Genomic DNA, 72,089 nt, shown 5'->3' on the forward strand with positions numbered 1-72,089 from the left:
TGAATGTCAGGGACCCTCAGCTCCTAGTGATCGAAACTGCCATGTTGCCTTCTTGGGATCAGTAGCCAGCCTCTTCCATCAGTTCCCTGGAGATCATCTGACAACTGCACCTAGCAGTTCCTGCAGTTCTCCACTTATTTGATTTAAAAGGTGAACTCAGGCATGCACAGTGTCCTTCCAAGATACCCACAGTATTTCTGCTTAGGCATGGTTAGGGCACTCCACACTAAGGACCATTGAAGGGGGTCCCAAAGGGTTGAGTCCTGTTGAGCACTGCAAATTGGAGTCGTCTGGGGAGGACCTGCTATGGAAGCAAAACTCTCTGAGTGACTGTGAGGCATTTGTGGCAGCCATGGCCATCACAGACAGGGGCACAATTTTTTATCAATTTATTGAGAACATTGGGCCCTTCTGTCTCATTTAGATGGAGAGCTGCTTTTGAGCCTTCAAGCCCCTGTGCAATTAAGTAAATTCTAGAAATAACCCTGGAAACAATTTTTTCCTAGACAGCTTCTTTCTCCTCTCCTGAATGATGATGGACAATATTATTCAACTGATCCCCAGCATGGCTGTGGTCTCCCTGTGTAGGCTTCCTGTTGAGAAGACAAGGCCGACCTTTATACCTCTCCCCCCTACAGTTGCAGTTCTGACCGCAACTCACTGGGGACCCAGCAGGCTGCAAGTCCTGACTGCATCCCAAGACAGACCCACCCCCCACTCATGCAGTGCTCTGATCCTCCCATATGTAGTATTGGCCCCACCCCGACCCCAGCCTGACCAATACTGAGTGTGACTGGCCCAAATGTAATGTAATCAAGTTCTCCTACAAATCAATGAGGAAAAAAGAAGGCTGCATATCACATGGTTTGCCAATTAACAAAATGTGGAACTCTACCAAGGAGAATACTTAAATTGCAAGGAGGCCAAATTTTAGTGTCATTTGTGAGATAAAGAACTGGGGTGACTTCAGACATGCACAAAAGTGATTGGAAGTGAAGTTGTTTGTGGTCTGTCATGTGCAATCTAACTCCATGGTTCTCCATAGGACCCAGGTTCCATGCCTTCAGAATCAGGGTCACAAATTTTTATCAAGTACCTATTGACAACTTTGAGCCCTCCTGTCTCAGTTGGATAGAGACCTGCTTTTGAGCCTTCAGGCCCCTCTGACATTAATCAGGTTTCTAGAAGTAAGCCTGGAAATAGTGTTTCTGAAGACAGCTTCGTTCTCCTCTACTGAGTGATGCTGGACAGTGGGGATGGATGGAAAAGTGTGGCATGGAGAAAGGAGGCTGGGATGTAGGAAAACTAGAGGGAACATCCTGAGGGGGGAGGGATAAGCTGAGAGACCTATATTCCCAACCAAGTTCATCACACCAGGGGAGGAAATGGGCCTTATCTCAGGTGCCCATCACAATCCTGTGAGTGAAGCAATCTTGGTGCTCAATGAGCATCACCATCACTCAGGGGATATAAGGTCACAGGAGATTCCTGGAAGTAATGTGAGCCAGGATGGAGAGTTGGTTCTCTGACTCCACATGATTGTCCCTCACTTAGTATTTTCACCTTCTAGCATAGATCTGATTGTTCATGGCAGGCAACATCACAACTAGTGTTGGAGATGCGGGGGGGAGGCACCAGTATAGATCTCTCTGGACACCCAACCACATTTTTCCGAGGAATTCCTGCTTAGGATATTGAGGTGCTGCAGAATTCATGAGTGAGTACTCATTCCATTTGGATCCTCCGTGGAGATGTACATAATTGTCTCAGGCTTTAACCCTGCTCCCAGGGCACTCTGTACTCTGTCTCACTCAAATAAGGCTGCCATATGTACTGCTACAGAATGGGAAGCTGAAACCACAGGCATTCATCTCTCACAGTTCTGAATTTGGGAAACCCCAGAAAGATGGTGCGAGATTTAATGTCCAGTGAGGTTTTTCCCTCCAGGCTTGAGAAAATGGCTACCTTGCCTGTGACCTCCTATGGCTAAGAGAGCTTTAGCATCCCTTCCTTTTTCTACAAGGGCACTAGTACTATCATGGGAACTCTACCCTGATGACATCATTAAAATCTTAAGAGCCGCTGAAGCCACCATCTCATGGAGGTTAGGGCATTCACTCATGCATTCTGCAGGCCAAAGCATTCAGGTCACAATACACAAAAACATCAAGAACTCAAGAGAAATCAGATTCCAGTATAGTACTTGATGTTCTCTCTAGTATATAGAGCATGTCCTGGATGCAGGGAGCCCACATGGGGTGGTCAGAGTGATTGGACAGAAGAGGCAAAGGCAAGGCCTGTGTTGGGTCAGGTCAACTTGCAATGAAGTGTGGGTTGTGGATTGTGACTGATCCTGATGAACCCAGGCCAGTGCTTTGGCCCCTATCTGGACTGGAGCCTACCATGAATCTGGAGGAGGGATTGTGGAGGGGTCTTCAGGAATGGCAATGCATACCTTTGATCAGATGATCTATGAGATGGCAGAAAAGTGTGTCAGGTATCTGGGGCTAGGCCTAAGTGCTCGGGAACATGGGTTGAACAGCTGGCTCTGTTGGAGCTTGTCACCCAGCCAGGAAGGGCATCTGCTACCACAGAGAAAACCACTGAACACTTACATCTCCAAGCATTACTTCCCTCTACCTGGAATGCTGGACACTCTCTAATAGTCCCAGAAGCTCCGACCTCAACGTTCTTAGTTCCACCACTGCCTAGAGGTTCAGGGTTAGGGTGTAGGGCAGTAACCAGCCAAGCTCAGGGGGTGTCCACCATCAGTGAGGTCTGTTCACAGGGTACAAGTTTCACTACCTTGGGGTTGGCCAACCACCTGGAAAATAAACCATCTTCTAGCATATGGATCACCCCTGCTCATGAACAATGCCATAATAAACCCTGATGTTTCAGAAAGATTTAGAGTTCAAAAAACATGATCAGGGAACGCCAGTGTCTCAGATGCCCCAAGCACACACCTCTGGCCTCGTAATCCATGTAATTCTCGCCATTCAAACAAATGAAATACAGCCCTCTTTGGAAGGTGGGTTGGGGTGGGAACCCAGGTGTTCCACTACTTTCAGCACAGCTTGGACTTTCACATGACCTCTGCTGAGTCTTGTGTTCTTGGTATATAGTCCTAACCCCAACATTCCTAGAGAGAGAGTTGTCTTCCATAAATCATATCTTTGACCAGATGCTGAAGCTTGGCTTTTCTGTGTGGTTCAGGGCAGGGACATGAGAAGCCTGGAATAGGTGTGGGAGCATCGTAAAGGAATGTGCCTGGTTCACTAAGGACCACATGGTTCTCTTCAGGTGCTAAGTGATGTCAGGAGCACTCAGAATGGTTTCCGCATTGGGAAATAATCCCTCCTGGGACCAGCCCATCCCATGGTCTGAGCAGTACTCCCCATGCCTGCTACCAGATCCTCATTGCTATGAAGCTACAGCTTGAGTTTTCCAATAAGAAATTCTTTTCTTAAATAATTCTATGTCTTGCTTACCTGTCAGGTTTGTGGATTTTGAGGCTGAAGAGATAGAGGACTCAAAGCTTCAGTTGATGATAGATTCCAGTGTCAGACACATCCAATCCCATAGAGGCTCAATATTCCACATTCTCCAGTCTTTGAGACTGTGCAGCAAGAGAGAGCTAAACACATTCCCATAAAAATTGATGATTAAAAAACTGGTGATGATGGAGTGTGATAGCACACATGTGAACACTTTTTCAGAATAGGGCACTTCTCTTGCCAGTGGAACAGCCCCTGAGCATTTGGGATTCCAGATGCCCTTGGATTTGAAGTTTATAAAGCCTAGTCCAAGGTGCTACCTTCTCTCGCCCTGCCTATGTAAAGAGTCAACACACCATCTGCCTAGGACACGAGGCCATGTGGCCCAAGTATATCGAATACGGGTGTCTCAAAATGTCCTCCCACGTGACATACATTGTCCCACAGGTGCAGAGTCTTCACTAATGGTTCCTGATGTCAGAATGTGCAGGGCCATTCTGGACCAGAGTAGATCCCTTAAACATTTTCTTTCACTGAATGGCTGGAGCACAGCTAGAAAAACCATGTATGCATCACCCTCTTACCCTCTGTCCTAGTGTAAACCTCGAGAAAGACTGGCCCTGAGGCTCACCCACCAGAAGTTTAATAGTGCAGGTATCCAGAGACCAAAGTGCCTGACGAGATCACACTTGAAGTCATAACTGTATAGATGGACATCATGAACATCTGGTGGGGTTTCCCAACTTCAACATGTGGGTAGGCCCACATTTGGCCATAGCGAAGTCCATGGGAAACTTGGAAGAGAATGAAATGGAGTGACATCTAAAAGGGGACAACTTGTAACAAGATCTAAATTTCCTGCCCTAGACTGATGAGCTGTACTCCAAGAGGACTTTTTCACCAAGGTGGGCTGGGGTGGGAATCCAGCTGTGTACAAGACTTTGAGAATGTCAACCTAGACTCATGGAATTATCTTTTATTCTTTACATTCTCAGCACTGTTTGTCTGTTGGGTGGGGTAGCTCATGGTCTTGATTTAACAACTCCATGGTGTGAACCAGAAGACACCATCCATGCTTCCTACAAGTCCCAGAGGTGTCTTGGGCTTGGGGACACTTCCTACCAAGGCCACACACAATTTTTTTCTTCTCCTCCAGGTGCAGGCTCCATTTTCCACACCCCCATTTCTTGGAACTATTGCTTTTCATAGGACTACACATGGCTATCTTGACCCTAACCAAAGAGCTGGACCAGGAGGAAGGACTCACCCAGCAGAATGGCCATCAGAACTTCAGTCTGACACCAAGACAGGTGATACCTCCCATTCATTTTTACACATCCCCCAAGTCCCTCTGTCTACCCTCATACCCAATACAGACTGAGCATGGGCCATTTCTGTTCTGTAGCTGGTGAAAATGCAACTATTGCCCTCAAAGTAGAAATTATCAGTGGAGCTGCCCCAAAGTTTTGTTATACCCCGACTAAAGTGCTTCTAAATCAGCTGCCAGCCAAGGTATAGAGGGACATAGTGACAGCACTGGACATGAGTCCTATATGGAGATCTGGCCCACCAGGGGTCACCTCATAGAAAATTAAGAGATTCAGGGTCACATAACCCTAGGTCCTATAATGAAAGCTCACTGGTATCTTCCTGCACTGTTGCGAGTCTTCCTCAATGGTTCCCATCCAGGCCTCAACTCTTCCCTGGACCACAGAATCTCTTCTCTAAGCCTGGGCCACAGAAGGGCAGTGGGTCCCAGCAGGACTTCTCCTACCGGAGCCACATGAGAAAGCAGAGGTGTTTAGTGAGGACAACCATGACCCTCCATACCCCAGACATCCTCCTGGCTTCCCAGCACCTTCTGCTGTGCTGCAACTGTCCCAGACCCAGGACTTCACAAAGGCCCCTTCATCCCTGGAGGCTGAGCACTACAGGCTCCTCAGCCCCAAAGAAGAGTCCTCATCCCTATCCCTCTCCTGATGCCAATCTATGAAGTGAGCTATAGCTTGACACTCAATGCATGCAGGAAAGACACTCTACTCTGGGTCTCATCTCCAGGTCTCTGGAAAGAAACATCTGGCTCTGGGGATGATTCCTATTGCCCAGAATCTGAGAGGAAGTGTCAGTCATCAGACCCCAGAGGAAGAAGAAGAGACATTGAAGACAGTAGCATAGGTATCTGGTGAGCCAACCTCTCAGGCAGGGTCTTGGTGAGATCTCCCCTTCAGTACATCCTGCAACACAAGGGGCAAAGATCCTTGTCATTCAGAGCTGATCCTGCTAGTCCTCAGGAAAGGGAGGGCAAGGCCAGGGCACTGGGAATATAGGAGGAAGGCCAAAGGTGGGAACTGGCATGGGAGAAGGACAGAGGTGCATACCTGGGGCAAAGCTGTACATGGTGGGAGTTCACTGTCAAGAGTGAAGAAAAAGCACTTAGTAGAGAAATGTTCTCATGGCTGCTGCCTTCTGCTGTGGTGTCTGTGCTACTCTGTGGGGTGAGGACTGAAAGGAGGAGGTATCTGCAGATTCCATCCCTCAGGGTGCACAGATGCAGGGCCAAGCCCTTGCCTCCATATTTAGCCTGCACCTTCCACTGATGCTGGAAGAAAAAACAGACCAAAAGCTTAACAGAAACCCAGTCATTATGTTGTTTACATAGCCTCAGTTAATTTAAGGGGCCTTCTCTGTACATCCCTGCATGAACTCTGTCCCATAACCATCTCTGTTACCAACAGGCTGAGGGTTCAAACATCCATCTGGAGAGCAACCACAAATAGGAAAAGTGCACCTCCCTTAATATTATCAGTTCTGACATTCCAGGGACAACATATCTCAGATCTTAGCATTCACAGCCCTAAGAGTGAATGACAGTGACCCTCAGTGTCCAGTGGTAACAGCTCTGCAACTGTGTTCCTGACAGGAGGAGACAGTGGCTACTGAGAGTTCCCAGGAACTCTTTCAACAGCCAGACCTAGTAGCTCTTAGCAGCTCTCCATTGCTCTCTGTCATTCTCTTTCATAACTGCCCTCAGGGTGACCTTCCAGGTCTGCTTTCAGTGCCAGCAGCCTTTCCTGTAACCAGTTCTTAGTAAAATCAGCTCTACCTACTCTACTTGAGATAAAAGGCATGCATAGGTTGAATATAACCATGTACTTGAGGCCTCACTAGGAGTTATGCTGCACCACAAGGGTAAGTGATACAGGCACTTTTTGCATAAGGAGATTGGGAAGGAAGCTCATTTACTTAAAAAGAAATACAAAGGTGGGCTCAAGCACACACAGTATCCTTCCAGGAAACCATGGGACTTCCCTGAGGTTTGGGTAGGAAGAGGCTCCTCATACAGCAGAGGCAAAACAGCTAACGAGATTCCAAATGGTGGTATCATTGAAAGAGAATGAAGGATGGAGTCATCTCAAATATACTTTGACCAAATATAATTCTAGGTCACAGTGACATAATTAGGTCAGCCATGAATGTCAAAGACAGGGAAACCACTTTTTTCTTTCCTTTTTGTATTTTTGGCGGTGCAGGTTACTGAACTCTGGACCTCACACCAGCTAGGCAAGTATTTTATCACTGTGCCACAACCCAAGTCCCCAAAGATTTCTTTAAATGCCTCTGGGAAAGTGTTGGCCCTTTCTCTTCTGTCTCATGTAAGAGAGATGTTTGGAGCCTTCAGTCTTTTAAACCATCATAGAATTTTCTACAATTGGCAATGGGGATGGCATTTTACTTAGATACCTCTTTTCTGATCCTGTGGAAGAGGCTAGATATCCAGGCTGAACAAATATTCAGCATGACAAAGGGCTTCCTGCAATGGTGGACAAGGCTTCAATTTTAGACTTAAAAGTCTAAAATTTTAGACTTAAAAGATGCATTTTCCTGTATACCAGTACATGCATATCCTTAAAACCTGAGTGTTTTGAGGGTCCCTCTGATAAGTCCATCTAATTGACCTTGACTCTTCTACCCCTGCCTCAGGAAGACCTGAGCCTGGCAGGCCAAAACCAAAGTGAGCTGAGGCAAGCCGATCTGCTATCCTTCTGCAACAAATCCTGCCCACAGTGGGGATGCCCACTGCACAACTTTTCCAAACCCCAATTAGCATAAACTTAGACCAATAGTATTGGTTCTCCTTCCATTTAATAAAGACAATAAATAATATTTTTACTCAGGAAAAAAGTGAAGTTGAACCAATGGAATTCCCAAGTGCAAAACACTTTCTGACTAGCCACATGCACTTTTTAGAGTATTTATTTTTCAATTACACATGGACACAATGTCTTCATTTTATTTTCATGTGGTACTGAGGATCAAACCCAGTGCCTCATGCATGCTAGGTGAGTGCTATACACACCTCTGAGCTGAAACTTCAACTCACAACCCTGCATTTCCATGAATTCTAAAGAAAACGTGCAGTGTGGGGAAGGTTGTCTAGTGTTGCATTTCACATGGTGTAATACGGAAGTGGCACATTAAGATATCATAAAACAGTGCATAAATACTTTTCTCTCTTTACTGAATTCAAGAGGTTTAAAGATGTATGAAGTTTTGAAGCATTTTGGTGATGGCTTTCCATGATAGAGAGTTGCTGGCTCAGGGTGCCAGGGACATATGGGGAGTGCTGCTAATGCTACAATCTGAGAGCCCCTGGCACTCCAACCGCAGAACTGCTAATACTAAGGGAGCTAGTTGTACTCTGCCTGTTTGTGATTGCATCTAAATTAACCCAAAGAAGCCTAAGATGTTTGAGAACCTCTTCTCTCCTGATGCTAATTCTGAATTTCCTTCCTGCCCCATACATACCAGGATATGTAGGTTTTAATGCTTAGTGGGTGAGCAACATGCAGAAAGGGCACTAAGAGAGCAACTTCCTCTGTAAGCAGCCCAAACAAGTGTTCATGCAGGTTTACTCATCTGAGAGTTCTTCAGTTCTTCCAAATAATATCCCCTCTGCACATCACCACATGAGCCTACATCTACCTGGAGAAGGCCACATTTTCTTGCAGCAGTGCACTTTGTGCTTACTTCTGAATCTAGGCCTCAGGGCCCTCTTCTGTATATTGACAATTCTTCCTTATTTACTTTCCCTTGTTCCTTGAAACAAAGCTCTATTACATCTTGTGGTTTTCATTTACACTTTCAGTGTTATCTGTACTTCACATATGATACCACACATACATATATACATATGAATGTATAGATTCACATGTCTACTTATACACATATATGCGTTTTAATTCACATGACAAGGGTAAATATTGTTTACTGGCTATATCATGAATGGTATGCTCAATAGAATAGTTGCTTTCTTAGGTGGAATTTATTTCTGGTTACCATGGGCATGCCATGGAATCAGGGAGAGTAATTAAGGAATAACTGTAGGAATTAAGAAAACTGTTTCTGAGAACATATTTATCAAAATAGTGCCCAGTCTGGGTTCAAATATCTTTGAGACTTAAAACAACCCTTGTATTCCCAATTGTCTAGATGCAAGACTCTGGATGAGAAACCTAAAGATAAGGGCATATTGGTCAATGTCTAGTTAGGAAAAGACCAAGGGGCTGAGGTTGTAGCTCAGTGCCAGGGTGCTTATCTAGGATGTGTGAGGCCCTGGGTTTGAACCTTAAGAGTAAATCAAACAAACAAATAAATCATGTTCATCGGCATCCACAGAAAAGAAAAAAACTTAAAAAAAGAAAAATCCAAGATGACAACAGAAAGTTTTCTCAGAGAAAAGACCCAGGAGCTCTACAAAAAATTGAGTAAACAATAATGTGAAAGAACTCTTGTCAAATTGAGTAATAAACTCCAATCCATAAAGATAACATTAAATTATCTGCCCTGCAATATCTAAGAAGTGTTATAGAGCAGGCATTTTGACCTTTAATCTACCTCATTACATTATCATCTTTCTGTGGCTTTGAAAGCATATGTAAGGTAAACCAATTACAAGGAAGAAAATTTTATTTTGACTGAACATTTCAGAGATTTCTTTCTATGTATACTTTGTCAGCTTCATGGTTCTGGAGACTCCATGGAGGTAGAACATCATGGCAGAGATCACACATTGGAGTAATGCTGCTCACCTCATGGCAGCTGAAAAGTAGACAGCATGAGGCCAGGGTCCCAATATCCCCCTCAAGGGCATGTCCACAACCATGCAACCTCCTTCCAGTAGGACCCACCGCCTACTGTTTCATCACCTCTCAATATTGCCAGAGGCTGATGAGGAAATATTTATAGACCCTTCGTGGATATTTAAGATCCAAATCACAACACATACCTCATTCTATACTTCCTACAGCAGGCTGCATATGCCTAACACTGTATGCTGGTATTTGGAATTCACAGCTGTGACTTAAGCAAGGTCAAACTGGGTCTCACATGTGGACTGGTGAGAATCATACAGAGATATGGGATTCTGACTACATTCTGGCAGTGAATGAACACTTTGGTTGTTATCTCTTTGGGAGGGGAAAGCACATTTCATGAGAGGGTGGAAGAGGAGCCAACTGCAAGTGGTAGTAGTTCAGTTTATCAGTCGGTTCTCTGCTTCTCAGGCACATATCATAACTGTCTTTCCTGAACTTCTCTGAAAATTGTTTCAGCCAAACTTAATTTTCTGCTTGTCCACCCTGGGACATGCTGGATTCTACAAGGAAGATTATTCAATGTTACTGTAATAGTTAACTCCATGTACTGATTTGGCTAGGCACAAATACCCAGCAGTTTGGGCCAAACACCAGTTAAATGTTACTGTGAAAGTTTTTGTTTGGGGCGTGGGGTGGGACTTCGTATATCCAGTCAGCGGACTTTGATTAAAACTGACTACCTTCCACTGTCGGAGGGTCTCATCTACTTAATACATATATGGCCCCCGGAAGCAGACCTCAATTGCCATGTCCCTTAAATACATCTACTAAGGGACACCTAAATATTTTCCTCTTCACAACTATTGCTACTACCACAACACAAACACACACACACACACACACACACACACACACACACACCTGAGGTGGGGTAGTTAATACAAACTCAATACACAAGGAACTCTCCATAGGTATCTCATCTTCATATACAAGCTCACACACTCCCAAATATGAAGAAATAACTCCCTGTCTTCCAAAATGCAGAAGCCTGCCATCTTCACACCACACAATGAATATATCCATCCTACTGCTCCACGAAATTAGTAACCGACCAGCTTTCACACACTCAAGTACATGTGCATGAGAAATGAAAATAAAATTTATTCAAAATCCCTTGTACCAAAACATGATGTCCAGAATGTACAAATATCCCTCCTCCATTTCCCAACTATAACAATCACATTGAAAGTGCAGAGAACACTACCCAAATGCCTTCCTTAACATAGCCCATATGCAAACACATATATATCCAAACTCCCCAGGGTGTGTTCGTGGGAAAAAATATATATATATACAAGACCACCACAAGTAAAATATTACAAAAACCAGAGCTTAATTTCCCTTGATCTCCAATATCCACACAGAACAAGAAGATGACCATCACCACTTTGTCTGACCCACACTTCTGAACACATACCACATTCTTGTCAGGCAGTCGAGACAGAGCAAGATCCAAATTATGAATGCACATCAACACATTAGGGACCCCACCACCCCATCAAAGGAACAGCGAAAACAACCAGAGCCCTCTGAACTCCTACTAACCATCCAGGACCAGCGCAGCATCTCATTTTCTCACCCAAATATCCACCCCCGTGATCTCATGCCCATCAAAACGGAAGGAAAACTTCCTGGCACACAGAAATATCCACAGGGGCCCCCAACAGCCCACCAACGCATACGCGAGACCATATCATCAATTTCACTGCCGCAGTACACAAGCACCACAAATTAATAAGACAACATTACTCTCTTTATTGCACACGACTTGTGGTCACATGGTTCTCCCATCATCATTTAGGTGCTCTGTCCAGATGGGTCCACCAACAGCCCACCTACGATGGCCCGTCAATCACGGGGTGACCACAGCAGACTCAGCACACTTGGCTCAGTGTGTTCCCTTCTGCAAAGTTGCTAAGGACAGGGAAATGAGCGGCCTTCAGCTAACAACCCTGATGCCAGCTGACAGTGTCCCCAACATTCACAGGTTTCAGGCGGAACAAGAAGATGACAGTCACCACTCTGTCAGACACCTACAGGAGCCTTAGACCTGCTGACCAGGACCGCGCTTCTCAGGCACCAAACAGGTGCCCTGGAGCCGGGTTTCACACAGGCTGCAAGGGACATGGATGGAGGATGCGTCGACATGGGCGCCGCACTGGCCATCTCGCCCCTCACTGCCAGGCCTGCTGCGGGCCGCCTGCATCCCTGGGGAGGCAAGGCTGGGCCTGGGCTGTCTGGCGAGGCGCAGGGGCCAGAGGAACGGGCAGGGACACAGTGGGGACCGAAGAGGTTCGCGGGTCCAGTACCTAGAGGCTTATGGGACTGAGTCTGGACGCCGCCATGGGAGCCCAGCTGGCCGTTGGGAACCCGCTGTCTGTGCTCGCGCCCGTGCCGTTCCCTGCAGGAGCCCCCAATGGACGCTGGAGCCGTTGGATGGCAGCCTGTGAGCGCGCCCTTCCATCCAAGCATGTGCTCAGGCGCGAGGGATGCAGGAGGGACAGCGGTGACCCTGCAGGAGGAAGAAATGGGTCGGGAAGCTTGCAAGGTGTCTCCGGCAAGAAGGCTCCCCATAAAGAGCCTCTGGGCTGGTCCTTCTTTCAGTGGGAGCACCTGAAATGACAAAGTGATTTTCGCAGTTACAAACTGGTCATGCCTACAGTAGAGACCACCCTGCTGCAGTCCTTGGAAGCTAAGGAAGCTCTCTACCCTGTGCTCCTTCCCATGGCCAGTTTGCACAAATTGAATTTGACTAGTGTTATTATATGAGCACCTGTGGTCTAGCAGTTTGAAGCAGTGCAAACTGATTGCATGGGGTAAGGGCTGAAGCTCAGTGGCAAAGCACTGACCAAGAGTATACAAGGCCCTCAATTTGACCTTGGTTTAGCAAATAAAATTTGCTTTCAAAATCTGGTCTCCAGCATTCATTACAGTGTATGATTATTTTTTAAAAATTTTAAAAACCTGTGGAATGAGAACATAGTTTTTCTGCACTGCATATTTTATATCACTGCTTCAAAAGAAATGACAAGGGAAGAAAGAATGAAAGAAGCTTCTTTTTAGTGCCTGAATATCATGGTTTGCCCCCTCCTGCCATTTATTGAAAAGACTTATAGTAAGGTGTTAATATTTCATGAACACCAAACTGTGTGTTTTGCAAGCCAGGGATGGGATAAAAAAAAATCATCACCAACAAAAACAACCAGGAAAAAAACACTTTATACATAAAACACAATCCATACCCCACAGATTTTTAGAGTATTGACTGTTCATACCGGTGACTTTGTGGCTCACTGGTCCTGCCCATCATTGGAAGCAAAGACAATTTGGTTGTTGAAAGACAGGGCCACCTGTCACACCCCTCTCCTGTGGATTTTAGAAACTACTTCAAAATGTCCCAGAGGCACACACCACTTGTGTCACCCCTGAATTGCCTGAAGGGAACTCAAGGTTCTTCTATACCTATTAGAGCTCTTCATGGAATGTCTGCCCAGCCCCCCCTCCACCCAGGCCAGCTGTCCTTGGCCCCTCCCCCCCCTGCAGAATGTCTGGATCCAACATTCCACTGTGGTTTACATTTAAACTTTGGCCAGCTTGGCTCAGTTGGACCCTGAGCATCCGTTACAGACAGGTCACTCTCTGGGTCCTGTACTGACGTTTCCCACTGTGGAGACTGTGAGACACTGTGTCAGGTGTCCTGCCTGAACTTCAGAAGGAGGTGAGCCTGGACAGTCAGGGGTCTGTTATCTGAGGGCCAGTCACCCCCCAAACCCTTGGGAGTTAGGATGGAGCACTTACCCTGTGGTCAACTGATTGAATAGAAGGAAGGGAAGGAAAGAGCCTTAGACAGTACACTTGACATGGCCCAGGAAGCCCCGGGAAGACTGATACTGCTCATGGGGAGGAGGGCTCCTAAGACCCAGGTCCAAACTAATCCGGGGAAGTACACTGGGTCAGCAGAAAGGAGAGAGGCCACGGGATTGATTCCTTGTAGAATGGACCCAGGTCACTGCATGGTTTTTTAGGCAGTCACAGATGGTGTCACAGTGAGGGCTTCCTGGAGTCAAGATGCTGAGCCCTGTGTCCATTCTTCAGACACATGGAAGCTGCCTGGGATATCATTCTGAGGGGACTGACTGAGAGTCTCAGATCCTAAGTGGGCAGGGGTAAGAAGTGTTCTTAAGTAGAAAAGTGCCCAATGGGGATCTCAATGACCACAGATGCCGTGCGATATAGTCTCTGTGGGTGAGGCTGCAGGGCACTCCAACTGCCATAGCCCAGGGTCCCTCACAAACTTCCTGCCCAGGAAAACTTCTCCTTCCATTCAGACAGCAGGTGTCATTGATTCCAGAAGGGCAAGGAACCCAGGAAACCTTAGCCAACATAGATTTGGGCCTCTGGGGGATCTTCTGAATCGTTATCACTTTCACACTCTCTGTGTGTAGCCTCAGCTCATTGTTTTCAAGTCAACACAGAAGACTTTGGCTTACCTTCATGGTTTGGTTGGTACTCCATGATAAGGGAGCACATGTGGGGTGCTCTTCATTTTCCAGGATCAGGTTTGAAGATGACTGGGTTCTTTTGAAGATAGGAAGGAGTATAGCACACAGTTAGGAAGGGGCTCTACTCATATTGTCATTGGAACTTAGGCAGCTGTCCTGATTAATACATGCAAGTGTTGAAGTGTGGTACACCTCCCATTCTTTGACCTCACTCTGCATAATGTCCTGGTGAACAGGAATGTGCTCCCAACAACCTTGCTGCAGGTAGCAGCTGGTGCAGGCCTGAGTCTCTGTGACACTTCCCTTCCCATTATTAGGAGTGCAAAGGAAAAGGACATCAGAACGGCTCTAATTCCCAGGCCCAATAAAAAAATGACCAGTGTCTGTGAAAACCTCTGGAAAACCCCAATCCTCACCATCCCATCAACTTCATAAACCTCAGTAACCTTTGTTAGTCAGCCCAGGAGAGGATCTGTGGGACTCAGTGTCTATCACATAGACCTCTTCCCTGGGAAAGGAGCTCCCTGCATTATGGCAGGAACCAGTGAGCACTAGGATCACAGATGGCCAGGCTCTGTCCCCCATTAGTGTTTGGTGTGGGAAGTGCTGGGAGAAGCACCCACATGCTGGGCAGGATGTGCTCCTGGGTGAACTACACAATTCCTCAGCCTCTAGCTAGGCAGACATCTAAATCAGGTGTTTCTTGTTTGTGTGTGGATGCCTAGGAAAAAAGTGGAGGGGTATACAAGGAGTATTAGCAAAAGGAAGGCTGAGGAGGTGATGGGGGAATCATTTTTAGAATCTGTCACCTTCACAAGGGACCCTAAAGCCCCTGCATTTGCCCTGGAGAAGATCCCTTTCCTAGTGGTGAGAATGAGGAGGGGCATGGTGCCACTGAATAGGGTCAAATTGATCCATTTCTAGGGAGTCACCTAGGAGGCCAATGGAGTGTCTGCAAAGGATGCACAAGGGGCCTCTCAGAATCAGGGAAAGCTGAGGTGTCACAGTCAACTGGGAATCCTGGTGTAGTGAAAATGAGATTTCTCAGGGTAGAACTATGACTAAAGGAACACAGCATGAAATTCACTCAAAGGGACATTTGCAAACTGCACAATTTCCCTGCCCAAGGGCCCTGAGCTGGGAGCATTTGTTCTCAGATTTCCACTGAGTAAGAAACTGCTGTCATTTTCCCTCCTCCATTCTCCGCTTTGCTTTGCCTCCACAGCATCTGCATCACGGAGAGCAGGCATGAACTTCACTCCTGGTGCCCACGTGTCTGCGTTCAGGGGCCTACCCTTTCTTCCAGCTGCCCCTGTGCCAACACACCAGCCATTCTGGGAGCTGCCCCCGGCACCAAGGGTGACTGCGCCTATCTCTCAGGGTAACCCTCTGGTGCTGTCCACTTACCCTGGACAATCATATGTGCCAGGGCTGTCCACCTTTGGAAAACATGGGCCACAACTGAGGCCAGTGGGGCCTCCTCATATTCAGAACATTATCCACACTCAGGCACCCCTCAACTGGAGGGCCCCAGGGGCCTTCTGTGGGGGTGTGGAGCATCCTGCTCCATTCCTCACAGCACCTTCTGCCCCGAGGACCACTGTACCTGCCTCAGACAGTGGAGGGATTCAAAACTATGGGATCCACTGGCACCTGGGCCTTCGCCCTCCAGCACCACGACCATTTGCCCAGATGGCCCCCATCATGTTCCCAATGAATGCGCACCAATGGCCAGGTACAGTGTATGGGGAGGGCGCACTACCCACCTTCCCAGCTGCAGTGCCACCAGATGACACCAGCAGACCTCCCAGCGTGTATGAGAACTTCCGGCGCTGGCAGCGCTTCAAGACCCTGGTCCGCAGGCACCTTCCTCAGACTCCTGATGTGGAAGCACTTTCCTGCTTCCTCATGTGAGTGTTCTCCTCCGGCTCCCCCTTGAGCTCTGTCAGGAGGAAAAGCATGGGTTGGAAAGAGGAGGCTGGGATGTAGGGGAACTGCTCGAAAGGTCCTGAGGGTAAGGGGACCAGCTGAGACCCTTACATTCCCAGATGTATTCCCCTCACACCAGGGAATGAAACGTGCCTTATGTCAGGTGCCCATCACAGGCCTGTGAGTGCAGGCAATCTTTGTTTCCAATAATCATCAGCATCACATGGAGGACTCAAGGTCAGAGGAGGTTCCTGGGGGTAATGTGGGCCAGGAATCGAAGTTGGCTGTCTGACTCCATGCCTCCCCCAGTCATTTCACCTTCCACCATAGACCTGATTGTTCTCAGCACAAGGGACGTCCCAACCACAAGTGGGTTTAGTGGTGCTGGCCTCAACCCAGAAATCTATGGCTACCCATACACATTGTCATGAACTCCTGATCAGGACCCTCTGGTGATGTCACACTCGAGGGGAAGCTGTCTTTGGATACTGCATGGGAATGTTCAACTTTGCCCCAGTTTGTAACTGCTCCTAGGCCATTCTGTGCACCGTCTTCAGTCAGCCTGGGACACCATACATGATGCTATGGAAAATTTGTGAAAAAACAAAAAGGCATTCCTTTCTCACAGTTCTTTAGTCAGGATTCCCAGGTAAAGGGTAACTGACCTAAAATCCCATGATTGCTCTCTCCTCTCCTTGCTTGAAAAGACAGCTGGCTCACCTGTGTCCTCACAGTGTCTCCTCCTTCTCCCAGAAGAACACTAATGCCCTCATGAAGCGCCACCCTCAGGATCTCATCTAACCTTCTAAGCACTAAACGCAGTCTCCAGACACCATTCCATTGGGGGTTAGGGCTTCAACGGGTGAATGTTGGGGGATAAAAACATTCATCACATGGTACACCTCAATGATATTTGAGGAATCCAATCACAATCATGCTGGTCAATGTAGCCCTTGGTGTTAAAGTTGTGTATAAGTATCCTGGAGTCCCAATGTCAATACTTGGAGTTGAACATCATGGGGCAAATATAACAAAGGTAGGAAATTATGTTGTTGGTCTACTGATAAAGAAGGGTGACCTTGTGGACACTGATCCTGATGAATTCCAGCCCAGTGCTTCGGTCTCTGTCCCGACGAGAGCCCACCATGACCATGGAAGAGGGCCTGAGGAAGGGTTTGAAGGAATGGCAGCGCACCAGCAACTTTGATCGGATGGTCTTCTTTGAGACTGCAGAAAAGTGAGCCAGTTTTCAAGGCCCAGAGCCTACTGATGGGGGATCATGGTTTGCACAGCAAGGTCTGGTACAGCCTGTCACCTACCTATGTTTGGGCTCCGAGGCATCTAGCTCTCCAAATAGTGGCTCCTTCTAGCTTGAGGCCTGGGCATTCTCTCAGCAACAATCCCAGAAACTCCAGGCTCCATACTCTTGATTCCAACTCTGCCTTGAGGTTCAGGGTCAGGATGGGGAGGAGGTACCAGCCCAGCCAGAGGGTCTGCTGCTGCTTTGCTGGCTCTGCAGAGGGCAAAAGTTGCACTAGATTCACTCGGGCCACCTGCCTGGGAACTGGTACCTCTTTATAGAGTGAGGTCCATTATAACTCATCAAAGTGGCCACTACTTCAACCTGATGTTCCAGAAGAGGGTGGTGGTGGGAAGTGCATTGTCAGGGCCAGCCACCACCTCAGGTGCCCCCAGGACATGTCTCTGGTCCTTACTTCCTTTGCTCCATATAATCCCAGCCTTTCTAACAAGGGAAGGGAAGAACCCACCCTCATTGGAAGAAACCCAATGTTCTCAGCTTAGCTTTCACTTCCACATGACCCTGCCTGTAATTTGGTATCCCAGATGATCCTTTCAGGGCCCAAGGTCCCAGCCTCAGTACCCCTGAATTGGGTCAGGACCTCTGGTGTTCCCTGATATAAATCACATCCCTGACCATTTTCGACAACTAAACTGATCATGTGGTTCCTGGCAGAAACAGGAGAGAGCCAGAACAAGGATCAGCTAGGGGCCCTGCCTGGGTCCCTCAGATCTGATTCCCTTAAGGTGCTAGTTGATGTAGTGTTTCCCGAGAACTGTAGTTCTTCCTCTGTAGCAGCTCCCTCCTGTCACTGGCCGGACCTACTTCAGGAAGCAACTCCACATTCCTGCCACTAGCTCCTGAATGATAGCTTAGAATACTCCATAGCCTAGAATCCCACACCAGCACCTGCCTGGTATGGCTAACCTGATTCTCAGCTCAGCCTGTGCCTGCCTTACCCAAATCCCATCAAGGTTCATGGAGTTTGAGGCTGCAGAGGAGATGGAAGATCCAAGGATGCAGTTGTCAGGGGTCTTCCAGTGCCGACCTCCTCCTGCAACTCCGAGGCTGGAAATCCGAAGGCCTCCAGTCCCTGAGGCTGTCCAACAGCCAGGTAGGGTACCCACATTCACACAGTAGTCTATGATAGTGTCCAAACAGTGAAAAAGGCCAAGGCAAGTTGTTGTCCCAAATAAGAACTTTTCCTTCAGTATTGGAGATTCACTCTTACAAGAAAAAAAGCCCCTAACACCTGAGGTCCCTGCCACTCAGCTATGAACTGTGTATTGACTGGGCCAAGTACGGATCTCCTTTCTCTTTTTGTCTATCCAAAGAAACAACACGAGATCTGCCTGGGACTTGGGTCCTGGTAGGGTAGAGTGCATGCATTACCAGTCACTACAAATGTCCTCCCACTTGAATCTCCTAGATGTTGCATCTGGTGCACTATTATATCCCTCGGTTCCTGGGTCAGGTTGTCCTCATGCATGGCATACCAGGTTAAGTCCCCTGAACCCTGCCTACTACCAAGTATTTGGGATGAACATGGAATCCTCATTCACACACCACTCTGGTCCTCCCTGTCCTAGCGTGCACCTCCAGAAAGACCAACCCTAAGGTATGGTCCGCCCGCTCATTAGCAGCCAAACCCAAGGCACCAGAGACAAAGGTGCCTGAGACCAAAGCACGCAAGACCAAGGCACGCAAGAACAAGGTGGCCAAGACCAAAGGGCCAGAGAACAAGGCGCCCGAGGAGATCCCACCTGAAGCCATCCAAGAGTACATGGACATCATGGATGAGCTATTCGGGCCTACAAACTTTGCCACGTGGGAGCCCTCCTACTTGTCTACAGAAGAGCTTGGCGCAAACTTGGGAGAGGAAGGACTAGAGCAACAGCCAATACAGGATGATTTACACCCACATCCAAGTCTCCTGAGCTATGTTGATGAGAACTTTGTCAACAAGGTGAGCTGGGCCTACAATCTTGGTGTATAGAAAGTTTCGGCACTCATGGAATTCAGTTTCCTGGCTTAGAATCTCAGATTATTATTATTATTATTATGGTGTGTGTGTGTGTGTGTGTGTGTGTGTGTGTGTGTGTGTGTGAGTGAGAGAGAGAGAGAGAGAGAGAGAGAGAGAGAGAGAGAGAGAGAGAATGTGCATGCACACATGTGCACTCATACATGGGTGTAGCTGGTAGTTGGGATATAACAACCCCATGATGCAAATGAGCATGGGATTATTATTGCTTCCTCTTTCTCCTAGAAGTCCTCTTGACTTGGGGCCATTTCCTCCCAAGTTCACTCACACTCTCTTCCTTCTCATCCCAGGCAGAGAGTATAATTCATCCTCGCTTCCTGGAAGAAATACTTTCCAACAAGCCACATATAAATATCTTGGCTCTGACAAAAGAACTGGAGCAGCAGGAAAGACACACCACTGACCAGGTAGAAAGCAGAAGGAAGGTCTCCCAGTAGACCTGGGGTAGGTGGTACAGAAGAGAGGCAGGGACACCTGATAATAAAGTGCAGGGACGGCAGGAACAAGAGGGGTTGGGACGAAACAAAAGGTAGACAAGGAGAAAGGGGCACCAGGTAGAACAAAGGAGGTAGAGACACGAGGGTTTCCAGGGTTTCAGAACAGACACCAAGGCACAGAGCAATACCTGGCAGACTAGGAGACAAAGGGACACAAGTATACAGGAAAGGGAATTACCACAGGTGGAGAGGGGAGCAAGGGATAGCAGGTAGATGAAGAAGGCACAGGACCTTACTCATGTGGCCCAGAGGATGTTATCATTATCCTGTCTGTGATGGCTCCCTGAGTGAGTCTGTTCCAGGACACATGATGTAGGATGGAAAAAAAAAAAAGGAAGGAGACATGAGAGCCATGGAAGGGTTCAGGATATCAAGCAGAAAGGAAGCCCAGGGGAGTGTCCAGCAGACACTCAGTGTGTTTTTATGAGACCAAGATGAGTAACAGATCCACTTCCCACTGAAATATGATTGTCCTAATCCCTGTGGCCCATTTCATGCATGAAGAAGAGTTGGCCAGTGCCCATATCCTCCTTCATCTTGTGAAGAAGCACCTTTGCAGGTGCCTCAGGGTCATGATATGTCCCAACAGGACACAAGAGCTTCTGAGGCAGCTGCCAAACAAGGTGCAGAGAAGCGGAAACATCACACTGATCAAGGGGCCAGCACGGAGGACTGGTCCACAGAGGTGGCTTCCCAGGTCGTGAAGAGGAGCAGGACCGCCGAGCCAGAGTTGCTGGGTTCAAAGGACACTGCTGTCCTCCAAGGCTGTCAAGGGTCTTCTTCATTGGGGACCATCCACTCCAACCATCCTCCCCCAAACGGCAGATCCTCCTCCTTAAACCTGGGGAACAAAAGTGTAGTGGGTCCCAGAAAAGCCACTTCTTCTGGGCGGCCACATAAGACAGCCAATGGCTGCAGTGTGGATGAGGACCTCCAAAGCCTGGATTTCCTCCTTAGCTCCCAGCACCGCCTGCTGCCCTGGGAACTGTCCCGGAGCCAGGCCCTTCCAATAGAAACCCTGTGCTCAGGAGATCAAGAAATCCAGGCCCCACCTCCCCAGAGAGGACTCCTCAGCTCCCACCCTCCTCCAGGTGCCATGTCCATGAAGAGTGCTCTCACTGGACGCACATGCTTCATGAAAAACACGCCCTGCACTGGGCCTCCCCTCCAGGTCACTGGAGGGCAAGATGTGGATCTGGAGCTGGCTCAAACCTCACAGCCTCAGAAGAGGAAGTGCACATCATCAGGCAACCAAAAGAAGAAGAGGCCCTGAGGACAGTCGTGTTGACTGGTGGCCTCTGGGGTGGCTGCCCCTCAGGCAAGATCTCACCTGGCTTCATTCTGTGTTGGAAGGTCCAAAGGTTCTTCATCACATAGGACAGTTCCTGTGGGTTCTCAGAAAAATGTAGGGAGTGGGAGGGTATAGTAAATGTAGAAAGAGGGTAGGGGGAGGTACTGAGAGGGGAGGGTCACAATGTTCAATCCTGGGTGGGAAACTGTACCTTGTTTGACTGTCACTGGGAATAAAGGCAGTTTGGTAGGAAAAAAAAATCTCCAGCTTCTGCCATGTTTTCTGTGCACCTCCATGCAGTGAGAACTGAGAGGTGATAACTGGGGTTGCCAGGACCCAGGGTGCACAAGTGTCCATCTATTGGGTCTTGTTTCCAGATTTAGATGAGTCCTCCCCCTAATCCTGGGAGAAAACAGACAAGATTCCAAAACCCAACTCATCACCTCATGGAAAAGCCTCTCTTGGTTTAGGGGATCTTCTCTGTGTATCCCTCTATGATCTTTGCCTGTTAAACATCTCCCTTACCAATCATCTGAGGGCCTGCTATGAAGAGAAATCACAAAGAGGCAAAGCACATCTCCCTTGGTATTCACAGCTCTGAGGTCTGAGGACTAACTGGTGGCTCTCAGATCTTAGTGTGACTAGTTCTGAGATTGAATGTCAGGGACCCTCAGCTCCTAGTGATCGAAACTGCAATGTTGCCTTCTTGGGATCAGTAGCCAGCCTCTTCCATCAGTTCCCTGGAGATCATCTGACAACTGCACCTAGCAGTTCCTGCAGTTCTCCACTTATTTGATTTAAAAGGTGAACTCAGGCATGCACAGTGTCCTTCCAAGATACCCACAGTATTTCTGCTTAGGCATGGTTAGGGCACTCCACACTAAGGACCATTGAAGGGGGTCCCAAAGGGTTGAGTCCTGTTGAGCACTGCAAATTGGAGTCATCTGGGGAGGACCTGCTATGGAAGCAAAACTCTCTGAGTGACTGTGAGGCATTTGTGGCAGCCATGGCCATCACAGACAGGGGCACAATTTTTTATCAATTTATTGAGAACATTGGGCCCTTCTGTCTCATTTAGATGGAGAGCTGCTTTTGAGCCTTCAAGCCCCTGTGCAATTAAGTAAATTCTAGAAATAACCCTGGAAACAATTTTTTCCTAGACAGCTTCTTTCTCCTCTCCTGAATGATGATGGACAATATTATTCAACTGATCCCCAGCATGGCTGTGGTCTCCCTGTGTAGGCTTCCTGTTGAGAAGACAAGGCCGACCTTTATACCTCTCCCCCCTACAGTTGCAGTTCTGACCGCAACTCACTGGGGACCCAGCAGGCTGCAAGTCCTGACTGCATCCCAAGACAGACCCACCCCCCACTCATGCAGTGCTCTGATCCTCCCATATGTAGTATTGGCCCCACCCCGACCCCAGCCTGACCAATACTGAGTGTGACTGGCCCAAATGTAATGTAATCAAGTTCTCCTACAAATCAATGAGGAAAAAAGAAGGCTGCATATCACATGGTTTGCCAATTAACAAAATGTGGAACTCTACCAAGGAGAATACTTAAATTGCAAGGAGGCCAAATTTTAGTGTCATTTGTGAGATAAAGAACTGGGGTGACTTCAGACATGCACAAAAGTGATTGGAAGTGAAGTTGTTTGTGGTCTGTCATGTGCAATCTAACTCCATGGTTCTCCATAGGACCCAGGTTCCATGCCTTCAGAATCAGGGTCACAAATTTTTATCAAGTACCTATTGACAACTTTGAGCCCTCCTGTCTCAGTTGGATAGAGACCTGCTTTTGAGCCTTCAGGCCCCTCTGACATTAATCAGGTTTCTAGAAGTAAGCCTGGAAATAGTGTTTCTGAAGACAGCTTCGTTCTCCTCTACTGAGTGATGCTGGACAGTGGGGATGGATGGAAAAGTGTGGCATGGAGAAAGGAGGCTGGGATGTAGGAAAACTAGAGGGAACATCCTGAGGGGGGAGGGATAAGCTGAGAGACCTATATTCCCAACCAAGTTCATCACACCAGGGGAGGAAATGGGCCTTATCTCAGGTGCCCATCACAATCCTGTGAGTGAAGCAATCTTGGTGCTCAATGAGCATCACCATCACTCAGGGGATATAAGGTCACAGGAGATTCCTGGAAGTAATGTGAGCCAGGATGGAGAGTTGGTTCTCTGACTCCACATGATTGTCCCTCACTTAGTATTTTCACCTTCTAGCATAGATCTGATTGTTCATGGCAGGCAACATCACAACTAGTGTTGGAGATGCGGGGGGGAGGCACCAGTATAGATCTCTCTGGACACCCAACCACATTTTTCCGAGGAATTCCTGCTTAGGATATTGAGGTGCTGCAGAATTCATGAGTGAGTACTCATTCCATTTGGATCCTCCGTGGAGATGTACATCATTGTCTCAGGCTTTAACCCTGCTCCCAGGGCACTCTGTACTCTGTCTCACTCAAATAAGGCTGCCATATGTACTGCTACAGAATGGGAAGCTGAAACCACAGGCATTCATCTCTCACAGTTCTGAATTTGGGAAACCCCAGAAAGATGGTGCGAGATTTAATGTCCAGTGAGGTTTTTCCCTCCAGGCTTGAGAAAATGGCTACCTTGCCTGTGACCTCCTATGGCTAAGAGAGCTTTAGCATCCCTTCCTTTTTCTACAAGGGCACTAGTACTATCATGGGAACTCTACCCTGATGACATCATTAAAATCTTAAGAGCCGCTGAAGCCACCATCTCATGGAGGTTAGGGCATTCACTCATGCATTCTGCAGGCCAAAACATTCAGGTCACAATACACAAAAACATCAAGAACTCAAGAGAAATCAGATTCCAGTATAGTACTTGATGTTCTCTCTAGTATATAGAGCATGTCCTGGATGCAGGGAGCCCACATGGGGTGGTCAGAGTGATTGGACAGAAGAGGCAAAGGCAAGGCCTGTGTTGGGTCAGGTCAACTTGCAATGAAGTGTGGGTTGTGGATTGTGACTGATCCTGATGAACCCAGGCCAGTGCTTTGGCCCCTATCTGGACTGGAGCCTACCATGAATCTGGAGGAGGGATTGTGGAGGGGTCTTCAGGAATGGCAATGCATACCTTTGATCAGATGATCTATGAGATGGCAGAAAAGTGTGTCAGGTATCTGGGGCTAGGCCTAAGTGCTCGGGAACATGGGTTGAACAGCTGGCTCTGTTGGAGCTTGTCACCCAGCCAGGAAGGGCATCTGCTACCACAGAGAAAACCACTGAACACTTACATCTCCAAGCATTACTTCCCTCTACCTGGAATGCTGGACACTCTCTAATAGTCCCAGAAGCTCCGACCTCAACGTTCTTAGTTCCACCACTGCCTAGAGGTTCAGGGTTAGGGTGTAGGGCAGTAACCAGCCAAGCTCAGGGGGTGTCCACCATCAGTGAGGTCTGTTCACAGGGTACAAGTTTCACTACCTTGGGGTTGGCCAACCACCTGGAAAATAAACCATCTTCTAGCATATGGATCACCCCTGCTCATGAACAATGCCATAATAAACCCTGATGTTTCAGAAAGATTTAGAGTTCAAAAAACATGATCAGGGAACGCCAGTGTCTCAGATGCCCCAAGCACACACCTCTGGCCTCGTAATCCATGTAATTCTCGCCATTCAAACAAATGAAATACAGCCCTCTTTGGAAGGTGGGTTGGGGTGGGAACCCAGGTGTTCCACTACTTTCAGCACAGCTTGGACTTTCACATGACCTCTGCTGAGTCTTGTGTTCTTGGTATATAGTCCTAACCCCAACATTCCTAGAGAGAGAGTTGTCTTCCATAAATCATATCTTTGACCAGATGCTGAAGCTTGGCTTTTCTGTGTGGTTCAGGGCAGGGACATGAGAAGCCTGGAATAGGTGTGGGAGCATCGTAAAGGAATGTGCCTGGTTCACTAAGGACCACATGGTTCTCTTCAGGTGCTAAGTGATGTCAGGAGCACTCAGAATGGTTTCCGCATTGGGAAATAATCCCTCCTGGGACCAGCCCATCCCATGGTCTGAGCAGTACTCCCCATGCCTGCTACCAGATCCTCATTGCTATGAAGCTACAGCTTGAGTTTTCCAATAAGAAATTCTTTTCTTAAATAATTCTATGTCTTGCTTACCTGTCAGGTTTGTGGATTTTGAGGCTGAAGAGATAGAGGACTCAAAGCTTCAGTTGATGATAGATTCCAGTGTCAGACACATCCAATCCCATAGAGGCTCAATATTCCACATTCTCCAGTCTTTGAGACTGTGCAGCAAGAGAGAGCTAAACACATTCCCATAAAAATTGATGATTAAAAAACTGGTGATGATGGAGTGTGATAACACACATGTGAACACTTTTTCAGAATAGGGCACTTCTCTTGCCAGTGGAACAGCCCCTGAGCATTTGGGATTCCAGATGCCCTTGGATTTGAAGTTTATAAAGCCTAGTCCAAGGTGCTACCTTCTCTCCCCCTGCCTATGTAAAGAGTCAACACACCATCTGCCTAGGACACGAGGCCATGTGGCCCAAGTATATCGAATACGGGTGTCTCAAAATGTCCTCCCACGTGACATACATTGTCCCACAGGTGCAGAGTCTTCACTAATGGTTCCTGATGTCAGAATGTGCAGGGCCATTCTGGACCAGAGTAGATCCCTTAAACATTTTCTTTCACTGAATGGCTGGAGCACAACTAGAAAAACCATGTATGCATCACCCTCTTACCCTCTGTCCTAGTGTAAACCTCGAGAAAGACTGGCCCTGAGGCTCACCCACCAGAAGTTTAATAGTGCAGGTATCCAGAGACCAAAGTGCCTGACGAGATCACACTTGAAGTCATAACTGTATAGATGGACATCATGAACATCTGGTGGGGTTTCCCAACTTCAACATGTGGGTAGGCCCACATTTGGCCATAGCGAAGTCCATGGGAAACTTGGAAGAGAATGAAATGGAGTGACATCTAAAAGGGGACAACTTGTAACAAGATCTAAATTTCCTGCCCTAGACTGATGAGCTGTACTCCAAGAGGACTTTTTCACCAAGGTGGGCTGGGGTGGGAATCCAGCTGTGTACAAGACTTTGAGAATGTCAACCTAGACTCATGGAATTATCTTTTATTCTTTACATTCTCAGCACTGTTTGTCTGTTGGGTGGGGTAGCTCATGGTCTTGATTTAACAACTCCATGGTGTGAACCAGAAGACACCATCCATGCTTCCTACAAGTCCCAGAGGTGTCTTGGGCTTGGGGACACTTCCTACCAAGGCCACACACAATTTTTTTCTTCTCCTCCAGGTGCAGGCTCCATTTTCCACACCCCCATTTCTTGGAACTATTGCTTTTCATAGGACTACACATGGCTATCTTGACCCTAACCAAAGAGCTGGACCAGGAGGAAGGACTCACCCAGCAGAATGGCCATCAGAACTTCAGTCTGACACCAAGACAGGTGATACCTCCCATTCATTTTTACACATCCCCCAAGTCCCTCTGTCTACCCTCATACCCAATACAGACTGAGCATGGGCCATTTCTGTTCTGTAGCTGGTGAAAATGCAACTATTGCCCTCAAAGTAGAAATTATCAGTGGAGCTGCCCCAAAGTTTTGTTATACCCCGACTAAAGTGCTTCTAAATCAGCTGCCAGCCAAGGTATAGAGGGACATAGTGACAGCACTGGACATGAGTCCTATATGGAGATCTGGCCCACCAGGGGTCACCTCATAGAAAATTAAGAGATTCAGGGTCACATAACCCTAGGTCCTATAATGGAAGCTCACTGGTATCTTCCTGCACTGTTGGGAGTCTTCCTCAATGGTTCCCATCCAGGCCTCAACTCTTCCCTGGACCACAGAATCTCTTCTCTAAGCCTGGGCCACAGAAGGGCAGTGGGTCCCAGCAGGACTTCTCCTACCGGAGCCACATGAGAAAGCAGAGGTGTTTAGTGAGGACAACCATGACCCTCCATACCCCAGACATCCTCCTGGCTTCCCAGCACCTTCTGCTGTGCTGCAACTGTCCCAGACCCAGGACTTCACAAAGGCCCCTTCATCCCTGGAGGCTGAGCACTACAGGCTCCTCAGCCCCAAAGAAGAGTCCTCATCCCTATCCCCCTCCTGATGCCAATCTATGAAGTGAGCTATAGCTTGACACTCAATGCATGCAGGAAAGACACTCTACTCTGGGTCTCATCTCCAGGTCTCTGGAAAGAAACATCTGGCTCTGGGGATGATTCCTATTGCCCAGAATCTGAGAGGAAGTGTCAGTCATCAGACCCCAGAGGAAGAAGAAGAGACATTGAAGACAGTAGCATAGGTATCTGGTGAGCCAACCTCTCAGGCAGGGTCTTGGTGAGATCTCCCCTTCAGTACATCCTGCAACACAAGGGGCAAAGATCCTTGTCATTCAGAGCTGATCCTGCTAGTCCTCAGGAAAGGGAGGGCAAGGCCAGGGCACTGGGAATATAGGAGGAAGGCCAAAGGTGGGAACTGGCATGGGAGAAGGACAGAGGTGCATACCTGGGGCAAAGCTGTACATGGTGGGAGTTCACTGTCAAGAGTGAAGAAAAAGCACTTAGTAGAGAAATGTTCTCATGGCTGCTGCCTTCTGCTGTGGTGTCTGTGCTACTCTGTGGGGTGAGGACTGAAAGGAGGAGGTATCTGCAGATTCCATCCCTCAGGGTGTACAGATGCAGGGCCAAGCCCTTGCCTCCATATTTAGCCTGCACCTTCCACTGATGCTGGAAGAAAAAACAGACCAAAAGCTTAACAGAAACCCAGTCATTATGTTGTTTACATAGCCTCAGTTAATTTAAGGGGCCTTCTCTGTACATCCCTGCATGAACTCTGTCCCATAACCATCTCTGTTACCAACAGGCTGAGGGTTCAAACATCCATCTGGAGAGCAACCACAAATAGGAAAAGTGCACCTCCCTTAATATTATCAGTTCTGACATTCCAGGGACAACATATCTCAGATCTTAGCATTCACAGCCCTAAGAGTGAATGACAGTGACCCTCAGTGTCCAGTGGTAACAGCTCTGCAACTGTGTTCCTGACAGGAGGAGACAGTGGCTACTGAGAGTTCCCAGGAACTCTTTCAACAGCCAGACCTAGTAGCTCTTAGCAGCTCTCCATTGCTCTCTGTCATTCTCTTTCATAACTGCCCTCAGGGTGACCTTCCAGGTCTGCTTTCAGTGCCAGCAGCCTTTCCTGTAACCAGTTCTTAGTAAAATCAGCTCTACCTACTCTACTTGAGATAAAAGGCATGCATAGGTTGAATATAACCATGTACTTGAGGCCTCACTAGGAGTTATGCTGCACCACAAGGGTAAGTGATACAGGCACTTTTTGCATAAGGAGATTGGGAAGGAAGCTCATTTACTTAAAAAGAAATACAAAGGTGGGCTCAAGCACACACAGTATCCTTCCAGGAAACCATGGGACTTCCCTGAGGTTTGGGTAGGAAGAGGCTCCTCATACAGCAGAGGCAAAACAGCTAACGAGATTCCAAATGGTGGTATCATTGAAAGAGAATGAAGGATGGAGTCATCTCAAATATACTTTGACCAAATATAATTCTAGGTCACAGTGACATAATTAGGTCAGCCATGAATGTCAAAGACAGGGAAACCACTTTTTTCTTTCCTTTTTGTATTTTTGGCGGTGCAGGTTACTGAACTCTGGACCTCACACCAGCTAGGCAAGTATTTTATCACTGTGCCACAACCCAAGTCCCCAAAGATTTCTTTAAATGCCTCTGGGAAAGTGTTGGCCCTTTCTCTTCTGTCTCATGTAAGAGAGATGTTTGGAGCCTTCAGTCTTTTAAACCATCATAGAATTTTCTACAATTGGCAATGGGGATGGCATTTTACTTAGATACCTCTTTTCTGATCCTGTGGAAGAGGCTAGATATCCAGGCTGAACAAATATTCAGCATGACAAAGGGCTTCCTGCAATGGTGGACAAGGCTTCAATTTTAGACTTAAAAGTCTAAAATTTTAGACTTAAAAGATGCATTTTCCTGTATACCAGTACATGCATATCCTTAAAACCTGAGTGTTTTGAGGGTCCCTCTGATAAGTCCATCTAATTGACCTTGACTCTTCTACCCCTGCCTCAGGAAGACCTGAGCCTGGCAGGCCAAAACCAAAGTGAGCTGAGGCAAGCCGATCTGCTATCCTTCTGCAACAAATCCTGCCCACAGTGGGGATGCCCACTGCACAACTTTTCCAAACCCCAATTAGCATAAACTTAGACCAATAGTATTGGTTCTCCTTCCATTTAATAAAGACAATAAATAATATTTTTACTCAGGAAAAAAGTGAAGTTGAACCAATGGAATTCCCAAGTGCAAAACACTTTCTGACTAGCCACATGCACTTTTTAGAGTATTTATTTTTCAATTACACATGGACACAATGTCTTCATTTTATTTTCATGTGGTACTGAGGATCAAACCCAGTGCCTCATGCATGCTAGGTGAGTGCTATACACACCTCTGAGCTGAAACTTCAACTCACAACCCTGCATTTCCATGAATTCTAAAGAAAACGTGCAGTGTGGGGAAGGTTGTCTAGTGTTGCATTTCACATGGTGTAATACGGAAGTGGCACATTAAGATATCATAAAACAGTGCATAAATACTTTTCTCTCTTTACTGAATTCAAGAGGTTTAAAGATGTATGAAGTTTTGAAGCATTTTGGTGATGGCTTTCCATGATAGAGAGTTGCTGGCTCAGGGTGCCAGGGACATATGGGGAGTGCTGCTAATGCTACAATCTGAGAGCCCCTGGCACTCCAACCGCAGAACTGCTAATACTAAGGGAGCTAGTTGTACTCTGCCTGTTTGTGATTGCATCTAAATTAACCCAAAGAAGCCTAAGATGTTTGAGAACCTCTTCTCTCCTGATGCTAATTCTGAATTTCCTTCCTGCCCCATATATACCAGGATATGTAGGTTTTAATGCTTAGTGGGTGAGCAACATGCAGAAAGGGCACTAAGAGAGCAACTTCCTCTGTAAGCAGCCCAAACAAGTGTTCATGCAGGTTTACTCATCTGAGAGTTCTTCAGTTCTTCCAAATAATATCCCCTCTGCACATCACCACATGAGCCTACATCTACCTGGAGAAGGCCACATTTTCTTGCAGCAGTGCACTTTGTGCTTACTTCTGAATCTAGGCCTCAGGGCCCTCTTCTGTATATTGACAATTCTTCCTTATTTACTTTCCCTTGTTCCTTGAAACAAAGCTCTATTACATCTTGTGGTTTTCATTTACACTTTCAATGTTATCTGTACTTCACATATGATACCACACATACATATATACATATGAATGTATAGATTCACATGTCTACTTATACACATATATGCGTTTTAATTCACATGACAAGGGTAAATATTGTTTACTGGCTATATCATGAATGGTATGCTCAATAGAATAGTTGCTTTCTTAGGTGGAATTTATTTCTGGTTACCATGGGCATGCCATGGTATTCATGGTTACCATGGGCATGCCATGGAATCAGGGAGAGTAATTAAGGAATAACTGTAGGAATTAAGAAAACTGTTTCTGAGAACATATTTATCAAAATAGTGCCCAGTCTGGGTTCAAATATCTTTGAGACTTAAAACAACCCTTGTATTCCCAATTGTCTAGATGCAAGACTCTGGATGAGAAACCTAAAGATAAGGGCATATTGGTCAATGTCTAGTTAGGAAAAGACCAAGGGGCTGAGGTTGTAGCTCAGTGCCAGGGTGCTTATCTAGGATGTGTGAGGCCCTGGGTTTGAACCTTAAGAGTAAATCAAACAAACAAATAAATCATGTTCATCGGCATCCACAGAAAAGAAAAAAACTTAAAAAAAGAAAAATCCAAGATGACAACAGAAAGTTTTCTCAGAGAAAAGACCCAGGAGCTCTACAAAAAATTGAGTAAACAATAATGTGAAAGAACTCTTGTCAAATTGAGTAATAAACTCCAATCCATAAAGATAACATTAAATTATCTGCCCTGCAATATCTAAGAAGTGTTATAGAGCAGGCATTTTGACCTTTAATCTACCTCATTACATTATCATCCTTCTGTGGCTTTGAAAGCATATGTAAGGTAAACCAATTACAAGGAAGAAAATTTTATTTTGACTGAACATTTCAGAGATTTCTTTCTATGTATACTTTGTCAGCTTCATGGTTCTGGAGACTCCATGGAGGTAGAACATCATGGCAGAGATCACACATTGGAGTAATGCTGCTCACCTCATGGCAGCTGAAAAGTAGACAGCATGAGGCCAGGGTCCCAATATCCCCCTCAAGGGCATGTCCACAACCATGCAACCTCCTTCCAGTAGGACCCACCGCCTACTGTTTCATCACCTCTCAATATTGCCAGAGGCTGATGAGGAAATATTTATAGACCCTTCGTGGATATTTAAGATCCAAATCACAACACATACCTCATTCTATACTTCCTACAGCAGGCTGCATATGCCTAACACTGTATGCTGGTATTTGGAATTCACAGCTGTGACTTAAGCAAGGTCAAACTGGGTCTCACATGTGGACTGGTGAGAATCATACAGAGATATGGGATTCTGACTACATTCTGGCAGTGAATGAACACTTTGGTTGTTATCTCTTTGGGAGGGGAAAGCACATTTCATGAGAGGGTGGAAGAGGAGCCAACTGCAAGTGGTAGTAGTTCAGTTTATCAGTCGGTTCTCTGCTTCTCAGGCACATATCATAACTGTCTTTCCTGAACTTCTCTGAAAATTGTTTCAGCCAAACTTAATTTTCTGCTTGTCCACCCTGGGACATGCTGGATTCTACAAGGAAGATTATTCAATGTTACTGTAATAGTTAACTCCATGTACTGATTTGGCTAGGCACAAATACCCAGCAGTTTGGGCCAAACACCAGTTAAATGTTACTGTGAAAGTTTTTGTTTGGGGCGTGGGGTGGGACTTCGTATATCCAGTCAGCGGACTTTGATTAAAACTGACTACCTTCCACTGTCGGAGGGTCTCATCTACTTAATACATATATGGCCCCCGGAAGCAGACCTCAATTGCCATGTCCCTTAAATACATCTACTAAGGGACACCTAAATATTTTCCTCTTCACAACTATTGCTACTACCACAACACAAACACACACACACACACACACACACACACACACACACACACACACCTGAGGTGGGGTAGTTAATACAAACTCAATACACAAGGAACTCTCCATAGGTATCTCATCTTCATATACAAGCTCACACACTCCCAAATATGAAGAAATAACTCCCTGTCTTCCAAAATGCAGAAGCCTGCCATCTTCACACCACACAATGAATATATCCATCCTACTGCTCCACGAAATTAGTAACCGACCAGCTTTCACACACTCAAGTACATGTGCATGAGAAATGAAAATAAAATTTATTCAAAATCCCTTGTACCAAAACATGATGTCCAGAATGTACAAATATCCCTCCTCCATTTCCCAACTATAACAATCACATTGAAAGTGCAGAGAAAACTACCCAAATGCCTTCCTTAACATAGCCCATATGCAAACACATATATATCCAAACTCCCCAGGGTGTGTTCGTGGGAAAAATATATATATACAAGACCACCACAAGTAAAATATTACAAAAACCAGAGCTTAATTTCCCTTGATCTCCAATATCCACACAGAACAAGAAGATGACCATCACCACTTTGTCTGACCCACACTTCTGAACACATACCACATTCTTGTCAGGCAGTCGAGACAGAGCAAGATCCAAATTATGAATGCACATCAACACATTAGGGACCCCACCACCCCATCAAAGGAACAGCGAAAACAACCAGAGCCCTCTGAACTCCTACTAACCATCCAGGACCAGCGCAGCATCTCATTTTCTCACCCAAATATCCACCCCCGTGATCTCATGCCCATCAAAACGGAAGGAAAACTTCCTGGCACACAGAAATATCCACAGGGGCCCCCAACAGCCCACCAACGCATACGCGAGACCATATCATCAATTTCACTGCCGCAGTACACAAGCACCACAAATTAATAAGACAACATTACTCTCTTTATTGCACACGACTTGTGGTCACACGGTTCTCCCATCATCATTTAGGTGCTCTGTCCAGATGGGTCCACCAACAGCCCACCTACGATGGCCCGTCAATCACGGGGTGACCACAGCAGACTCAGCACACTTGGCTCAGTGTGTTCCCTTCTGCAAAGTTGCTAAGGACAGGGAAATGAGCGGCCTTCAGCTAACAACCCTGATGCCAGCTGACAGTGTCCCCAACATTCACAGGTTTCAGGCGGAACAAGAAGATGACAGTCACCACTCTGTCAGACACCTACAGGAGCCTTAGACCTGCTGACCAGGACCGCGCTTCTCAGGCACCAAACAGGTGCCCTGGAGCCGGGTTTCACACAGGCTGCAAGGGACATGGATGGAGGATGCGTCGACATGGGCGCCGCACTGGCCATCTCGCCCCTCACTGCCAGGCCTGCTGCGGGCCGCCTGCATCCCTGGGGAGGCAAGGCTGGGCCTGGGCTGTCTGGCGAGGCGCAGGGGCCAGAGGAACGGGCAGGGACACAGTGGGGACCGAAGAGGTTCGCGGGTCCAGTACCTAGAGGCTTATGGGACTGAGTCTGGACGCCGCCATGGGAGCCCAGCTGGCCGTTGGGAACCCGCTGTCTGTGCTCGCGCCCGTGCCGTTCCCTGCAGGAGCCCCCAATGGACGCTGGAGCCGTTGGATGGCAGCCTGTGAGCGCGCCCTTCCATCCAAGCATGTGCTCAGGCGCGAGGGATGCAGGAGGGACAGCGGTGACCCTGCAGGAGGAAGAAATGGGTCGGGAAGCTTGCAAGGTGTCTCCGGCAAGAAGGCTCCCCATAAAGAGCCTCTGGGCTGGTCCTTCTTTCAGTGGGAGCACCTGAAATGACAAAGTGATTTTCGCAGTTACAAACTGGTCATGCCTACAGTAGAGACCACCCTGCTGCAGTCCTTGGAAGCTAAGGAAGCTCTCTACCCTGTGCTCCTTCCCATGGCCAGTTTGCACAAATTGAATTTGACTAGTGTTATTATATGAGCACCTGTGGTCTAGCAGTTTGAAGCAGTGCAAACTGATTGCATGGGGTAAGGGCTGAAGCTCAGTGGCAAAGCACTGACCAAGCGTATACAAGGCCCTCAATTTGACCTTGGTTTAGCAAATAAAATTTGCTTTCAAAATCTGGTCTCCAGCATTCATTACAGTGTATGATTATTTTTTAAAAATTTTAAAAACCTGTGTAATGAGAACATAGTTTTTCTGCACTGCATATTTTATATCACTGCTTCAAAAGAAATGACAAGGGAAGAAAGAATGAAAGAAGCTTCTTTTTAGTGCCTGAATATCATGGTTTGCCCCCTCCTGCCATTTATTGAAAAGACTTATAGTAAGGTGTTAATATTTCATGAACACCAAACTGTGTGTTTTGCAAGCCAGGGATGGGATAAAAAAAAATCATCACCAACAAAAACAACCAGGAAAAAAACACTTTATACATAAAACACAATCCATACCCCACAGATTTTTAGAGTATTGACTGTTCATACCGGTGACTTTGTGGCTCACTGGTCCTGCCCATCATTGGAAGCAAAGACAATTTGGTTGTTGAAAGACAGGGCCACCTGTCACACCCCTCTCCTGTGGATTTTAGAAACTACTTCAAAATGTCCCAGAGGCACACACCACTTGTGTCACCCCTGAATTGCCTGAAGGGAACTCAAGGTTCTTCTATACCTATTAGAGCTCTTCATGGAATGTCTGCCCAGCCCCCCCTCCACCCAGGCCAGCTGTCCTTGGCCCCTCCCCCCCCTGCAGAATGTCTGGATCCAACATTCCACTGTGGTTTACATTTAAACTTTGGCCAGCTTGGCTCAGTTGGACCCTGAGCATCCGTTACAGACAGGTCACTCTCTGGGTCCTGTACTGACGTTTCCCACTGTGGAGACTGTGAGACACTGTGTCAGGTGTCCTGCCTGAACTTCAGAAGGAGGTGAGCCTGGACAGTCAGGGGTCTGTTATCTGAGGGCCAGTCACCCCCCAAACCCTTGGGAGTTAGGATGGAGCACTTACCCTGTGGTCAACTGATTGAATAGAAGGAAGGGAAGGAAAGAGCCTTAGACAGTACACTTGACATGGCCCAGGAAGCCCCGGGAAGACTGATACTGCTCATGGGGAGGAGGGCTCCTAAGACCCAGGTCCAAACTAATCCGGGGAAGTACACTGGGTCAGCAGAAAGGAGAGAGGCCACGGGATTGATTCCTTGTAGAATGGACCCAGGTCACTGCATGGTTTTTTAGGCAGTCACAGATGGTGTCACAGTGAGGGCTTCCTGGAGTCAAGATGCTGAGCCCTGTGTCCATTCTTCAGACACATGGAAGCTGCCTGGGATATCATTCTGAGGGGACTGACTGAGAGTCTCAGATCCTAAGTGGGCAGGGGTAAGAAGTGTTCTTAAGTAGAAAAGTGCCCAATGGGGATCTCAATGACCACAGATGCCGTGCGATATAGTCTCTGTGGGTGAGGCTGCAGGGCACTCCAACTGCCATAGCCCAGGGTCCCTCACAAACTTCCTGCCCAGGAAAACTTCTCCTTCCATTCAGACAGCAGGTGTCATTGATTCCAGAAGGGCAAGGAACCCAGGAAACCTTAGCCAACATAGATTTGGGCCTCTGGGGGATCTTCTGAATCGTTATCACTTTCACACTCTCTGTGTGTAGCCTCAGCTCATTGTTTTCAAGTCAACACAGAAGACTTTGGCTTACCTTCATGGTTTGGTTGGTACTCCATGATAAGGGAGCACATGTGGGGTGCTCTTCATTTTCCAGGATCAGGTTTGAAGATGACTGGGTTCTTTTGAAGATAGGAAGGAGTATAGCACACAGTTAGGAAGGGGCTCTACTCATATTGTCATTGGAACTTAGGCAGCTGTCCTGATTAATACATGCAAGTGTTGAAGTGTGGTACACCTCCCATTCTTTGACCTCACTCTGCATAATGTCCTGGTGAACAGGAATGTGCTCCCAACAACCTTGCTGCAGGTAGCAGCTGGTGCAGGCCTGAGTCTCTGTGACACTTCCCTTCCCATTATTAGGAGTGCAAAGGAAAAGGACATCAGAACGGCTCTAATTCCCAGGCCCAATAAAAAAATGACCAGTGTCTGTGAAAACCTCTGGAAAACCCCAATCCTCACCATCCCATCAACTTCATAAACCTCAGTAACCTTTGTTAGTCAGCCCAGGAGAGGATCTGTGGGACTCAGTGTCTATCACATAGACCTCTTCCCTGGGAAAGGAGCTCCCTGCATTATGGCAGGAACCAGTGAGCACTAGGATCACAGATGGCCAGGCTCTGTCCCCCATTAGTGTTTGGTGTGGGAAGTGCTGGGAGAAGCACCCACATGCTGGGCAGGATGTGCTCCTGGGTGAACTACACAATTCCTCAGCCTCTAGCTAGGCAGACATCTAAATCAGGTGTTTCTTGTTTGTGTGTGGATGCCTAGGAAAAAAGTGGAGGGGTATACAAGGAGTATTAGCAAAAGGAAGGCTGAGGAGGTGATGGGGGAATCATTTTTAGAATCTGTCACCTTCACAAGGGACCCTAAAGCCCCTGCATTTGCCCTGGAGAAGATCCCTTTCCTAGTGGTGAGAATGAGGAGGGGCATGGTGCCACTGAATAGGGTCAAATTGATCCATTTCTAGGGAGTCACCTAGGAGGCCAATGGAGTGTCTGCAAAGGATGCACAAGGGGCCTCTCAGAATCAGGGAAAGCTGAGGTGTCACAGTCAACTGGGAATCCTGGTGTAGTGAAAATGAGATTTCTCAGGGTAGAACTATGACTAAAGGAACACAGCATGAAATTCACTCAAAGGGACATTTGCAAACTGCACAATTTCCCTGCCCAAGGGCCCTGAGCTGGGAGCATTTGTTCTCAGATTTCCACTGAGTAAGAAACTGCTGTCATTTTCCCTCCTCCATTCTCCGCTTTGCTTTGCCTCCACAGCATCTGCATCACGGAGAGCAGGCATGAACTTCACTCCTGGTGCCCACGTGTCTGCGTTCAGGGGCCTACCCTTTCTTCCAGCTGCCCCTGTGCCAACACACCAGCCATTCTGGGAGCTGCCCCCGGCACCAAGGGTGACTGCGCCTATCTCTCAGGGTAACCCTCTGGTGCTGTCCACTTACCCTGGACAATCATATGTGCCAGGGCTGTCCACCTTTGGAAAACATGGGCCACAACTGAGGCCAGTGGGGCCTCCTCATATTCAGAACATTATCCACACTCAGGCACCCCTCAACTGGAGGGCCCCAGGGGCCTTCTGTGGGGGTGTGGAGCATCCTGCTCCATTCCTCACAGCACCTTCTGCCCCGAGGACCACTGTACCTGCCTCAGACAGTGGAGGGATTCAAAACTATGGGATCCACTGGCACCTGGGCCTTCGCCCTCCAGCACCACGACCATTTGCCCAGATGGCCCCCATCATGTTCCCAATGAATGCGCACCAATGGCCAGGTACAGTGTATGGGGAGGGCGCACTACCCACCTTCCCAGCTGCAGTGCCACCAGATGACACCAGCAGACCTCCCAGCGTGTATGAGAACTTCCGGCGCTGGCAGCGCTTCAAGACCCTGGTCCGCAGGCACCTTCCTCAGACTCCTGATGTGGAAGCACTTTCCTGCTTCCTCATGTGAGTGTTCTCCTCCGGCTCCCCCTTGAGCTCTGTCAGGAGGAAAAGCATGGGTTGGAAAGAGGAGGCTGGGATGTAGGGGAACTGCTCGAAAGGTCCTGAGGGTAAGGGGACCAGCTGAGACCCTTACATTCCCAGATGTATTCCCCTCACACCAGGGAATGAAACGTGCCTTATGTCAGGTGCCCATCACAGGCCTGTGAGTGCAGGCAATCTTTGTTTCCAATAATCATCAGCATCACATGGAGGACTCAAGGTCAGAGGAGGTTCCTGGGGGTAATGTGGGCCAGGAATCGAAGTTGGCTGTCTGACTCCATGCCTCCCCCAGTCATTTCACCTTCCACCATAGACCTGATTGTTCTCAGCACAAGGGACGTCCCAACCACAAGTGGGTTTAGTGGTGCTGGCCTCAACCCAGAAATCTATGGCTACCCATACACATTGTCATGAACTCCTGATCAGGACCCTCTGGTGATGTCACACTCGAGGGGAAGCTGTCTTTGGATACTGCATGGGAATGTTCAACTTTGCCCCAGTTTGTAACTGCTCCTAGGCCATTCTGTGCACCGTCTTCAGTCAGCCTGGGACACCATACATGATGCTATGGAAAATTTGTGAAAAAACAAAAAGGCATTCCTTTCTCACAGTTCTTTAGTCAGGATTCCCAGGTAAAGGGTAACTGACCTAAAATCCCATGATTGCTCTCTCCTCTCCTTGCTTGAAAAGACAGCTGGCTCACCTGTGTCCTCACAGTGTCTCCTCCTTCTCCCAGAAGAACACTAATGCCCTCATGAAGCGCCACCCTCAGGATCTCATCTAACCTTCTAAGCACTAAATGCAGTCTCCAGACACCATTCCATTGGGGGTTAGGGCTTCAACGGGTGAATGTTGGGGGATAAAAACATTCATCACATGGTACACCTCAATGATATTTGAGGAATCCAATCACAATCATGCTGGTCAATGTAGCCCTTGGTGTTAAAGTTGTGTATAAGTATCCTGGAGTCCCAATGTCAATACTTGGAGTTGAACATCATGGGGCAAATATAACAAAGGTAGGAAATTATGTTGTTGGTCTACTGATAAAGAAGGGTGACCTTGTGGACACTGATCCTGATGAATTCCAGCCCAGTGCTTCGGTCTCTGTCCCGACGAGAGCCCACCATGACCATGGAAGAGGGCCTGAGGAAGGGTTTGAAGGAATGGCAGCGCACCAGCAACTTTGATCGGATGGTCTTCTTTGAGACTGCAGAAAAGTGAGCCAGTTTTCAAGGCCCAGAGCCTACTGATGGGGGATCATGGTTTGCACAGCAAGGTCTGGTACAGCCTGTCACCTACCTATGTTTGGGCTCCGAGGCATCTAGCTCTCCAAATAGTGGCTCCTTCTAGCTTGAGGCCTGGGCATTCTCTCAGCAACAATCCCAGAAACTCCAGGCTCCATACTCTTGATTCCAACTCTGCCTTGAGGTTCAGGGTCAGGATGGGGAGGAGGTACCAGCCCAGCCAGAGGGTCTGCTGCTGCTTTGCTGGCTCTGCAGAGGGCAAAAGTTGCACTAGATTCACTCGGGCCACCTGCCTGGGAACTGGTACCTCTTTATAGAGTGAGGTCCATTATAACTCATCAAAGTGGCCACTACTTCAACCTGATGTTCCAGAAGAGGGTGGTGGTGGGAAGTGCATTGTCAGGGCCAGCCACCACCTCAGGTGCCCCCAGGACATGTCTCTGGTCCTTACTTCCTTTGCTCCATATAATCCCAGCCTTTCTAACAAGGGAAGGGAAGAACCCACCCTCATTGGAAGAAACCCAATGTTCTCAGCTTAGATTTCTCTTCCACATGACCCTGCCTGTAATTTGGTATCCCAGATGATCCTTTCAGGGCCCAAGGTCCCAGCCTCAGTACCCCTGAATTGGGTCAGGACCTCTGGTGTTCCCTGATATAAATCACATCCCTGACCATTTTCGACAACTAAACTGATCATGTGGTTCCTGGCAGAAACAGGAGAGAGCCAGAACAAGGATCAGCTAGGGGCCCTGCCTGGGTCCCTCAGATCTGATTCCCTTAAGGTGCTAGTTGATGTAGTGTTTCCCGAGAACTGTAGTTCTTCCTCTGTAGCAGCTCCCTCCTGTCACTGGCCGGACCTACTTCAGGAAGCAACTCCACATTCCTGCCACTAGCTCCTGAATGATAGCTTAGAATACTCCATAGCCTAGAATCCCACACCAGCACCTGCCTGGTATGGCTAACCTGATTCTCAGCTCAGCCTGTGCCTGCCTTACCCAAATCCCATCAAGGTTCATGGAGTTTGAGGCTGCAGAGGAGATGGAAGATCCAAGGATGCAGTTGTCAGGGGTCTTCCAGTGCCGACCTCCTCCTGCAACTCCGAGGCTGGAAATCCGAAGGCCTCCAGTCCCTGAGGCTGTCCAACAGCCAGGTAGGGTACCCACATTCACACAGTAGTCTATGATAGTGTCCAAACAGTGAAAAAGGCCAAGGCAAGTTGTTGTCCCAAATAAGAACTTTTCCTTCAGTATTGGAGATTCACTCTTACAAGAAAAAAAGCCCCTAACACCTGAGGTCCCTGCCACTCAGCTATGAACTGTGTATTGACTGGGCCAAGTACGGATCTCCTTTCTCTTTTTGTCTATCCAAAGAAACAACACGAGATCTGCCTGGGACTTGGGTCCTGGTAGGGTAGAGTGCATGCATTACCAGTCACTACAAATGTCCTCCCACTTGAATCTCCTAGATGTTGCATCTGGTGCACTATTATATCCCTCGGTTCCTGGGTCAGGTTGTCCTCATGCATGGCATACCAGGTTAAGTCCCCTGAACCCTGCCTACTACCAAGTATTTGGGATGAACATGGAATCCTCATTCACACACCACTCTGGTCCTCCCTGTCCTAGCGTGCACCTCCAGAAAGACCAACCCTAAGGTATGGTCCGCCCGCTCATTAGCAGCCAAACCCAAGGCACCAGAGACAAAGGTGCCTGAGACCAAAGCACGCAAGACCAAGGCACGCAAGAACAAGGTGGCCAAGACCAAAGGGCCAGAGAACAAGGCGCCCGAGGAGATCCCACCTGAAGCCATCCAAGAGTACATGGACATCATGGATGAGCTATTCGGGCCTACAAACTTTGCCACGTGGGAGCCCTCCTACTTGTCTACAGAAGAGCTTGGCGCAAACTTGGGAGAGGAAGGACTAGAGCAACAGCCAATACAGGATGATTTACACCCACATCCAAGTCTCCTGAGCTATGTTGATGAGAACTTTGTCAACAAGGTGAGCTGGGCCTACAATCTTGGTGTATAGAAAGTTTCGGCACTCATGGAATTCAGTTTCCTGGCTTAGAATCTCAGATTATTATTATTATTATTATGGTGTGTGTGTGTGTGTGTGTGTGTGTGTGTGTGTGTGTGAGTGAGAGAGAGAGAGAGAGAGAGAGAGAGAGAGAGAGAGAATGTGCATGCACACATGTGCACTCATACATGGGTGTAGCTGGTAGTTGGGATATAACAACCCCATGATGCAAATGAGCATGGGATTATTATTGCTTCCTCTTTCTCCTAGAAGTCCTCTTGACTTGGGGCCATTTCCTCCCAAGTTCACTCACACTCTCTTCCTTCTCATCCCAGGCAGAGAGTATAATTCATCCTCGCTTCCTGGAAGAAATACTTTCCAACAAGCCACATATAAATATCTTGGCTCTGACAAAAGAACTGGAGCAGCAGGAAAGACACACCACTGACCAGGTAGAAAGCAGAAGGAAGGTCTCCCAGTAGACCTGGGGTAGGTGGTACAGAAGAGAGGCAGGGACACCTGATAATAAAGTGCAGGGACGGCAGGAACAAGAGGGGTTGGGACGAAACAAAAGGTAGACAAGGAGAAAGGGGCACCAGGTAGAACAAAGGAGGTAGAGACACGAGGGTTTCCAGGGTTTCAGAACAGACACCAAGGCACAGAGCAATACCTGGCAGACTAGGAGACAAAGGGACACAAGTATACAGGAAAGGGAATTACCACAGGTGGAGAGGGGAGCAAGGGATAGCAGGTAGATGAAGAAGGCACAGGACCTTACTCATGTGGCCCAGAGGATGTTATCATTATCCTGTCTGTGATGGCTCCCTGAGTGAGTCTGTTCCAGGACACATGATGTAGGATGGAAAAAAAAAAAAGGAAGGAGACATGAGAGCCATGGAAGGGTTCAGGATATCAAGCAGAAAGGAAGCCCAGGGGAGTGTCCAACAGACACTCAGTGTGTTTTTATGAGACCAAGATGAGTAACAGATCCACTTCCCACTGAAATATGATTGTCCTAATCCCTGTGGCCCATTTCATGCATGAAGAAGAGTTGGCCAGTGCCCATATCCTCCTTCATCTTGTGAAGAAGCACCTTTGCAGGTGCCTCAGGGTCATGATATGTCCCAACAGGACACAAGAGCTTCTGAGGCAGCTGCCAAACAAGGTGCAGAGAAGCGGAAACATCACACTGATCAAGGGGCCAGCACGGAGGACTGGTCCACAGAGGTGGCTTCCCAGGTCGTGAAGAGGAGCAGGACCGCCGAGCCAGAGTTGCTGGGTTCAAAGGACACTGCTGTCCTCCAAGGCTGTCAAGGGTCTTCTTCATTGGGGACCATCCACTCCAACCATCCTCCCCCAAACGGCAGATCCTCCTCCTTAAACCTGGGGAACAAAAGTGTAGTGGGTCCCAGAAAAGCCACTTCTTCTGGGCGGCCACATAAGACAGCCAATGGCTGCAGTGTGGATGAGGACCTCCAAAGCCTGGATTTCCTCCTTAGCTCCCAGCACCGCCTGCTGCCCTGGGAACTGTCCCGGAGCCAGGCCCTTCCAATAGAAACCCTGTGCTCAGGAGATCAAGAAATCCAGGCCCCACCTCCCCAGAGAGGACTCCTCAGCTCCCACCCTCCTCCAGGTGCCATGTCCATGAAGAGTGCTCTCACTGGACGCACATGCTTCATGAAAAACACGCCCTGCACTGGGCCTCCCCTCCAGGTCACTGGAGGGCAAGATGTGGATCTGGAGCTGGCTCAAACCTCACAGCCTCAGAAGAGGAAGTGCACATCATCAGGCAACCAAAAGAAGAAGAGGCCCTGAGGACAGTCGTGTTGACTGGTGGCCTCTGGGGTGGCTGCCCCTCAGGCAAGATCTCACCTGGCTTCATTCTGTGTTGGAAGGTCCAAAGGTTCTTCATCACATAGGACAGTTCCTGTGGGTTCTCAGAAAAATGTAGGGAGTGGGAGGGTATAGTAAATGTAGAAAGAGGGTAGGGGGAGGTACTGAGAGGGGAGGGTCACAATGTTCAATCCTGGGTGGGAAACTGTACCTTGTTTGACTGTCACTGGGAATAAAGGCAGTTTGGTAGGAAAAAAAATCTCCAGCTTCTGCCTTCTGCCATGTTTTCTGTGCACCTCCATGCAGTGAGAACTGAGAGGTGATAACTGGGGTTGCCAGGACCCAGGGTGCACAAGTGTCCATCTATTGGGTCTTGTTTCCAGATTTAGATGAGTCCTCCCCCTAATCCTGGGAGAAAACAGACAAGATTCCAAAACCCAACTCATCACCCCATGGAAAAGCCTCTCTTGGTTTAGGGGATCTTCTCTGTGTATCCCTCTATGATCTTTGCCTGTTAAACATCTCCCTTACCAATCATCTGAGGGCCTGCTATGAAGAGAAATCACAAAGAGGCAAAGCACATCTCCCTTGGTATTCACAGCTCTGAGGTCTGAGGACTAACTGGTGGCTCTCAGATCTTAGTGTGACTAGTTCTGAGATTGAATGTCAGGGACCCTCAGCTCCTAGTGATCGAAACTGCCATGTTGCCTTCTTGGGATCAGTAGCCAGCCTCTTCCATCAGTTCCCTGGAGATCATCTGACAACTGCACCTAGCAGTTCCTGCAGTTCTCCACTTATTTGATTTAAAAGGTGAACTCAGGCATGCACAGTGTCCTTCCAAGATACCCACAGTATTTCTGCTTAGGCATGGTTAGGGCACTCCACACTAAGGACCATTGAAGGGGGTCCCAAAGGGTTGAGTCCTGTTGAGCACTGCAAATTGGAGTCGTCTGGGGAGGACCTGCTATGGAAGCAAAACTCTCTGAGTGACTGTGAGGCATTTGTGGCAGCCATGGCCATCACAGACAGGGGCACAATTTTTTATCAATTTATTGAGAACATTGGGCCCTTCTGTCTCATTTAGATGGAGAGCTGCTTTTGAGCCTTCAAGCCCCTGTGCAATTAAGTAAATTCTAGAAATAACCCTGGAAACAATTTTTTCCTAGACAGCTTCTTTCTCCTCTCCTGAATGATGATGGACAATATTATTCAACTGATCCCCAGCATGGCTGTGGTCTCCCTGTGTAGGCTTCCTGTTGAGAAGACAAGGCCGACCTTTATACCTCTCCCCCCTACAGTTGCAGTTCTGACCGCAACTCACTGGGGACCCAGCAGGCTGCAAGTCCTGACTGCATCCCAAGACAGACCCACCCCCCACTCATGCAGTGCTCTGATCCTCCCATATGTAGTATTGGCCCCACCCCGACCCCAGCCTGACCAATACTGAGTGTGACTGGCCCAAATGTAATGTAATCAAGTTCTCCTACAAATCAATGAGGAAAAAAGAAGGCTGCATATCACATGGTTTGCCAATTAACAAAATGTGGAACTCTACCAAGGAGAATACTTAAATTGCAAGGAGGCCAAATTTTAGTGTCATTTGTGAGATAAAGAACTGGGGTGACTTCAGACATGCACAAAAGTGATTGGAAGTGAAGTTGTTTGTGGTCTGTCATGTGCAATCTAACTCCATGGTTCTCCATAGGACCCAGGTTCCATGCCTTCAGAATCAGGGTCACAAATTTTTATCAAGTACCTATTGACAACTTTGAGCCCTCCTGTCTCAGTTGGATAGAGACCTGCTTTTGAGCCTTCAGGCCCCTCTGACATTAATCAGGTTTCTAGAAGTAAGCCTGGAAATAGTGTTTCTGAAGACAGCTTCGTTCTCCTCTACTGAGTGATGCTGGACAGTGGGGATGGATGGAAAAGTGTGGCATGGAGAAAGGAGGCTGGGATGTAGGAAAACTAGAGGGAACATCCTGAGGGGGGAGGGATAAGCTGAGAGACCTATATTCCCAACCAAGTTCATCACACCAGGGGAGGAAATGGGCCTTATCTCAGGTGCCCATCACAATCCTGTGAGTGAAGCAATCTTGGTGCTCAATGAGCATCACCATCACTCAGGGGATATAAGGTCACAGGAGATTCCTGGAAGTAATGTGAGCCAGGATGGAGAGTTGGTTCTCTGACTCCACATGATTGTCCCTCACTTAGTATTTTCACCTTCTAGCATAGATCTGATTGTTCATGGCAGGCAACATCACAACTAGTGTTGGAGATGCGGGGGGGAGGCACCAGTATAGATCTCTCTGGACACCCAACCACATTTTTCCGAGGAATTCCTGCTTAGGATATTGAGGTGCTGCAGAATTCATGAGTGAGTACTCATTCCATTTGGATCCTCCGTGGAGATGTACATCATTGTCTCAGGCTTTAACCCTGCTCCCAGGGCACTCTGTACTCTGTCTCACTCAAATAAGGCTGCCATATGTACTGCTACAGAATGGGAAGCTGAAACCACAGGCATTCATCTCTCACAGTTCTGAATTTGGGAAACCCCAGAAAGATGGTGCGAGATTTAATGTCCAGTGAGGTTTTTCCCTCCAGGCTTGAGAAAATGGCTACCTTGCCTGTGACCTCCTATGGCTAAGAGAGCTTTAGCATCCCTTCCTTTTTCTACAAGGGCACTAGTACTATCATGGGAACTCTACCCTGATGACATCATTAAAATCTTAAGAGCCGCTGAAGCCACCATCTCATGGAGGTTAGGGCATTCACTCATGCATTCTGCAGGCCAAAGCATTCAGGTCACAATACACAAAAACATCAAGAACTCAAGAGAAATCAGATTCCAGTATAGTACTTGATGTTCTCTCTAGTATATAGAGCATGTCCTGGATGCAGGGAGCCCACATGGGGTGGTCAGAGTGATTGGACAGAAGAGGCAAAGGCAAGGCCTGTGTTGGGTCAGGTCAACTTGCAATGAAGTGTGGGTTGTGGATTGTGACTGATCCTGATGAACCCAGGCCAGTGCTTTGGCCCCTATCTGGACTGGAGCCTACCATGAATCTGGAGGAGGGATTGTGGAGGGGTCTTCAGGAATGGCAATGCATACCTTTGATCAGATGATCTATGAGATGGCAGAAAAGTGTGTCAGGTATCTGGGGCTAGGCCTAAGTGCTCGGGAACATGGGTTGAACAGCTGGCTCTGTTGGAGCTTGTCACCCAGCCAGGAAGGGCATCTGCTACCACAGAGAAAACCACTGAACACTTACATCTCCAAGCATTACTTCCCTCTACCTGGAATGCTGGACACTCTCTAATAGTCCCAGAAGCTCCGACCTCAACGTTCTTAGTTCCACCACTGCCTAGAGGTTCAGGGTTAGGGTGTAGGGCAGTAACCAGCCAAGCTCAGGGGGTGTCCACCATCAGTGAGGTCTGTTCACAGGGTACAAGTTTCACTACCTTGGGGTTGGCCAACCACCTGGAAAATAAACCATCTTCTAGCATATGGATCACCCCTGCTCATGAACAATGCCATAATAAACCCTGATGTTTCAGAAAGATTTAGAGTTCAAAAAACATGATCAGGGAACGCCAGTGTCTCAGATGCCCCAAGCACACACCTCTGGCCTCGTAATCCATGTAATTCTCGCCATTCAAACAAATGAAATACAGCCCTCTTTGGAAGGTGGGTTGGGGTGGGAACCCAGGTGTTCCACTACTTTCAGCACAGCTTGGACTTTCACATGACCTCTGCTGAGTCTTGTGTTCTTGGTATATAGTCCTAACCCCAACATTCCTAGAGAGAGAGTTGTCTTCCATAAATCATATCTTTGACCAGATGCTGAAGCTTGGCTTTTCTGTGTGGTTCAGGGCAGGGACATGAGAAGCCTGGAATAGGTGTGGGAGCATCGTAAAGGAATGTGCCTGGTTCACTAAGGACCACATGGTTCTCTTCAGGTGCTAAGTGATGTCAGGAGCACTCAGAATGGTTTCCGCATTGGGAAATAATCCCTCCTGGGACCAGCCCATCCCATGGTCTGAGCAGTACTCCCCATGCCTGCTACCAGATCCTCATTTCTATGAAGCTACAGCTTGAGTTTTCCAATAAGAAATTCTTTTCTTAAATAATTCTATGTCTTGCTTACCTGTCAGGTTTGTGGATTTTGAGGCTGAAGAGATAGAGGACTCAAAGCTTCAGTTGATGATAGATTCCAGTGTCAGACACATCCAATCCCATAGAGGCTCAATATTCCACATTCTCCAGTCTTTGAGACTGTGCAGCAAGAGAGAGCTAAACACATTCCCATAAAAATTGATGATTAAAAAAATGGTGATGATGGAGTGTGATAGCACACATGTGAACATTTTTTCAGAATAGGGCACTTCTCTTGCCAGTGGAACAGCCCCTGAGCATTTGGGATTCCAGATGCCCTTGGATTTGAAGTTTATAAAGCCTAGTCCAAGGTGCTACCTTCTCTCCCCCTGCCTATGTAAAGAGTCAACACACCATCTGCCTAGGACACGAGGCCATGTGGCCCAAGTATATCGAATACGGGTGTCTCAAAATGTCCTCCCACGTGACATACATTGTCCCACAGATGCAGAGTCTTCACTAATGGTTCCTGATGTCAGAATGTGCAGGGCCATTCTGGACCAGAGTAGATCCCTTAAACATTTTCTTTCACTGAATGGCTGGAGCACAGCTAGAAAAACCATGTATGCATCACCCTCTTACCCTCTGTCCTAGTGTAAACCTCGAGAAAGACTGGCCCTGAGGCTCACCCACCAGAAGTTTAATAGTGCAGGTATCCAGAGACCAAAGTGCCTGACGAGATCACACTTGAAGTCATAACTGTATAGATGGACATCATGAACATCTGGTGGGGTTTCCCAACTTCAACATGTGGGTAGGCCCACATTTGGCCATAGCGAAGTCCATGGGAAACTTGGAAGAGAATGAAATGGAGTGACATCTAAAAGGGGACAACTTGTAACAAGATCTAAATTTCCTGCCCTAGACTGATGAGCTGTACTCCAAGAGGACTTTTTCACCAAGGTGGGCTGGGGTGGGAATCCAGCTGTGTACAAGACTTTGAGAATGTCAACCTAGACTCATGGAATTATCTTTTATTCTTTACATTCTCAGCACTGTTTGTCTGTTGGGTGGGGTAGCTCATGGTCTTGATTTAACAACTCCATGGTGTGAACCAGAAGACACCATCCATGCTTCCTACAAGTTCCAGAGGTGTCTTGGGCTTGGGGACACTTCCTACCAAGGCCACACACAATTTTTTTCTTCTCCTCCAGGTGCAGGCTCCATTTTCCACACCCCCATTTCTTGGAACTATTGCTTTTCATAGGACTACACATGGCTATCTTGACCCTAACCAAAGAGCTGGACCAGGAGGAAGGACTCACCCAGCAGAATGGCCATCAGAACTTCAGTCTGACACCAAGACAGGTGATACCTCCCATTCATTTTTACACATCCCCCAAGTCCCTCTGTCTACCCTCATACCCAATACAGACTGAGCATGGGCCATTTCTGTTCTGTAGCTGGTGAAAATGCAACTATTGCCCTCAAAGTAGAAATTATCAGTGGAGCTGCCCCAAAGTTTTGTTATACCCCGACTAAAGTGCTTCTAAATCAGCTGCCAGCCAAGGTATAGAGGGACATAGTGACAGCACTGGACATGAGTCCTATATGGAGATCTGGCCCACCAGGGGTCACCTCATAGAAAATTAAGAGATTCAGGGTCACATAACCCTAGGTCCTATAATGGAAGCTCACTGGTATCTTCCTGCACTGTTGCGAGTCTTCCTCAATGGTTCCCATCCAGGCCTCAACTCTTCCCTGGACCACAGAATCTCTTCTCTAAGCCTGGGCCACAGAAGGGCAGTGGGTCCCAGCAGGACTTCTCCTACCGGAGCCACATGAGAAAGCAGAGGTGTTTAGTGAGGACAACCATGACCCTCCATACCCCAGACATCCTCCTGGCTTCCCAGCACCTTCTGCTGTGCTGCAACTGTCCCAGACCCAGGACTTCACAAAGGCCCCTTCATCCCTGGAGGCTGAGCACTACAGGCTCCTCAGCCCCAAAGAAGAGTCCTCATCCCTATCCCCCTCCTGATGCCAATCTATGAAGTGAGCTATAGCTTGACACTCAATGCATGCAGGAAAGACACTCTACTCTGGGTCTCATCTCCAGGTCTCTGGAAAGAAACATCTGGCTCTGGGGATGATTCCTATTGCCCAGAATCTGAGAGGAAGTGTCAGTCATCAGACCCCAGAGGAAGAAGAAGAGACATTGAAGACAGTAGCATAGGTATCTGGTGAGCCAACCTCTCAGGCAGGGTCTTGGTGAGATCTCCCCTTCAGTACATCCTGCAACACAAGGGGCAAAGATCCTTGTCATTCAGAGCTGATCCTGCTAGTCCTCAGGAAAGGGAGGGCAAGGCCAGGGCACTGGGAATATAGGAGGAAGGCCAAAGGTGGGAACTGGCATGGGAGAAGGACAGAGGTGCATACCTGGGGCAAAGCTGTACATGGTGGGAGTTCACTGTCAAGAGTGAAGAAAAAGCACTTAGTAGAGAAATGTTCTCATGGCTGCTGCCTTCTGCTGTGGTGTCTGTGCTACTCTGTGGGGTGAGGACTGAAAGGAGGAGGTATCTGCAGATTCCATCCCTCAGGGTGCACAGATGCAGGGCCAAGCCCTTGCCTCCATATTTAGCCTGCACCTTCCACTGATGCTGGAAGAAAAAACAGACCAAAAGCTTAACAGAAACCCAGTCATTATGTTGTTTACATAGCCTCAGTTAATTTAAGGGGCCTTCTCTGTACATCCCTGCATGAACTCTGTCCCATAACCATCTCTGTTACCAACAGGCTGAGGGTTCAAACATCCATCTGGAGAGCAACCACAAATAGGAAAAGTGCACCTCCCTTAATATTATCAGTTCTGACATTCCAGGGACAACATATTTCAGATCTTAGCATTCACAGCCCTAAGAGTGAATGACAGTGACCCTCAGTGTCCAGTGGTAACAGCTCTGCAACTGTGTTCCTGACAGGAGGAGACAGTGGCTACTGAGAGTTCCCAGGAACTCTTTCAACAGCCAGACCTAGTAGCTCTTAGCAGCTCTCCATTGCTCTCTGTCATTCTCTTTCATAACTGCCCTCAGGGTGACCTTCCAGGTCTGCTTTCAGTGCCAGCAGCCTTTCCTGTAACCAGTTCTTAGTAAAATCAGCTCTACCTACTCTACTTGAGATAAAAGGCATGCATAGGTTGAATATAACCATGTACTTGAGGCCTCACTAGGAGTTATGCTGCACCACAAGGGTAAGTGATACAGGCACTTTTTGCATAAGGAGATTGGGAAGGAAGCTCATTTACTTAAAAAGAAATACAAAGGTGGGCTCAAGCACACACAGTATCCTTCCAGGAAACCATGGGACTTCCCTGAGGTTTGGGTAGGAAGAGGCTCCTCATACAGCAGAGGCAAAACAGCTAACGAGATTCCAAATGGTGGTATCATTGAAAGAGAATGAAGGATGGAGTCATCTCAAATATACTTTGACCAAATATAATTCTAGGTCACAGTGACATAATTAGGTCAGCCATGAATGTCAAAGACAGGGAAACCACTTTTTTCTTTCCTTTTTGTATTTTTGGCGGTGCAGGTTACTGAACTCTGGACCTCACACCAGCTAGGCAAGTATTTTATCACTGTGCCACAACCCAAGTCCCCAAAGATTTCTTTAAATGCCTCTGGGAAAGTGTTGGCCCTTTCTCTTCTGTCTCATGTAAGAGAGATGTTTGGAGCCTTCAGTCTTTTAAACCATCATAGAATTTTCTACAATTGGCAATGGGGATGGCATTTTACTTAGATACCTCTTTTCTGATCCTGTGGAAGAGGCTAGATATCCAGGCTGAACAAATATTCAGCATGACAAAGGGCTTCCTGCAATGGTGGACAAGGCTTCAATTTTAGACTTAAAAGTCTAAAATTTTAGACTTAAAAGATGCATTTTCCTGTATACCAGTACATGCATATCCTTAAAACCTGAGTGTTTTGAGGGTCCCTCTGATAAGTCCATCTAATTGACCTTGACTCTTCTACCCCTGCCTCAGGAAGACCTGAGCCTGGCAGGCCAAAACCAAAGTGAGCTGAGGCAAGCCGATCTGCTATCCTTCTGCAACAAATCCTGCCCACAGTGGGGATGCCCACTGCACAACTTTTCCAAACCCCAATTAGCATAAACTTAGACCAATAGTATTGGTTCTCCTTCCATTTAATAAAGACAATAAATAATATTTTTACTCAGGAAAAAAGTGAAGTTGAACCAATGGAATTCCCAAGTGCAAAACACTTTCTGACTAGCCACATGCACTTTTTAGAGTATTTATTTTTCAATTACACATGGACACAATGTCTTCATTTTATTTTCATGTGGTACTGAGGATCAAACCCAGTGCCTCATGCATGCTAGGTGAGTGCTATACACACCTCTGAGCTGAAACTTCAACTCACAACCCTGCATTTCCATGAATTCTAAAGAAAACGTGCAGTGTGGGGAAGGTTGTCTAGTGTTGCATTTCACATGGTGTAATACGGAAGTGACACATTAAGATATCATAAAACAGTGCATAAATACTTTTCTCTCTTTACTGAATTCAAGAGGTTTAAAGATGTATGAAGTTTTGAAGCATTTTGGTGATGGCTTTCCATGATAGAGAGTTGCTGGCTCAGGGTGCCAGGGACATATGGGGAGTGCTGCTAATGCTACAATCTGAGAGCCCCTGGCACTCCAACCGCAGAACTGCTAATACTAAGGGAGCTAGTTGTACTCTGCCTGTTTGTGATTGCATCTAAATTAACCCAAAGAAGCCTAAGATGTTTGAGAACCTCTTCTCTCCTGATGCTAATTCTGAATTTCCTTCCTGCCCCATATATACCAGGATATGTAGGTTTTAATGCTTAGTGGGTGAGCAACATGCAGAAAGGGCACTAAGAGAGCAACTTCCTCTGTAAGCAGCCCAAACAAGTGTTCATGCAGGTTTACTCATCTGAGAGTTCTTCAGTTCTTCCAAATAATATCCCCTCTGCACATCACCACATGAGCCTACATCTACCTGGAGAAGGCCACATTTTCTTGCAGCAGTGCACTTTGTGCTTACTTCTGAATCTAGGCCTCAGGGCCCTCTTCTGTATATTGACAATTCTTCCTTATTTACTTTCCCTTGTTCCTTGAAACAAAGCTCTATTACATCTTGTGGTTTTCATTTACACTTTCAATGTTATCTGTACTTCACATATGATACCACACATACATATATACATATGAATGTATAGATTCACATGTCTACTTATACACATATATGCGTTTTAATTCACATGACAAGGGTAAATATTGTTTACTGGCTATATCATGAATGGTATGCTCAATAGAATAGTTGCTTTCTTAGGTGGAATTTATTTCTGGTTACCATGGGCATGCCATGGTATTCATGGTTACCATGGGCATGCCATGGAATCAGGGAGAGTAATTAAGGAATAACTGTAGGAATTAAGAAAACTGTTTCTGAGAACATATTTATCAAAATAGTGCCCAGTCTGGGTTCAAATATCTTTGAGACTTAAAACAACCCTTGTATTCCCAATTGTCTAGATGCAAGACTCTGGATGAGAAACCTAAAGATAAGGGCATATTGGTCAATGTCTAGTTAGGAAAAGACCAAGGGGCTGAGGTTGTAGCTCAGTGCCAGGGTGCTTATCTAGGATGTGTGAGGCCCTGGGTTTGAACCTTAAGAGTAAATCAAACAAACAAATAAATCATGTTCATCGGCATCCACAGAAAAGAAAAAAACTTAAAAAAAGAAAAATCCAAGATGACAACAGAAAGTTTTCTCAGAGAAAAGACCCAGGAGCTCTACAAAAAATTGAGTAAACAATAATGTGAAAGAACTCTTGTCAAATTGAGTAATAAACTCCAATCCATAAAGATAACATTAAATTATCTGCCCTGCAATATCTAAGAAGTGTTATAGAGCAGGCATTTTGACCTTTAATCTACCTCATTACATTATCATCTTTCTGTGGCTTTGAAAGCATATGTAAGGTAAACCAATTACAAGGAAGAAAATTTTATTTTGACTGAACATTTCAGAGATTTCTTTCTATGTATACTTTGTCAGCTTCTTGGTTCTGGAGACTCCATGGAGGTAGAACATCATGGCAGAGATCACACATTGGAGTAATGCTGCTCACCTCATGGCAGCTGAAAAGTAGACAGCATGAGGCCAGGGTCCCAATATCCCCCTCAAGGGCATGTCCACAATCATGCAACCTCCTTCCAGTAGGACCCACCGCCTACTGTTTCATCACCTCTCAATATTGCCAGAGGCTGATGAGGAAATATTTATAGACCCTTCGTGGATATTTAAGATCCAAATCACAACACATACCTCATTCTATACTTCCTACAGCAGGCTGCATATGCCTAACACTGTATGCTGGTATTTGGAATTCACAGCTGTGACTTAAGCAAGGTCAAACTGGGTCTCACATGTGGACTGGTGAGAATCATACAGAGATATGGGATTCTGACTACATTCTGGCAGTGAATGAACACTTTGGTTGTTATCTCTTTGGGAGGGGAAAGCACATTTCATGAGAGGGTGGAAGAGGAGCCAACTGCAAGTGGTAGTAGTTCAGTTTATCAGTCGGTTCTCTGCTTCTCAGGCACATATCATAACTGTCTTTCCTGAACTTCTCTGAAAATTGTTTCAGCCAAACTTAATTTTCTGCTTGTCCACCCTGGGACATGCTGGATTCTACAAGGAAGATTATTCAATGTTACTGTAATAGTTAACTCCATGTACTGATTTGGCTAGGCACAAATACCCAGCAGTTTGGGCCAAACACCAGTTAAATGTTACTGTGAAAGTTTTTGTTTGGGGCGTGGGGTGGGACTTCGTATATCCAGTCAGCGGACTTTGATTAAAACTGACTACCTTCCACTGTCGGAGGGTCTCATCTACTTAATACATATATGGCCCCCGGAAGCAGACCTCAATTGCCATGTCCCTTAAATACATCTACTAAGGGACACCTAAATATTTTCCTCTTCACAACTATTGCTACTACCACAACACAAACACACACACACACACACACCTGAGGTGGGGTAGTTAATACAAACTCAATACACAAGGAACTCTCCATAGGTATCTCATCTTCATATACAAGCTCACACACTCCCAAATATGAAGAAATAACTCCCTGTCTTCCAAAATGCAGAAGCCTGCCATCTTCACACCACACAATGAATATATCCATCCTACTGCTCCACGAAATTAGTAACCGACCAGCTTTCACACACTCAAGTACATGTGCATGAGAAATGAAAATAAAATTTATTCAAAATCCCTTGTACCAAAACATGATGTCCAGAATGTACAAATATCCCTCCTCCATTTCCCAACTATAACAATCACATTGAAAGTGCAGAGAAAACTACCCAAATGCCTTCCTTAACATAGCCCATATGCAAACACATATATATCCAAACTCCCCAGGGTGTGTTCGTGGGAAAAATATATATATACAAGACCACCACAAGTAAAATATTACAAAAACCAGAGCTTAATTTCCCTTGATCTCCAATATCCACACAGAACAAGAAGATGACCATCACCACTTTGTCTGACCCACACTTCTGAACACATACCACATTCTTGTCAGGCAGTCGAGACAGAGCAAGATCCAAATTATGAATGCACATCAACACATTAGGGACCCCACCACCCCATCAAAGGAACAGCGAAAACAACCAGAGCCCTCTGAACTCCTACTAACCATCCAGGACCAGCGCAGCATCTCATTTTCTCACCCAAATATCCACCCCCGTGATCTCATGCCCATCAAAACGGAAGGAAAACTTCCTGGCACACAGAAATATCCACAGGGGCCCCCAACAGCCCACCAACGCATACGCGAGACCATATCATCAATTTCACTGCCGCAGTACACAAGCACCACAAATTAATAAGACAACATTACTCTCTTTATTGCACACGACTTGTGGTCAAACGGTTCTCCCATCATCATTTAGGTGCTCTGTCCAGATGGGTCCACCAACAGCCCACCTACGATGGCCCGTCAATCACGGGGTGACCACAGCAGACTCAGCACACTTGGCTCAGTGTGTTCCCTTCTGCAAAGTTGCTAAGGACAGGGAAATGAGCGGCCTTCAGCTAACAACCCTGATGCCAGCTGACAGTGTCCCCAACATTCACAGGTTTCAGGCGGAACAAGAAGATGACAGTCACCACTCTGTCAGACACCTACAGGAGCCTTAGACCTGCTGACCAGGACCGCGCTTCTCAGGCACCAAACAGGTGCCCTGGAGCCGGGTTTCACACAGGCTGCAAGGGACATGGATGGAGGATGCGTCGACATGGGCGCCGCACTGGCCATCTCGCCCCTCACTGCCAGGCCTGCTGCGGGCCGCCTGCATCCCTGGGGAGGCAAGGCTGGGCCTGGGCTGTCTGGCGAGGCGCAGGGGCCAGAGGAACGGGCAGGGACACAGTGGGGACCGAAGAGGTTCGCGGGTCCAGTACCTAGAGGCTTATGGGACTGAGTCTGGACGCCGCCATGGGAGCCCAGCTGGCCGTTGGGAACCCGCTGTCTGTGCTCGCGCCCGTGCCGTTCCCTGCAGGAGCCCCCAATGGACGCTGGAGCCGTTGGATGGCAGCCTGTGAGCGCGCCCTTCCATCCAAGCATGTGCTCAGGCGCGAGGGATGCAGGAGGGACAGCGGTGACCCTGCAGGAGGAAGAAATGGGTCGGGAAGCTTGCAAGGTGTCTCCGGCAAGAAGGCTCCCCATAAAGAGCCTCTGGGCTGGTCCTTCTTTCAGTGGGAGCACCTGAAATGACAAAGTGATTTTCGCAGTTACAAACTGGTCATGCCTACAGTAGAGACCACCCTGCTGCAGTCCTTGGAAGCTAAGGAAGCTCTCTACCCTGTGCTCCTTCCCATGGCCAGTTTGCACAAATTGAATTTGACTAGTGTTATTATATGAGCACCTGTGGTCTAGCAGTTTGAAGCAGTGCAAACTGATTGCATGGGGTAAGGGCTGAAGCTCAGTGGCAAAGCACTGACCAAGAGTATACAAGGCCCTCAATTTGACCTTGGTTTAGCAAATAAAATTTGCTTTCAAAATCTGGTCTCCAGCATTCATTACAGTGTATGATTATTTTTTAAAAATTTTAAAAACCCGTGGAATGAGAACATAGTTTTTCTGCACTGCATATTTTATATCACTGCTTCAAAAGAAATGACAAGGGAAGAAAGAATGAAAGAAGCTTCTTTTTAGTGCCTGAATATCATGGTTTGCCCCCTCCTGCCATTTATTGAAAAGACTTATAGTAAGGTGTTAATATTTCATGAACACCAAACTGTGTGTTTTGCAAGCCAGGGATGGGATAAAAAAAAATCATCACCAACAAAAACAACCAGGAAAAAAACACTTTATACATAAAACACAATCCATACCCCACAGATTTTTAGAGTATTGACTGTTCATACCGGTGACTTTGTGGCTCACTGGTCCTGCCCATCATTGGAAGCAAAGACAATTTGGTTGTTGAAAGACAGGGCCACCTGTCACACCCCTCTCCTGTGGATTTTAGAAACTACTTCAAAATGTCCCAGAGGCACACACCACTTGTGTCACCCCTGAATTGCCTGAAGGGAACTCAAGGTTCTTCTATACCTATTAGAGCTCTTCATGGAATGTCTGCCCAGCCCCCCCTCCACCCAGGCCAGCTGTCCTTGGCCCCTCCCCCCCCTGCAGAATGTCTGGATCCAACATTCCACTGTGGTTTACATTTAAACTTTGGCCAGCTTGGCTCAGTTGGACCCTGAGCATCCGTTACAGACAGGTCACTCTCTGGGTCCTGTACTGACGTTTCCCACTGTGGAGACTGTGAGACACTGTGTCAGGTGTCCTGCCTGAACTTCAGAAGGAGGTGAGCCTGGACAGTCAGGGGTCTGTTATCTGAGGGCCAGTCACCCCCCAAACCCTTGGGAGTTAGGATGGAGCACTTACCCTGTGGTCAACTGATTGAATAGAAGGAAGGGAAGGAAAGAGCCTTAGACAGTACACTTGACATGGCCCAGGAAGCCCCGGGAAGACTGATACTGCTCATGGGGAGGAGGGCTCCTAAGACCCAGGTCCAAACTAATCCGGGGAAGTACACTGGGTCAGCAGAAAGGAGAGAGGCCACGGGATTGATTCCTTGTAGAATGGACCCAGGTCACTGCATGGTTTTTTAGGCAGTCACAGATGGTGTCACAGTGAGGGCTTCCTGGAGTCAAGATGCTGAGCCCTGTGTCCATTCTTCAGACACATGGAAGCTGCCTGGGATATCATTCTGAGGGGACTGACTGAGAGTCTCAGATCCTAAGTGGGCAGGGGTAAGAAGTGTTCTTAAGTAGAAAAGTGCCCAATGGGGATCTCAATGACCACAGATGCCGTGCGATATAGTCTCTGTGGGTGAGGCTGCAGGGCACTCCAACTGCCATAGCCCAGGGTCCCTCACAAACTTCCTGCCCAGGAAAACTTCTCCTTCCATTCAGACAGCAGGTGTCATTGATTCCAGAAGGGCAAGGAACCCAGGAAACCTTAGCCAACATAGATTTGGGCCTCTGGGGGATCTTCTGAATCGTTATCACTTTCACACTCTCTGTGTGTAGCCTCAGCTCATTGTTTTCAAGTCAACACAGAAGACTTTGGCTTACCTTCATGGTTTGGTTGGTACTCCATGATAAGGGAGCACATGTGGGGTGCTCTTCATTTTCCAGGATCAGGTTTGAAGATGACTGGGTTCTTTTGAAGATAGGAAGGAGTATAGCACACAGTTAGGAAGGGGCTCTACTCATATTGTCATTGGAACTTAGGCAGCTGTCCTGATTAATACATGCAAGTGTTGAAGTGTGGTACACCTCCCATTCTTTGACCTCACTCTGCATAATGTCCTGGTGAACAGGAATGTGCTCCCAACAACCTTGCTGCAGGTAGCAGCTGGTGCAGGCCTGAGTCTCTGTGACACTTCCCTTCCCATTATTAGGAGTGCAAAGGAAAAGGACATCAGAACGGCTCTAATTCCCAGGCCCAATAAAAAAATGACCAGTGTCTGTGAAAACCTCTGGAAAACCCCAATCCTCACCATCCCATCAACTTCATAAACCTCAGTAACCTTTGTTAGTCAGCCCAGGAGAGGATCTGTGGGACTCAGTGTCTATCACATAGACCTCTTCCCTGGGAAAGGAGCTCCCTGCATTATGGCAGGAACCAGTGAGCACTAGGATCACAGATGGCCAGGCTCTGTCCCCCATTAGTGTTTGGTGTGGGAAGTGCTGGGAGAAGCACCCACATGCTGGGCAGGATGTGCTCCTGGGTGAACTACACAATTCCTCAGCCTCTAGCTAGGCAGACATCTAAATCAGGTGTTTCTTGTTTGTGTGTGGATGCCTAGGAAAAAAGTGGAGGGGTATACAAGGAGTATTAGCAAAAGGAAGGCTGAGGAGGTGATGGGGGAATCATTTTTAGAATCTGTCACCTTCACAAGGGACCCTAAAGCCCCTGCATTTGCCCTGGAGAAGATCCCTTTCCTAGTGGTGAGAATGAGGAGGGGCATGGTGCCACTGAATAGGGTCAAATTGATCCATTTCTAGGGAGTCACCTAGGAGGCCAATGGAGTGTCTGCAAAGGATGCACAAGGGGCCTCTCAGAATCAGGGAAAGCTGAGGTGTCACAGTCAACTGGGAATCCTGGTGTAGTGAAAATGAGATTTCTCAGGGTAGAACTATGACTAAAGGAACACAGCATGAAATTCACTCAAAGGGACATTTGCAAACTGCACAATTTCCCTGCCCAAGGGCCCTGAGCTGGGAGCATTTGTTCTCAGATTTCCACTGAGTAAGAAACTGCTGTCATTTTCCCTCCTCCATTCTCCGCTTTGCTTTGCCTCCACAGCATCTGCATCACGGAGAGCAGGCATGAACTTCACTCCTGGTGCCCACGTGTCTGCGTTCAGGGGCCTACCCTTTCTTCCAGCTGCCCCTGTGCCAACACACCAGCCATTCTGGGAGCTGCCCCCGGCACCAAGGGTGACTGCGCCTATCTCTCAGGGTAACCCTCTGGTGCTGTCCACTTACCCTGGACAATCATATGTGCCAGGGCTGTCCACCTTTGGAAAACATGGGCCACAACTGAGGCCAGTGGGGCCTCCTCATATTCAGAACATTATCCACACTCAGGCACCCCTCAACTGGAGGGCCCCAGGGGCCTTCTGTGGGGGTGTGGAGCATCCTGCTCCATTCCTCACAGCACCTTCTGCCCCGAGGACCACTGTACCTGCCTCAGACAGTGGAGGGATTCAAAACTATGGGATCCACTGGCACCTGGGCCTTCGCCCTCCAGCACCACGACCATTTGCCCAGATGGCCCCCATCATGTTCCCAATGAATGCGCACCAATGGCCAGGTACAGTGTATGGGGAGGGCGCACTACCCACCTTCCCAGCTGCAGTGCCACCAGATGACACCAGCAGACCTCCCAGCGTGTATGAGAACTTCCGGCGCTGGCAGCGCTTCAAGACCCTGGTCCGCAGGCACCTTCCTCAGACTCCTGATGTGGAAGCACTTTCCTGCTTCCTCATGTGAGTGTTCTCCTCCGGCTCCCCCTTGAGCTCTGTCAGGAGGAAAAGCATGGGTTGGAAAGAGGAGGCTGGGATGTAGGGGAACTGCTCGAAAGGTCCTGAGGGTAAGGGGACCAGCTGAGACCCTTACATTCCCAGATGTATTCCCCTCACACCAGGGAATGAAACGTGCCTTATGTCAGGTGCCCATCACAGGCCTGTGAGTGCAGGCAATCTTTGTTTCCAATAATCATCAGCATCACATGGAGGACTCAAGGTCAGAGGAGGTTCCTGGGGGTAATGTGGGCCAGGAATCGAAGTTGGCTGTCTGACTCCATGCCTCCCCCAGTCATTTCACCTTCCACCATAGACCTGATTGTTCTCAGCACAAGGGACGTCCCAACCACAAGTGGGTTTAGTGGTGCTGGCCTCAACCCAGAAATCTATGGCTACCCATACACATTGTCATGAACTCCTGATCAGGACCCTCTGGTGATGTCACACTCGAGGGGAAGCTGTCTTTGGATACTGCATGGGAATGTTCAACTTTGCCCCAGTTTGTAACTGCTCCTAGGCCATTCTGTGCACCGTCTTCAGTCAGCCTGGGACACCATACATGATGCTATGGAAAATTTGTGAAAAAACAAAAAGGCATTCCTTTCTCACAGTTCTTTAGTCAGGATTCCCAGGTAAAGGGTAACTGACCTAAAATCCCATGATTGCTCTCTCCTCTCCTTGCTTGAAAAGACAGCTGGCTCACCTGTGTCCTCACAGTGTCTCCTCCTTCTCCCAGAAGAACACTAATGCCCTCATGAAGCGCCACCCTCAGGATCTCATCTAACCTTCTAAGCACTAAACGCAGTCTCCAGACACCATTCCATTGGGGGTTAGGGCTTCAACGGGTGAATGTTGGGGGATAAAAACATTCATCACATGGTACACCTCAATGATATTTGAGGAATCCAATCACAATCATGCTGGTCAATGTAGCCCTTGGTGTTAAAGTTGTGTATAAGTATCCTGGAGTCCCAATGTCAATACTTGGAGTTGAACATCATGGGGCAAATATAACAAAGGTAGGAAATTATGTTGTTGGTCTACTGATAAAGAAGGGTGACCTTGTGGACACTGATCCTGATGAATTCCAGCCCAGTGCTTCGGTCTCTGTCCCGACGAGAGCCCACCATGACCATGGAAGAGGGCCTGAGGAAGGGTTTGAAGGAATGGCAGCGCACCAGCAACTTTGATCGGATGGTCTTCTTTGAGACTGCAGAAAAGTGAGCCAGTTTTCAAGGCCCAGAGCCTACTGATGGGGGATCATGGTTTGCACAGCAAGGTCTGGTACAGCCTGTCACCTACCTATGTTTGGGCTCCGAGGCATCTAGCTCTCCAAATAGTGGCTCCTTCTAGCTTGAGGCCTGGGCATTCTCTCAGCAACAATCCCAGAAACTCCAGGCTCCATATTCTTGATTCCAACTCTGCCTTGAGGTTCAGGGTCAGGATGGGGAGGAGGTACCAGCCCAGCCAGAGGGTCTGCTGCTGCTTTGCTGGCTCTGCAGAGGGCAAAAGTTGCACTAGATTCACTCGGGCCACCTGCCTGGGAACTGGTACCTCTTTATAGAGTGAGGTCCATTATAACTCATCAAAGTGGCCACTACTTCAACCTGATGTTCCAGAAGAGGGTGGTGGTGGGAAGTGCATTGTCAGGGCCAGCCACCACCTCAGGTGCCCCCAGGACATGTCTCTGGTCCTTACTTCCTTTGCTCCATATAATCCCAGCCTTTCTAACAAGGGAAGGGAAGAACCCACCCTCATTGGAAGAAACCCAATGTTCTCAGCTTAGCTTTCTCTTCCACATGACCCTGCCTGTAATTTGGTATCCCAGATGATCCTTTCAGGGCCCAAGGTCCCAGCCTCAGTACCCCTGAATTGGGTCAGGACCTCTGGTGTTCCCTGATATAAATCACATCCCTGACCATTTTCGACAACTAAACTGATCATGTGGTTCCTGGCAGAAACAGGAGAGAGCCAGAACAAGGATCAGCTAGGGGCCCTGCCTGGGTCCCTCAGATCTGATTCCCTTAAGGTGCTAGTTGATGTAGTGTTTCCCGAGAACTGTAGTTCTTCCTCTGTAGCAGCTCCCTCCTGTCACTGGCCGGACCTACTTCAGGAAGCAACTCCACATTCCTGCCACTAGCTCCTGAATGATAGCTTAGAATACTCCATAGCCTAGAATCCCACACCAGCACCTGCCTGGTATGGCTAACCTGATTCTCAGCTCAGCCTGTGCCTGCCTTACCCAAATCCCATCAAGGTTCATGGAGTTTGAGGCTGCAGAGGAGATGGAAGATCCAAGGATGCAGTTGTCAGGGGTCTTCCAGTGCCGACCTCCTCCTGCAACTCCGAGGCTGGAAATCCGAAGGCCTCCAGTCCCTGAGGCTGTCCAACAGCCAGGTAGGGTACCCACATTCACACAGTAGTCTATGATAGTGTCCAAACAGTGAAAAAGGCCAAGGCAAGTTGTTGTCCCAAATAAGAACTTTTCCTTCAGTATTGGAGATTCACTCTTACAAGAAAAAAAGCCCCTAACACCTGAGGTCCCTGCCACTCAGCTATGAACTGTGTATTGACTGGGCCAAGTACGGATCTCCTTTCTCTTTTTGTCTATCCAAAGAAACAACACAAGATCTGCCTGGGACTTGGGTCCTGGTAGGGTAGAGTGCATGCATTACCAGTCACTACAAATGTCCTCCCACTTGAATCTCCTAGATGTTGCATCTGGTGCACTATTATATCCCTCGGTTCCTGGGTCAGGTTGTCCTCATGCATGGCATACCAGGTTAAGTCCCCTGAACCCTGCCTACTACCAAGTATTTGGGATGAACATGGAATCCTCATTCACACACCACTCTGGTCCTCCCTGTCCTAGCGTGCACCTCCAGAAAGACCAACCCTAAGGTATGGTCCGCCCGCTCATTAGCAGCCAAACCCAAGGCACCAGAGACAAAGGTGCCTGAGACCAAAGCACGCAAGACCAAGGCACGCAAGAACAAGGTGGCCAAGACCAAAGGGCCAGAGAACAAGGCGCCCGAGGAGATCCCACCTGAAGCCATCCAAGAGTACATGGACATCATGGATGAGCTATTCGGGCCTACAAACTTTGCCACGTGGGAGCCCTCCTACTTGTCTACAGAAGAGCTTGGCGCAAACTTGGGAGAGGAAGGACTAGAGCAACAGCCAATACCGGATGATTTACACCCACATCCAAGTCTCCTGAGCTATGTTGATGAGAACTTTGTCAACAAGGTGAGCTGGGCCTACAATCTTGGTGTATAGAAAGTTTCGGCACTCATGGAATTCAGTTTCCTGGCTTAGAATCTCAGATTATTATTATTATTATTATGTTGTGTGTGTGTGTGTGTGTGTGTGTGTGTGTGTGTGTGTGAGTGAGAGAGAGAGAGAGAGAGAGAGAGAGAGAGAGAGAGAGAGAATGTGCATGCACACATGTGCACTCATACATGGGTGTAGCTGGTAGTTGGGATATAACAACCCCATGATGCAAATGAGCATGGGATTATTATTGCTTCCTCTTTCTCCTAGAAGTCCTCTTGACTTGGGGCCATTTCCTCCCAAGTTCACTCACACTCTCTTCCTTCTCATCCCAGGCAGAGAGTATAATTCATCCTCGCTTCCTGGAAGAAATACTTTCCAACAAGCCACATATAAATATCTTGGCTCTGACAAAAGAACTGGAGCAGCAGGAAAGACACACCACTGACCAGGTAGAAAGCAGAAGGAAGGTCTCCCAGTAGACCTGGGGTAGGTGGTACAGAAGAGAGGCAGGGACACCTGATAATAAAGTGCAGGGACGGCAGGAACAAGAGGGGTTGGGACGAAACAAAAGGTAGACAAGGAGAAAGGGGCACCAGGTAGAACAAAGGAGGTAGAGACACGAGGGTTTCCAGGGTTTCAGAACAGACACCAAGGCACAGAGCAATACCTGGCAGACTAGGAGACAAAGGGACACAAGTATACAGGAAAGGGAATTACCACAGGTGGAGAGGGGAGCAAGGGATAGCAGGTAGATGAAGAAGGCACAGGACCTTACTCATGTGGCCCAGAGGATGTTATCATTATCCTGTCTGTGATGGCTCCCTGAGTGAGTCTGTTCCAGGACACATGATGTAGGATGGAAAAAAAAAAAAGGAAGGAGACATGAGAGCCATGGAAGGGTTCAGGATATCAAGCAGAAAGGAAGCCCAGGGGAGTGTCCAGCAGACACTCAGTGTGTTTTTATGAGACCAAGATGAGTAACAGATCCACTTCCCACTGAAATATGATTGTCCTAATCCCTGTGGCCCATTTCATGCATGAAGAAGAGTTGGCCAGTGCCCATATCCTCCTTCATCTTGTGAAGAAGCACCTTTGCAGGTGCCTCAGGGTCATGATATGTCCCAACAGGACACAAGAGCTTCTGAGGCAGCTGCCAAACAAGGTGCAGAGAAGCGGAAACATCACACTGATCAAGGGGCCAGCACGGAGGACTGGTCCACAGAGGTGGCTTCCCAGGTCGTGAAGAGGAGCAGGACCGCCGAGCCAGAGTTGCTGGGTTCAAAGGACACTGCTGTCCTCCAAGGCTGTCAAGGGTCTTCTTCATTGGGGACCATCCACTCCAACCATCCTCCCCCAAACGGCAGATCCTCCTCCTTAAACCTGGGGAACAAAAGTGTAGTGGGTCCCAGAAAAGCCACTTCTTCTGGGCGGCCACATAAGACAGCCAATGGCTGCAGTGTGGATGAGGACCTCCAAAGCCTGGATTTCCTCCTTAGCTCCCAGCACCGCCTGCTGCCCTGGGAACTGTCCCGGAGCCAGGCCCTTCCAATAGAAACCCTGTGCTCAGGAGATCAAGAAATCCAGGCCCCACCTCCCCAGAGAGGACTCCTCAGCTCCCACCCTCCTCCAGGTGCCATGTCCATGAAGAGTGCTCTCACTGGACGCACATGCTTCATGAAAAACACGCCCTGCACTGGGCCTCCCCTCCAGGTCACTGGAGGGCAAGATGTGGATCTGGAGCTGGCTCAAACCTCACAGCCTCAGAAGAGGAAGTGCACATCATCAGGCAACCAAAAGAAGAAGAGGCCCTGAGGACAGTCGTGTTGACTGGTGGCCTCTGGGGTGGCTGCCCCTCAGGCAAGATCTCACCTGGCTTCATTCTGTGTTGGAAGGTCCAAAGGTTCTTCATCACATAGGACAGTTCCTGTGGGTTCTCAGAAAAATGTAGGGAGTGGGAGGGTATAGTAAATGTAGAAAGAGGGTAGGGGGAGGTACTGAGAGGGGAGGGTCACAATGTTCAATCCTGGGTGGGAAACTGTACCTTGTTTGACTGTCACTGGGAATAAAGGCAGTTTGGTAGGAAAAAAAAATCTCCAGCTTCTGCCTTCTGCCATGTTTTCTGTGCACCTCCATGCAGTGAGAACTGAGAGGTGATAACTGGGGTTGCCAGGACCCAGGGTGCACAAGTGTCCATCTATTGGGTCTTGTTTCCAGATTTAGATGAGTCCTCCCCCTAATCCTGGGAGAAAACAGACAAGATTCCAAAACCCAACTCATCACCCCATGGAAAAGCCTCTCTTGGTTTAGGGGATCTTCTCTGTGTATCCCTCTATGATCTTTGCCTGTTAAACATCTCCCTTACCAATCATCTGAGGGCCTGCTATGAAGAGAAATCACAAAGAGGCAAAGCACATCTCCCTTGGTATTCACAGCTCTGAGGTCTGAGGACTAACTGGTGGCTCTCAGATCTTAGTGTGACTAGTTCTGAGATTGAATGTCAGGGACCCTCAGCTCCTAGTGATCGAAACTGCCATGTTGCCTTCTTGGGATCAGTAGCCAGCCTCTTCCATCAGTTCCCTGGAGATCATCTGACAACTGCACCTAGCAGTTCCTGCAGTTCTCCACTTATTTGATTTAAAAGGTGAACTCAGGCATGCACAGTGTCCTTCCAAGATACCCACAGTATTTCTGCTTAGGCATGGTTAGGGCACTCCACACTAAGGACCATTGAAGGGGGTCCCAAAGGGTTGAGTCCTGTTGAGCACTGCAAATTGGAGTCGTCTGGGGAGGACCTGCTATGGAAGCAAAACTCTCTGAGTGACTGTGAGGCATTTGTGGCAGCCATGGCCATCACAGACAGGGGCACAATTTTTTATCAATTTATTGAGAACATTGGGCCCTTCTGTCTCATTTAGATGGAGAGCTGCTTTTGAGCCTTCAAGCCCCTGTGCAATTAAGTAAATTCTAGAAATAACCCTGGAAACAATTTTTTCCTAGACAGCTTCTTTCTCCTCTCCTGAATGATGATGGACAATATTATTCAACTGATCCCCAGCATGGCTGTGGTCTCCCTGTGTAGGCTTCCTGTTGAGAAGACAAGGCCGACCTTTATACCTCTCCCCCCTACAGTTGCAGTTCTGACCGCAACTCACTGGGGACCCAGCAGGCTGCAAGTCCTGACTGCATCCCAAGACAGACCCACCCCCCACTCATGCAGTGCTCTGATCCTCCCATATGTAGTATTGGCCCCACCCCGACCCCAGCCTGACCAATACTGAGTGTGACTGGCCCAAATGTAATGTAATCAAGTTCTCCTACAAATCAATGAGGAAAAAAGAAGGCTGCATATCACATGGTTTGCCAATTAACAAAATGTGGAACTCTACCAAGGAGAATACTTAAATTGCAAGGAGGCCAAATTTTAGTGTCATTTGTGAGATAAAGAACTGGGGTGACTTCAGACATGCACAAAAGTGATTGGAAGTGAAGTTGTTTGTGGTCTGTCATGTGCAATCTAACTCCATGGTTCTCCATAGGACCCAGGTTCCATGCCTTCAGAATCAGGGTCACAAATTTTTATCAAGTACCTATTGACAACTTTGAGCCCTCCTGTCTCAGTTGGATAGAGACCTGCTTTTGAGCCTTCAGGCCCCTCTGACATTAATCAGGTTTCTAGAAGTAAGCCTGGAAATAGTGTTTCTGAAGACAGCTTCGTTCTCCTCTACTGAGTGATGCTGGACAGTGGGGATGGATGGAAAAGTGTGGCATGGAGAAAGGAGGCTGGGATGTAGGAAAACTAGAGGGAACATCCTGAGGGGGGAGGGATAAGCTGAGAGACCTATATTCCCAACCAAGTTCATCACACCAGGGGAGGAAATGGGCCTTATCTCAGGTGCCCATCACAATCCTGTGAGTGAAGCAATCTTGGTGCTCAATGAGCATCACCATCACTCAGGGGATATAAGGTCACAGGAGATTCCTGGAAGTAATGTGAGCCAGGATGGAGAGTTGGTTCTCTGACTCCACATGATTGTCCCTCACTTAGTATTTTCACCTTCTAGCATAGATCTGATTGTTCATGGCAGGCAACATCACAACTAGTGTTGGAGATGCGGGGGGGAGGCACCAGTATAGATCTCTCTGGACACCCAACCACATTTTTCCGAGGAATTCCTGCTTAGGATATTGAGGTGCTGCAGAATTCATGAGTGAGTACTCATTCCATTTGGATCCTCCGTGGAGATGTACATCATTGTCTCAGGCTTTAACCCTGCTCCCAGGGCACTCTGTACTCTGTCTCACTCAAATAAGGCTGCCATATGTACTGCTACAGAATGGGAAGCTGAAACCACAGGCATTCATCTCTCACAGTTCTGAATTTGGGAAACCCCAGAAAGATGGTGCGAGATTTAATGTCCAGTGAGGTTTTTCCCTCCAGGCTTGAGAAAATGGCTACCTTGCCTGTGACCTCCTATGGCTAAGAGAGCTTTAGCATCCCTTCCTTTTTCTACAAGGGCACTAGTACTATCATGGGAACTCTACCCTGATGACATCATTAAAATCTTAAGAGCCGCTGAAGCCACCATCTCATGGAGGTTAGGGCATTCACTCATGCATTCTGCAGGCCAAAACATTCAGGTCACAATACACAAAAACATCAAGAACTCAAGAGAAATCAGATTCCAGTATAGTACTTGATGTTCTCTCTAGTATATAGAGCATGTCCTGGATGCAGGGAGCCCACATGGGGTGGTCAGAGTGATTGGACAGAAGAGGCAAAGGCAAGGCCTGTGTTGGGTCAGGTCAACTTGCAATGAAGTGTGGGTTGTGGATTGTGACTGATCCTGATGAACCCAGGCCAGTGCTTTGGCCCCTATCTGGACTGGAGCCTACCATGAATCTGGAGGAGGGATTGTGGAGGGGTCTTCAGGAATGGCAATGCATACCTTTGATCAGATGATCTATGAGATGGCAGAAAAGTGTGTCAGGTATCTGGGGCTAGGCCTAAGTGCTCGGGAACATGGGTTGAACAGCTGGCTCTGTTGGAGCTTGTCACCCAGCCAGGAAGGGCATCTGCTACCACAGAGAAAACCACTGAACACTTACATCTCCAAGCATTACTTCCCTCTACCTGGAATGCTGGACACTCTCTAATAGTCCCAGAAGCTCCGACCTCAACGTTCTTAGTTCCACCACTGCCTAGAGGTTCAGGGTTAGGGTGTAGGGCAGTAACCAGCCAAGCTCAGGGGGTGTCCACCATCAGTGAGGTCTGTTCACAGGGTACAAGTTTCACTACCTTGGGGTTGGCCAACCACCTGGAAAATAAACCATCTTCTAGCATATGGATCACCCCTGCTCATGAACAATGCCATAATAAACCCTGATGTTTCAGAAAGATTTAGAGTTCAAAAAACATGATCAGGGAACGCCAGTGTCTCAGATGCCCCAAGCACACACCTCTGGCCTCGTAATCCATGTAATTCTCGCCATTCAAACAAATGAAATACAGCCCTCTTTGGAAGGTGGGTTGGGGTGGGAACCCAGGTGTTCCACTACTTTCAGCACAGCTTGGACTTTCACATGACCTCTGCTGAGTCTTGTGTTCTTGGTATATAGTCCTAACCCCAACATTCCTAGAGAGAGAGTTGTCTTCCATAAATCATATCTTTGACCAGATGCTGAAGCTTGGCTTTTCTGTGTGGTTCAGGGCAGGGACATGAGAAGCCTGGAATAGGTGTGGGAGCATCGTAAAGGAATGTGCCTGGTTCACTAAGGACCACATGGTTCTCTTCAGGTGCTAAGTGATGTCAGGAGCACTCAGAATGGTTTCCGCATTGGGAAATAATCCCTCCTGGGACCAGCCCATCCCATGGTCTGAGCAGTACTCCCCATGCCTGCTACCAGATCCTCATTGCTATGAAGCTACAGCTTGAGTTTTCCAATAAGAAATTCTTTTCTTAAATAATTCTATGTCTTGCTTACCTGTCAGGTTTGTGGATTTTGAGGCTGAAGAGATAGAGGACTCAAAGCTTCAGTTGATGATAGATTCCAGTGTCAGACACATCCAATCCCATAGAGGCTCAATATTCCACATTCTCCAGTCTTTGAGACTGTGCAGCAAGAGAGAGCTAAACACATTCCCATAAAAATTGATGATTAAAAAACTGGTGATGATGGAGTGTGATAACACACATGTGAACACTTTTTCAGAATAGGGCACTTCTCTTGCCAGTGGAACAGCCCCTGAGCATTTGGGATTCCAGATGCCCTTGGATTTGAAGTTTATAAAGCCTAGTCCAAGGTGCTACCTTCTCTCCCCCTGCCTATGTAAAGAGTCAACACACCATCTGCCTAGGACACGAGGCCATGTGGCCCAAGTATATCGAATACGGGTGTCTCAAAATGTCCTCCCACGTGACATACATTGTCCCACAGGTGCAGAGTCTTCACTAATGGTTCCTGATGTCAGAATGTGCAGGGCCATTCTGGACCAGAGTAGATCCCTTAAACATTTTCTTTCACTGAATGGCTGGAGCACAACTAGAAAAACCATGTATGCATCACCCTCTTACCCTCTGTCCTAGTGTAAACCTCGAGAAAGACTGGCCCTGAGGCTCACCCACCAGAAGTTTAATAGTGCAGGTATCCAGAGACCAAAGTGCCTGACGAGATCACACTTGAAGTCATAACTGTATAGATGGACATCATGAACATCTGGTGGGGTTTCCCAACTTCAACATGTGGGTAGGCCCACATTTGGCCATAGCGAAGTCCATGGGAAACTTGGAAGAGAATGAAATGGAGTGACATCTAAAAGGGGACAACTTGTAACAAGATCTAAATTTCCTGCCCTAGACTGATGAGCTGTACTCCAAGAGGACTTTTTCACCAAGGTGGGCTGGGGTGGGAATCCAGCTGTGTACAAGACTTTGAGAATGTCAACCTAGACTCATGGAATTATCTTTTATTCTTTACATTCTCAGCACTGTTTGTCTGTTGGGTGGGGTAGCTCATGGTCTTGATTTAACAACTCCATGGTGTGAACCAGAAGACACCATCCATGCTTCCTACAAGTCCCAGAGGTGTCTTGGGCTTGGGGACACTTCCTACCAAGGCCACACACAATTTTTTTCTTCTCCTCCAGGTGCAGGCTCCATTTTCCACACCCCCATTTCTTGGAACTATTGCTTTTCATAGGACTACACATGGCTATCTTGACCCTAACCAAAGAGCTGGACCAGGAGGAAGGACTCACCCAGCAGAATGGCCATCAGAACTTCAGTCTGACACCAAGACAGGTGATACCTCCCATTCATTTTTACACATCCCCCAAGTCCCTCTGTCTACCCTCATACCCAATACAGACTGAGCATGGGCCATTTCTGTTCTGTAGCTGGTGAAAATGCAACTATTGCCCTCAAAGTAGAAATTATCAGTGGAGCTGCCCCAAAGTTTTGTTATACCCCGACTAAAGTGCTTCTAAATCAGCTGCCAGCCAAGGTATAGAGGGACATAGTGACAGCACTGGACATGAGTCCTATATGGAGATCTGGCCCACCAGGGGTCACCTCATAGAAAATTAAGAGATTCAGGGTCACATAACCCTAGGTCCTATAATGGAAGCTCACTGGTATCTTCCTGCACTGTTGGGAGTCTTCCTCAATGGTTCCCATCCAGGCCTCAACTCTTCCCTGGACCACAGAATCTCTTCTCTAAGCCTGGGCCACAGAAGGGCAGTGGGTCCCAGCAGGACTTCTCCTACCGGAGCCACATGAGAAAGCAGAGGTGTTTAGTGAGGACAACCATGACCCTCCATACCCCAGACATCCTCCTGGCTTCCCAGCACCTTCTGCTGTGCTGCAACTGTCCCAGACCCAGGACTTCACAAAGGCCCCTTCATCCCTGGAGGCTGAGCACTACAGGCTCCTCAGCCCCAAAGAAGAGTCCTCATCCCTATCCCCCTCCTGATGCCAATCTATGAAGTGAGCTATAGCTTGACACTCAATGCATGCAGGAAAGACACTCTACTCTGGGTCTCATCTCCAGGTCTCTGGAAAGAAACATCTGGCTCTGGGGATGATTCCTATTGCCCAGAATCTGAGAGGAAGTGTCAGTCATCAGACCCCAGAGGAAGAAGAAGAGACATTGAAGACAGTAGCATAGGTATCTGGTGAGCCAACCTCTCAGGCAGGGTCTTGGTGAGATCTCCCCTTCAGTACATCCTGCAACACAAGGGGCAAAGATCCTTGTCATTCAGAGCTGATCCTGCTAGTCCTCAGGAAAGGGAGGGCAAGGCCAGGGCACTGGGAATATAGGAGGAAGGCCAAAGGTGGGAACTGGCATGGGAGAAGGACAGAGGTGCATACCTGGGGCAAAGCTGTACATGGTGGGAGTTCACTGTCAAGAGTGAAGAAAAAGCACTTAGTAGAGAAATGTTCTCATGGCTGCTGCCTTCTGCTGTGGTGTCTGTGCTACTCTGTGGGGTGAGGACTGAAAGGAGGAGGTATCTGCAGATTCCATCCCTCAGGGTGTACAGATGCAGGGCCAAGCCCTTGCCTCCATATTTAGCCTGCACCTTCCACTGATGCTGGAAGAAAAAACAGACCAAAAGCTTAACAGAAACCCAGTCATTATGTTGTTTACATAGCCTCAGTTAATTTAAGGGGCCTTCTCTGTACATCCCTGCATGAACTCTGTCCCATAACCATCTCTGTTACCAACAGGCTGAGGGTTCAAACATCCATCTGGAGAGCAACCACAAATAGGAAAAGTGCACCTCCCTTAATATTATCAGTTCTGACATTCCAGGGACAACATATCTCAGATCTTAGCATTCACAGCCCTAAGAGTGAATGACAGTGACCCTCAGTGTCCAGTGGTAACAGCTCTGCAACTGTGTTCCTGACAGGAGGAGACAGTGGCTACTGAGAGTTCCCAGGAACTCTTT

At 47.8% G+C, this 72,089-nt stretch overlaps 1 protein-coding gene and 2 long non-coding RNA genes across 3 annotated transcripts; 2 read left to right on the plus strand and 1 right to left on the minus strand.

Moving 5' to 3' along the window:
- Nucleotides 1-15,402: 15,402 nt before the first annotated feature.
- On the plus strand, nucleotides 15,403-21,194 carry LOC144369730 (NUT family member 2F-like). Its single transcript, XM_078029838.1, has 6 exons — nucleotides 15,403-16,064; nucleotides 17,192-17,320; nucleotides 18,358-18,497; nucleotides 18,973-19,349; nucleotides 19,715-19,831; nucleotides 20,511-21,194. Exons 1-6 carry the CDS (start codon nucleotides 15,403-15,405, stop codon nucleotides 21,192-21,194), a joined length of 2,109 nt encoding a protein of 702 aa, XP_077885964.1.
- Nucleotides 21,195-25,923: 4,729 nt separating this feature from the next.
- Nucleotides 25,924-34,459, plus strand: LOC144369953 (uncharacterized). Its single transcript, XR_013429799.1, has 2 exons — nucleotides 25,924-26,673; nucleotides 33,352-34,459. It is a non-coding gene; the product is annotated as an uncharacterized LOC144369953 (long non-coding RNA).
- A 7,771-nt stretch (nucleotides 34,460-42,230) lies between these two features.
- On the minus strand, nucleotides 42,231-55,833 carry LOC144369956 (uncharacterized). The gene is made up of 4 exons (XR_013429802.1): nucleotides 55,728-55,833; nucleotides 49,634-49,854; nucleotides 47,250-49,489; nucleotides 42,231-43,506 (listed from the first exon to the last, which is right to left on the minus strand). It is a non-coding gene; the product is annotated as an uncharacterized LOC144369956 (long non-coding RNA).
- Between the last annotated feature and the right edge of the window lie 16,256 nt (nucleotides 55,834-72,089).

Source organism: Ictidomys tridecemlineatus, chromosome 13, assembly GCF_052094955.1.
Source record: "Ictidomys tridecemlineatus isolate mIctTri1 chromosome 13, mIctTri1.hap1, whole genome shotgun sequence".
NCBI classification, from domain to species: Eukaryota; Metazoa; Chordata; class Mammalia; order Rodentia; family Sciuridae; genus Ictidomys; species Ictidomys tridecemlineatus.

Excerpts from the sequence above, each read along its gene's own strand:
- LOC144369730 (XM_078029838.1), top strand. The coding sequence starts at position 15,403 with ATGAACTTCACTCCTGGTGCCCACGTGTCTGCGTTCAGGGGCCTACCC. Across the intron at positions 17,321-18,357 it reads TTCTTTGAGACTGCAGAAAA|GTTCATGGAGTTTGAGGCTG; the intron begins GTGAGCCAGTTT and ends AATCCCATCAAG. Across the intron at positions 19,350-19,714 it reads ATGAGAACTTTGTCAACAAG|GCAGAGAGTATAATTCATCC; the intron begins GTGAGCTGGGCC and ends TTCTCATCCCAG.